The 72,089-nt window shown below is 47.7% G+C and overlaps 1 protein-coding gene and 1 long non-coding RNA gene across 3 annotated transcripts; one reads left to right on the top strand and one right to left on the bottom strand.

Moving 5' to 3' along the window:
• The first annotated feature begins 36,657 nt into the window (after window positions 1–36,657).
• LOC149353289 (uncharacterized) lies at window positions 36,658–47,420 on the top strand. Of its 2 annotated transcripts, XR_016290952.1 has the most exons (5): window positions 36,658–36,889; window positions 37,246–37,368; window positions 40,467–40,618; window positions 44,277–44,397; window positions 47,176–47,420. It is a non-coding gene; the product is annotated as an uncharacterized LOC149353289 (long non-coding RNA). The 2 variants fall into 2 exon arrangements; XR_016290951.1 differs by having other exon boundaries at window positions 37,246–40,618.
• A 3,019-nt stretch (window positions 47,421–50,439) lies between these two features.
• Window positions 50,440–65,486, bottom strand: LOC149353288 (uncharacterized). Its single transcript, XM_089575789.1, has 8 exons — window positions 65,214–65,486; window positions 57,933–58,117; window positions 57,642–57,827; window positions 56,761–57,028; window positions 56,465–56,661; window positions 55,840–56,402; window positions 54,021–54,160; window positions 50,440–50,676 (listed from the first exon to the last, which is right to left on the bottom strand). Exons 4-8 carry the CDS (start codon window positions 56,887–56,889, stop codon window positions 50,440–50,442), a joined length of 1,266 nt encoding a protein of 421 aa, XP_089431915.1. The 5' UTR covers window positions 56,890–57,028; window positions 57,642–57,827; window positions 57,933–58,117; window positions 65,214–65,486.
• Between the last annotated feature and the right edge of the window lie 6,603 nt (window positions 65,487–72,089).

Raw genomic sequence — 72,089 nt, 5'->3', positions numbered from 1 at the left:
GCAGCGGTGGTTCGGCAATGCGCGTGCCCTCCATCTGTTTCAGCTTCGTCGTCGTCGCTTCCGCTTTACGACCGACTCCGCCGAGCGTCTCGAAAGCCTCGAAGGGTGGCTTTTATGCGACGCATACTACTTTAGCTACCACTTCAGCCCTTCACCGTGGTTATGCGCCTCCAAATCACGTGATACATGACGTCACACCACGTGACACGAGACGTCACGGCAGTAGAGAAACGGGGGCCCATCTCGCGCCGTCGCTGTGGTTGTGCGCCTCCAAATCGCGTGATACATGACGTCACACCACGTGACACGATGACGTCACGACAGTGGAGAAACGGGGGCCCACCTCGCGCCGTCGCTGTGGTTGTGCGCCTCCAAATTACGCGACACGATGATGCTTCTCATTCTCCAGGCTTAACCAAGTTAAGCCTCAGCCATTTTTATTTTTTTTTTGCTCATAGTGTGAACAAGTAGCTCAACAGTCTTCAACAGTGGTCTCGTTACGTGCAATAATTGCTTACTTCATTTTTTAAGCACAGCATACATCGCCGCTCACCGCAGAATGGAGGCATCAGAGTCAACCTCTTTTTTTGTTTACGAGTATAGCATTGTGGTGTGGTATTGACTGCCCCGTTCGTGTGTGTTTCACTCTTGCGACAGATCTCCCGGCGTTCTCGCGCTGGCGTCAAGGCCGATTCCGAGAGACTCTGAAGAAAAGGCGAGATAAAAAGAGGGTAACTGGTTGCTAGCTCATCAACGGGGAATGTCATTCAAGCAAGATTTCGAAACAAAATTGACAAGAGGCGCTGCTCGCCAAGGCAGGCTTACAGCTACGCAGGGCTGTAGCACGTCAACCCTATCTAAACTACCCGTTTTGTATCACGCTTGGCTGCCGTTGTTCCACGCCCTGATGGTATCACCTTTGCTACTCTTAAAAATTCTTCATAATTAGAGGCTCGTGATGATTTGCTACAATCTGGCGAACAACTCCATTAAAACCCATTAAACTCCATCAAAACATATGATTAGGGAATAATATGCTTTTTTTTTTGTTTTTCTTTAAGAAAGAAAATGGCGCAGTAACTGTCTTACATCTCAGTGGACACCCGAACCGTGCCGTAAGGAAAGGGATAAAGGGGGGAGTGAGAGAAGAAAGGAATGAATAGGTGCCGCATTGGAGGGCTCCGGAATAATTTCGACCCCTGGGGAGCTTTAACGTGCAGTGACATCGCACAGCACACAGGCGCCTTTGTTCGTTTCGCTTCCATTGGTACGCGGCTGCCGTAGCCGATTCGACCCCGGAAACTCCGGCTGAGAAGCTGAGCGAAAAGAATCGTTTCGCAAGGTGCCACCATTTAATCCCATACTCAGCTCAGTTTGTTGTCATAAGTACGTTCGCCGTTACGTCTATACTGCGATTATAATTTTTTTTTTCTGTCATCTCAAGTTTGCTATAATTGCACCCAATTGCAAGCATATTTATGTGCTCTTAAAGAATAGCTTAAGTCTTCACTTGTCCCTTAGTGGATAGAAAATGCACTGCTGTTGTCTTCCCGCTTGAAATGACCGCAGATATCCTTTTATCCTACCATCATCAGTGCGAAGGAAAGTCACCCAAGTAGGGAGTACGGAATGCCTGGACGTCATTCTTGAGAATACAAATTGTCGTCCCCGTGTTGAACACGGCTCTGCGAAAGGCGGTCATGCAATGGATATGTTGCGTAGGTCAAGCAGCAGTCGATCACGCATGAGGATAGATACTTGTCCCTCAGAATTTAACGCTTGCATGTCAAGCCCCTGTGTTAATTTGGGTGCGCGTTTTTTCTGGCTCCCCCGCTTACAAGCTTCGCCACCGTTTACACTTCGAGCGGGAAGAGCTCAAACCGTTCGCAGGGTAGCCAGTTGACGCAATGTATACCGCTAGGTGACGCGCATTTGTCCCTCTTACTACGGGTTTAATTTCTGACTGCGCCGACGTTCTTCAAGCTAAGTGAATCTGTTCTGTACCGATTTCAAGAAATTGTGCCTGCTTGCCTTCTTCCTTTTTCGGGGCTCATTGACCTCGTTCTCACTCCCCAGAGGTTGTTTATGAACAAGTACTGCTTAGTTCATATGCATAAAAGAGGTTGGCAAGGGATAACCTGCCAATGCTCAGCAGTAGAGCCTTTGTTCAGGTTAAGTTCGATGGCATCTGCCTCCATAACGATAACCCTACCCTTGCTCGTCCAGTACTCTTAATGGCTTGTTACAAGGTTATTGATTGAGTCTCCAAGCAAACAGTACGATCCCAATCGACGCCTCACTGACTAACGAAAAGGCAGGTGTTGGAACAATCGGCCTGCCTCCGCCGCTGAACGTTCATTCCCACCGGAAAGGTTTTTAGTGTGCAAGCACTAATTCGATCGGCACCAACCCCGTTCAAAATCGTCCGCTGTCTGATCCCTTGTTTTTCCACAGCTGGCCTAGCGCGAACGCTCCATCCCACCCCACTGCCCGCTCATCGTCGTCTCCTACGTAGAAAAAATTCGTGCTTTCGCACCGATTCGATTGTACAGAACATTATATGTAGGTTTTTCTTCTCTGAGCCAGCACTGCAGTGAAGCGGGATGAGCCTACCGTCTTTACTCTTTTGCAGCTGCTCCTCCTCTCAGAAGGTGCGCTGTGACAGCCTGGCCGTGGTTCGAGCCACCAGGCTAGGGCACAGCGACATCTCGGCTGTACGGAATCGCACGCACTGTCATCACAGCTCTTTCCTGTTTTTTTTTTATTGCAGTGAAGTTCGTTCTTCCTCCTGCTCTATTTTATCCCCATCTGAATAAACCTAACCTCAATATGTTCTTCTACGTTCTTGTTCTTTCAAACGCACGCTGATAAACCACTCTACGCCTCCTTATATTCGGCCAATCCTGTCTGCTTGGTATGCGCCATTGATGTCTGGTGAACAACATGTTGCTCAAACGTCGCGCTAACGTCAGCAAAGCTGCTTACTTTTCGTTCCTCGACAGTAACGTTCAAGAGAACACCAGCTGGCGTCGGCGAGGATCAAAGGGGGCTTTTCCACAAGCCTTAGAACTTCAGTGGTCACAGAACCGCATGCAGAATTATTGACTATAGTGCCTTAGCGCGACAAGATATTTCTCCGAGCCGCCTTACAAAAAGCCCCCCCTTAGAAAATCGGAAAAAATGAAGGAAAGAGATGACTGCCGCGATATTTCAGCACCAATCAGAATGGTGCTGAAATATTGATCTCTAGGGTGCTCCCCATGCGGCAAGCCATTTGCACCCTTAAGTGTGTAAAAATTACGAGGAACTTTAGCGGCTAAAGTGGTGAATGGCGGAAGCCTGAGTACTGCATTCTGCTACACGATTGTTCACTTCACATTCTGTTGCTGCATTAATTACCTGCCAATTAATGTCGCTTAATCTTTGCCTTTAGGAGTGGAACGCGACAGCGTGTTGTAGCGCTGCCAAGGAGTCCACGGAACGCCACCACCCGTTCGGCGCGATGCGTTGCCCTTTGAACGCAACGCTTTTTGAGGAAAGGAAATGGCGCTGCAACTCTCTGTCATCTCGGTGGACACCTGAACCGCACCGTACAAGAAGAGAGGAAGTGGAGAGTAAATTTTCACAGGTTCTTTATCTTCCTCGCACCAGGGGTGCCCCGCCAGAGACGGTTGGTTTAACTCTCAAGACTGAAGCTTGATCTTCGCACCAGGGGTGCCCCGTCAGAGACGGTCTCTCGATGAGTAGATATGCAGGGATAAAGGGAATACTTATGTACAGTTTATATACAGCAATTTACAATAGATACAAGTTCAGGCACAACGGCAAAAAGACAAACAACCAAAAGGCGGAACTGGCTAATACTAGGGGAGGCCCCTACTCGGCGTTGCCGAAGATGCGTAGCATCTCACCTTAGCGCAGAACCCCGCTTCCGGCTCCGGGGTCCGGTTTTAAAGACCTAAAGGCCCGGCCCACATTTCGCAGCAACCAATCATGTTACACTCCTCACATGATTGGTTTACCGAGAGCATGGCCAGCCCTCCAGCTTCCGTAGGGCAAAACGCCTTTTCCATTGCACAATAAAAGTGAAAGACAAAGACAAATACACTTTCGCGCCAGCACGTGCGCGAAACGGTACCGCGGGGCGGGGAACACCCGTAGTTCCCGGCGCGTTCGCCAGCGGCCGCGTTCCAAGGAAGGAGACGCTTCGCTTTGAGCGCTCCCAGCCGCGTTCCGATGGCCCCGCGTACACTAACGATCCCTTACACGCCCTTCCCAAGATTATACAAAGGGCTCAAATGGCACTTTTAGAATTACAAACAAAAGGGATCGGTGTCTGACACGAAACTACCCTTCGGGTGACATAACATAAACAAAACGTACACATTCAAATACGCGTTTCACACCTGTAAAACCAGCGCATTCACCGAAGTCCAAGCTATCGCGCTGCGACCAGTTGCACCAACAAAACCAAAAACAAAAAAATGCACACGGGCACCAACACAACATTAAGAAAATGCACACTTAAATACACACAGTGGCATGCCTGCCGTGCGCCGTAACACAGCGTCCAAGTTGGTGCGTTGCACCCAGTTCACCACCTCCAAGTGGACACCCTCGTCCTGCTCGCGAACGAGCACACACACACACACAGACACTCGCAACTTGAGCGTTCAATAGCACTCGCACGACGTCCGTAAGTGGCCACGTGAGCCTCCTTAGTCGCACCGAGCGTCCTTGTGTGCGTTCGAGCCACTACGCGTCTCAACACAATTAACGCCTAACTGCCACTCGGCTCATTAGGCTGGTGCCACAGCGGGGCAGGAACTCAACAGCTGGTGCCCTCCAGGATCAAACACATCCCGGCCCTCGATGGGTCCAAACCCCTGACTACACGACACACCTGAGGGCCCTCTCTCTCTGGCGCGCCGGTACGAACCGCGTGCTGCGTAAGGAGCATATATCCCTTGCCCCGTCTAACCATACCAATGCGGCCGGTCTCGCTACGCTTGATTTGGCGACCTGCAGCACGGACCGTAATGTTCCACGTACCGACTTTCAACATGAAAGCCGCGCACCTGCCTCCTGGCACTTCGCCTCGCTTAGAGCCAGTTGCCCCGTTCCTGCTCGGGCAAACACTGATGTTGCCGTTCCCTGCTTGATAGGTATTTGCCGGCTTCATAACATCGTCTAACTCCGAGGCTCCATGAGCTCCCTCGCAGTCACTTGACCCGAGCTTGCCTTGCGGCAAGTCGCCACTCATTTCCGGGTCCTCAAACGACCTGGCCGGACACACACCGGGTGCGTTCGACAACTGCGCGGCGTTCTGCCCGGTCGGCCCAGCAGGCCCACCTCCGCTTTCTGCCTCGGATGAAGGGCTCTTGCCACCAGTAACGCTACGGGGCACTTCATGCCCTATGGCCGACACAGTGTGTGTTTGCAGCAACTCCAGATTTTCACCTGTTGCTAGCTCCGTGTCGGAGGTCACAATCTTAGTCATAGAGCCTGCACGAATTGCACCGCTGTCCTGTTTGTTATCGGACACCTTGGTCTCGATTCGCCCCAGATCATGAGAATTGGGCTGCTCCTGTTCTTTGCTAGCCGCCCGCGGTGGCGGAAAAGCTGTGATATTTCCGCGTCCTTCAGGAATCCTGTTTTCAATTCCTGAACCTTTGGCGGCGTTTCCCAAGAAAGATGCGTTCCCGCATACCGGCTGATTGCTTTCAGCGTCCTCACTGCTACTTTCCTGACCTTTGCATGACAAGCATGATCCTTTGTCTTCCAGCACAGGCGGCCTCACCTCTCGGGACTCAGAGAAGTTCTCCCTGGCTAGTTCACTAGCTTTCCTAGACTCCTTGAGCTCAGCGAGCTCCAACGCTAGCTGCTGGCGCTTTGCTTCGAATTCCTCCAAGACGCACTTAACATCCTGAGGTTTCTCTTCGCACAGCGGCGCCTTTCCTAGATTCACTTTCGCAAGTTCAGCCTGAAAGTACGCTAAGCGCGCCTTCGCTAATTCCACTTGGTACCTCACATCGAGTGAGGGCCGGCATGGATAACTCTCCATACCGCCGACTGTATCCCTCAACTGTCCTACCGGCTCGAACACATGCACAGGGACGCTAACAATGCGACGAAGGAAACTCACAGTTTCGATGCGTCCATCCGGATTGCCAGCTCCTTGGCGTCGCAGTTCACCGCCACTTTCCTCGGACGCTGCGATGAGCTGTCGCACGCCGCTGGTCCTGTGCCGTTGTCGTCACTTGCTGCGACCTGCCGGTGACCGTCGAGTTCTCGACGCACTGCTTTCCTTCACCGGACACAGTCCCGCGTCGCTGGACTACTGCCGTCGTCCTTGCGTCCTTCCCGCCGTCTCTCCGCAGGTCCTTTCTCGAACGCTGCAAACGCTCGACCGTCGCCTTTCTACCTGCCTTCAGTCTTCTTCCTGCGCCGTCTTCCGATGGCCGCAGGATCCTCGTCGACTGCGCCAGTAAAGTTCCAGGTTCTTCATCTTTCCTCGCACCAGAGGTGCCCCGCCAGAGACGGGTGGTTTAACACGAAGACCGAAGCTTGATCTTGAAGCTTGACGCAGAGATAAGGCGAATGCTTGAAGATTTATATACAGATATTTACAGCATATAGAAGTTTAGACACTCGAGACGGCAAAGAGGCACACAACAACAAAGAGGTGGATCTGGCTAATACTAGGGGAGGTCCCTACTCGGCATAGCCGAAGATGCGTAGCATCTCACCTTAGCACAGACGGCGGTATGGAGGGCTATCCATGCCGACCGTCACTCTTCTTTCTTTCTTGAAAGAAGAAAGAGAAAGAGGGGCCGTAATGAAGAAAATGAAAATTGTATTTGAGGAAAAGAAATTGCGCAGTAACTGTCTCACATATTTCGGTGGACAGCCGTCAAAATTCGCGCGCAGTGACGTCATGACCAATACGACCAATCAGAAACGCGGACAAATTTGCTAACACGTCTGGGTCACGACAGTATGAGCCATTAAAGGCTTTCGCCTTAAAATTTTTTACTGTGATGATCATGATACCCCGAGGTCATCGCTTCACAGAGCGCCGAGCACTTCAGACCATAGTGTACAACGAAGGCACAAAAAGAACTTCGTGTTTGCCACACGCGGAACGAGAAAATGACTCAAGAAAACTCTGAAACAGCGGACTTACCAAACGACGATGACAAGGAAGCAATCAGAGTTCAGGACAGAAACTTCGCAAACGGCCCATTTTGAGACCTGCATATAAAATTTATACCTTTCTTGAGAGTGCCAGAGCGTAAGGCTTTATGGCAGCAGTGAGCAACTTACAATTTCTTCGTGACAGTTTATGAACTCTGTTTTCCAAGCTCTACAACAAAAAATGGCTGAGGCTTAACTTGGTTAACCCTGGTCAGATGCGAAGCATATTGATGGCTAGGCTTGGTAATACATGGCTTTCCTTGGTTGAATACTTGGTCATTTTAATACAACCACTAGAAGCCTTCGTCGTGGAGGAAGACAACGGCATGGCGACAGCGGAACGCCGACTAACCCCGAGACGCGCGTTGGGTGGGCGCCTGGGTTGCCACGGAAGCCGCGTCCGCCTGCCCGGTGGAGCGAGCGTTTCACCTACACCGAGTGTGAACGCCCGTTCTAAATACGCGGGAATGCCGCTCGAGGACATTCCGGTGTCTGTGCGATGGCATCGTTCTCCCTTTCCCAGCGCGTGACGGCGATCTGTCGTGACGTCATGTGTCACGTGGTGTGTCGTCACTGTACCACGTGGTCTGCACGGCGTGCAACCACAGCGACGGCGCGAGGTATACCCTCAACTTCCTCTGTCGTGACGTCATGCGTCACGTGGTATGTCACGTGGTGTGCACGGCGTGTAACCACGGCGAAGGGCTGTAGTGTACCTCCGTCTGATTGATTGATTGATAACAACTTTTATTTCTACCGATGTAGGAGGCCCCCTACTCCCCGTCCCTGGCACGCAGGCCTAGGGGACGGGGGACGGGACCTCCGCGACTAAAGACTGGCGAAGATACATTGTCTCTTCGCGGCTTCAGCCGCCAGGCGGACAGCTCGTTTCTGGTCGGCGGGGACCTCGCTTCGCAGAAGGGCCTCCCAGGCTTCTCTACTCTTAATATTGTCCTCAGCACCCGGGGATCCAGGGCATTGCCAAATTATATGATCGAGGGTCCCTCTCGCTCCGCAGGTCTTACATTTGTCACCTTTTTTATCGTCTAACGTGGTTTGAAATAACCAGACAGGGTTAACGAAATTTCCGGCCTGTAATCGTCGCCAGGCGATGGCCTCTGTATTGGTTAAGTTTGGATCTGGTGGTGGCATTAGACGCCTGCCTAACCTGTAGTGCACGGCGATTTCCGCGTACGTTTGCAAACGTTCGTCCATCCCCTGGGGGTCGGGCGGCTCTACAGTTACCCGGAAGCAGAGATCTCGGGCTAACATGTGGGCCGCCTCGTTACCGGGGACGGATGTGTGTGCTGGGACCCAAATTAAGGTGATCTTGCGATCAATTTTGGCTGCGGACAGAATTCGAGCCGTTTCTGGCGAGACCCTGCCCTTTCCGATGTTGCAGATTGCTGTTTTGCTGTCACTAAGAATCAAACTAGCCTTGGTTCCGGCGCAAGCAAGCGCTATTGCGACCTCCTCGGCCGTATCTATGTTTCTACTCCTAATGGAGGCGGCAGCGACTGGTGCACCTCGGCCGTCGACTACTGAGGCGACCGCCGCCCCCGACCTGCCACTCGCTGCGTCCACGTAGGCAACCTCATTTGCCCTGATATTTCCGGCCCTTTTAACCAGCGCCTCCGCCCTCTTCTCCCGTCTTTCCCGGTGATGTTCTGGGTGCATGTTGCGGGGGAGGGGGGGAACGATGATATTCTCACGACATTGTGGCGGTAGGGCGACCTTGTCGCATATGCCCCTATCTACTTTTCGGCCGACCCACTCTAAGATGGTCCGGCCCGTATTTGTTGTACTCAGTCTTTCGAGCTGGGCGATTCGCACCGCCTCGGCGAGTTCAATCCAAGTATTATTCACCCCCATTTCCAACAGGCGGTCTGTAGAGGTGGAGATAGGTAGGCCCAGCGCCCTCTTGACGCAACGCCGAATAATTGCGTCGATCTTCTCTCTCTCGTTTACCCTAATATCGAGGAATGGCGTGGTATAGCATATTCGGCTAATAATATAGGCCTGCGTCAGTTTCAAGAGGCTGCTTTCTTTGAGGCCCCTGCCCTTCAGCGCGACCCTCCTGAAGATCCCTGTTACTTGCGCAGCGTAGTTGCTGAGCTTCTTGATCGTTCCTTCATTGTAACCGTCCTCTTGGATAAAAAGTCCGAGGATCCTGATGTGATTAACTTTCGGTACAGCTTTGCCCTCTACCTTAATTTCAAAATTCCAGTCGCGCTTGCACCGGAGCGCTTTCGGATTGTAAACAAAAAGTTCTGATTTCTGCGGCGAACACACAAGGCCCCTTTCGGCCGCGTAGGACACTACAGTGTCTGCCGCTGCCTGCAGCCGCTCTTCTATGCTACCGTCACTACCACTGTTCAACCATATGTTGATGTCATCTGCGTACAAGCTAAATTTTATGCCGTCTATGTTCCTGAGTGCGGCGGGAAGGCCCCTCATTGCCACGTTAAAAAGGAAGGGGGAGAGCACCGATCCCTGTGGCGTTCCCTTACTTCCCAGGTAAACCTTGGGGAATTCTAAGTCCTGAAATTTTAGTTTTATCGTCCTGTGCGACAGGAAATCCTTGATGTAATTATACGTCCTTTCGCCGACACCTATGTCCTGAAGCCCCGCAAGGACGGCCGCATGCTTAACATTGTCGAAGGCTTTGGTTAGATCTAAACCTAAAATCACCTTCGCGTCTTTGGATCTCGAATTTATAATGTCATGTTGCAAGCGAAGCATCACGTCCTGCGTACACAAGCCCGGCCGGAACCCGACCATCTCGTGCGGCCACAGGTCGTTCTGCTCCATGAAGCGTGTCAGTCTAGCCTGGATGACGCGTTCCATAAGCTTTCCTACGCACGAGGTTAGGGAAATTGGTCTGAGATTTTCTAATCCGGGCGGTTTACCCGGCTTAGGGATTAGCACCACGTTTGCAGTTTTCCATTGCTGAGGGAGACGGCCGCTACTCCATACCTCCTGCATGTATTTCGTGAGCGCCGTTATGGACATGTCGTCCAGATTCCTTAACAACTTGTTCGTAACCCCGTCTGGGCCGGGGGCCGATCGCGTCTTTAAAGTCAAAATTTCGGCCCTAACCTCCGCCTCTGTTATGGGCGCATCGAGAGTCTCGTTAGGAGGGCCCTTGTACTGCGGGAGGGGGAGGGATTCTGTGTCGCCGATGTAGGTGTTTACTAATTTTGCCACGAGCTCCGCGTCCGTCCCCTCGAACGCGTGCCTGGCCTTCGCCAATCTAGTGCCCGATTGTGTTTTTGAGCTATCAGGGTCAAGGAGATGTCGCAGCAGACCCCACGTCTTGAAAAGGCTCATATTGCCTTCCATTTCATCACATCTACTACACCAGTTTTGCTCAGAAAGTTTAATTGCGTATTCCTCAATTTCCTTATTATGCCTGGCTATTCTTCGCCTCAAATTTCTGTTCCATCTCTGTGTGCGGAGACGCTTTTCCATGCCTCGTTTAGCTTCCCACATGTGCAAGAGTTTGCTGTCGGCGGTTGTCGGTGCGTCTTCCTCCTGTAGGGTCGTGGTAGCGGCCTTAACTTGGCGCATGAGGACTTCCACCCATTCGTCGATATCCTGGATGTTCTGCTCTACGTCGGAGCTTTCTCTGAGTTGTCTGAATTTATCCCATTGAGTTACACTGGGTTTTCTGCTGTTTCTTACTTTGGCTCCCCGTTTAAGGGTTACTGCGAGGACGTAGTGATCGCTCCCAAAGTTGATGTCGGTGTTTCTCCAGGAAATCTCTGCAACGTTTCTGGTGAAGGTTAGATCTGGGGTAGTGTCGACGCTCACGCTGTTTCCCACCCTGGTCGGACAGCCCGGGTCCGTCTGCAGTGTGAGGCCCAATTCGTGAAAGTCTTCCCACAGCTGCCTTCCCTTCGGGTCGTGCCTATTGTATCCCCACTCTTGATGGGCCGCGTTAAAGTCCCCTACAATTATCAGCGGGTTTGTTCCTGCCGCCTTGATGGCTTTGCGAAAGAGGGCCCTAAACCTAACTTTACGCTGCTTGGGGGTGCTGTAAATGTTTAAGAGGAAAATACTGGGCTCCACCTTCCTACCCGTCTCAGCAAGCATCGTCGTCTTCTGTCTATTCGGAAGGATTTCGGTTTCCGCACAGCAAGATTTTCGTACGAAGTGGCCTTGGTCGACGGAGCCCATCGACCATACGTCCGCTCCCTACCGCTGCCTCGACGGAAAGCCTGTACCTCCGTCTTCCTCTGTCGTGACGTCATGTGTCACGTGGTATGTCACGTGGTGTGATGTCACTGTACCACGTGGTGTGCACGGCGCATAACCATGCGAAGGGCTGTAGTGTACCTCCCTCTTCCTCTGTCGTGACGTCATGTGTCACGTGATATGTCACGTGGTGTGACGTCACTGTACCACGTGGTGTGCACGGCGCATAACCATGCGAAGGGCTGTAGTGTACCACCGTCTTCCTCTGTCGTGACGTCATGTGTCACGTGGTATGTCACGTGGTGTGACGTCACTGTACCACGTGGTGTGCACGGCGCGTAAGCACGCGTAGGGCTGTAGTGTACCTCCCTCTTCCTCTGTCGTGACGTCATGTGAAACGTGGTATGTCACGTGGTGTGACGTCACTGTACCACGTGGTGTGCACGGCGCATAACCATGCGAAGGGCTGTAGTGTACATCCGTCTTCCTCTGTCGTGACGTCATGTGTCACGTGGTATGTCACGTGGTGTGACGTCACTGTACCACGTGGTGTGCACGGCGCGTAACCACGGCGAAGGGCTGTAGTGTACCTCTAGTAATATGCTTCGCATAAAATGACGGCTTCGAAGTCTCTCAGCAAATGCAGACACCTTCAATAACAGGGACGCGATAAACATGTTAGAATAAAATAGCTAAATTTAGCATATCCTCTGAATCATACGATGAAATACTTCAATATTCAGTCTTGTTTAGTTGGTGGGCTCCAAAAGAACAAGAAGATTAATAGTTTTGCTATGAGGGTTTGCCACCCCCCCCCCCCCTGCATTCTGCATGTTTGACCCTCTTAGTTGCTGTCGACCACATTTGAGCCACGCCTTCGGGATCAGTTTTAATCCGCTTTGAGTCCGGCACAGAGATCTACCAGCCGTCCACGTGACCACCGTGTCATGACGTCTCCGTGAGGATGCCTCGTGAAGGAGACGAGGAGCAATTGCTGGTCGCCAAATCGCAAAATTGCACAGTGCAAAAGCATACAGCAACTACGCTGGACAGGCGCATTGATGGGAAGCATTATCGTCGAGGCATTCTTTTATATAGAGAAATTTCAGAGAGCACACCCAAAGCAGATCTAGATCCATAAATTTCTCAGCCCCTCAGCAAGGACCTGTAGAGCATGGCGAATGGAATGCTGCAGATTCATGCTTAATCTCAGTTAAGTGGGAGGGGGAGAGGGAGGGAGGGGAGAGAGCTGACTGTACTTCGCAACCGAGGCGCAAGTGCCGAGCACGATAGGATTCCTGAAGGACGTGCTGACAAGCGAGATGGCTGGAATGGATTCCTCAGCCCAGTCTTTCTTTTCGTGCGTCGCAGGGTGTTAATTAAAGGAGCTCTTTTATTTATTTAGTACTCTCCTAACATTTTTGTTTCTCTGAATGGTGCTCTCTGTAGTGTTTACTTTTAAACACTGCAGGAAGCACCATATGGAGACAACTCAAGACAAACTCTTCCATCTCGTTCCACCCTCCATGCACGAGCCCCACTCCGTCACTTGCTGTCGCAAGTGGCTGATCTCTTCCTTTGCTTCTTCTCACAGCCATGCGCGCTAACTACCACACTATCTCCCACTCGCTTCTCCGAGGAAATGCTCTTCTGGCCGCTAACGCGGAAGGCAAGGCAGCCCTGGTGCACTGATCCAAGCGGGATGCAGACGCCAGGGGGCTCCTGAACTGAGGAGCCCTCTCAGAACCGAAAGACTCCACCTACTTCCTTCAGTGGAGTTTCTATTACGACTACTTGTATTCTCGCCGTGAAGAACCATCTCATACGCTCATGTAGTCTAGCTCACTAGGATAGGAAGAATGGGAAGACCCCCTCCGTCTTTTTCTTCTGTGTTTACAGAAAAAAGTGCTCGAAAAAATTCCTTTTTCCCGTTCAAATTTGCAACCGCAGTGGAAGCCAGTAATTTTGAAAATCATGCTCATTAGGAAGTTACTGAACTAAGATGTATAACTTTTTTAATCAGCACATATAGGAAGTGCATGCACCGATACAATATTGCAAACTGTTCGAAATGGGCGCCGTAATCTTTGCAACACGTCACCAGTGGACGTTGCGTACGTGTGCCCTGAACTCGAGCTCTGTGCATCTCATGCGCTGCGTTACGGTTTTGTGCGGAGAAAAGCATTGCAATCTCTCGTGCAGGGCTATAGAGAGCGACGTTTTCTTCACCTCGTAAACTAGTCTGAAATCGTCTCCACAACGGCTAAGAACTCGCCCTTGGCTATAACCGCCAGTCTAAATAAAGAACAGACAATTTTAGCTGTATTTCTACTTAATTGACGTGATTTTAAAATTACTGACTTCCGCCACTGCTGACATTTTGTTCCTGAAAAAATATTTTGGACCGCATTGGATATCACATCCTTTTTTTTTCAGAAAAGGAAATGTGCACTGATTGTCTCTCATATCTGTGGACACCCGAACTGCGCCGTAAGGGAAGGGGGGAAGGTGGGAGTTTAAAAAGAAAAAATTCAGGGGACACTTTGTTGACCTAAAGTGCGGGGAGGCGAAAGCCTGTAGCGCGGTGTTACTGCTTGTGTCACTGATGTGTGCTTACGATGTTAATTAAGTGCGCAATTGTTTGTGAATCTTAAATGCTACAGACACTGGAGGGCGTTTGCGAGGCATCAGTCTGATTCGACTCCTTTCTGCAAACACTCTCCATCGTCCTAAACAAGTAGAACTGCATATGCGTTGGCAGGAAGTAGCGTAGCCATTAGCACGCTCGGCTGCAGAACGGAAGGATGGTGGTCCGAATCCCATCGTGCACAAAAATGTTTTTCTGGTCTGACTAGAACAGCGTGACACCTCTGCTGACAACTTTCTGCTGACAACCTTCTGTCGACAACGATGAGCCATTAAAGGCTTTCGCCTTACAAGACAGGCCTCTGATATAATTTCAACCACCTGGGGACCTTTAAAATGGTCTGACATACCACAGCACACGGGCGGCTTTGCTTTTCGCCTCCATCGAAATGCGGCTGTCGCGGATAGGTTCGAACTCGGGAACTCGGCTCGGTAGCTAAGCGCCCTCACTACTCAGCCACCGTGGTGGGTGGACTACCTTAACGCATATAATTTTTGAAAGTATTCGGCGAGACACAAGGATACATTTTTTTTTTTACTTTTATTGGCACACCACACGAAAGCACACAATAAAGTACACGAAAGAGAAAATAAACCGACCAGTCACGTAGAGAATGATAAAGAAACAGAAAATGCGCCAATTACAACTTGGCCAAAATATCGGGATAAGACAAAAATGCTCAAAGAGATATAGCAAGAAACTGTTCCACTCAAAATCCGGGCTATGTACAAGTGATCATGAAAGCCTCGGTCGCCGACTCCCCCCAAAGACGGCTCCATCAAGATGTGCGCATTGCGTTGCCTGGTCCTCCTGCCCATTCCTCTCTCCTTAAGTGTCCAAGATAGTGTGAGTGTCCATTCTGTACGCTGTCCAACATTCCCACCGCCCCCTCACTCCACTGCCACACACACACACAAACACACAAAAAATCACTGCCCTGGTCTAGTGCCTCTTCGATGCGTTCGAAGCCGCGCTGGTGACAGAGTAGACCACAGCGGCACCCTTTGCAGCAGCTGCGGTGGTTATGATGACCCCACCGCCCTAGACTGCATTCGGGCGCTCTGCTTTCGCCGCCCAAATCTCCTCCCCCGACGTCATCACGCAGTCCGGATACTGCAGCGAACGTTTCTTCGGCGGTGCGCCGTACGGCTTACAACGTTTCTGCTCCCCACTGCGGCTTGTATCCGGCGGCCACGGACGCCGGCACCGGTGCTCCCTTGGTGAACGTGGGCGTCGGCTGCACCTCCCAAACCTCCGCTGTTGCCCTGCAGAACCTCCACTTTCGCCCACCAAGCACTGTAGCTGTGCTCTCCCTCTGCGCTCCGCTTCAGATCGGTGCCGTAGCTGAAGGAGAGGGAGAGGACGCATTGTCGACGATGGATACAGCGAGCACCCTGGGCAGGTCCTCGCGGCCGACGAGGGTCACCGGAAGCCTGGCCTGTGCCTCCGCCTCCAACTGCGTGTTGATCTCGACGACACCAGCTAGCTCGGACGTACGGGGACACCATGACGCCGCGTAGAAGGGCGGCTCCGGCAGGAGCTTGTGCCGCCGCCGCCGCCTCCGCCGCCACCACCACCACCACCGCCCCGGGCTTGGAATGCCGCGTCAGCGTTCCGGCGCAGCAGATGTTCGGCAATGCGCGTGCCCTCCATCTGTTTCAGCTTCGTCGTCATCGCTTCCGTTTTAGGACCGAGTCCTGAAGAGCGTCTCGAAAGCCCCCAAGGGCAGCTTTTTTCGCTCACGGTTCTGGTGTGAACAAGTAGCTCAACAGACTTCTGTAACTCCACGCTAAACTGTTTTACGAAAGGAGCCGCCCTTGAGCGTTTCGTGCAATATTTGCTTACTTCTTTTTTGAGGACACCATACATCGCCGCTCACCGCAGATAGGACGCATCAGAGTCAACCTCCTCTTATTTTTCACGAGTGTAGCATTGTGGCGTGGTATTGATTTCCTCGTTCGCGTACGTTTCACTCTTGGGACATATCTTGCGGCGTGCTCGCGCTGGCGTCAAGGCAGATACCGAGAAACGCAGAAAGAAAGGCGAGGTAAAAAGAAGGTAACGGGTTGCTAGCTCATCAGCGGGGAATGTCATTCAAGCAAGACATCGGAAGAAAATGAGAGAGAGAGAGAAATACAGAACGGGGGTGAAGGCAAGGATGTTAACCAGAAAGGTTTCTGGTTGACTACCCTCCACTGGGGAAGGGAATAAGGGGTTAAAAAGGGAAGAGAGAAGGAACCGGAGACAGAGTCACAATCTGTCAATCAAGGCAGTCTCTCGTAAAAAACTAAACAGTGTCTTGTGAGCCTCGATGGTCGACTGTTGTGGCCACGGACCGAGGATCTTGGCCTCTGTGAAAGGGCGAGCATCAAGCGGTCCAGAGCACAACGCAGCTTACGTCTTTCATTAACGAAGACAGGGCACTTACACAAGAGATGATTGATTGTCTCTTCACAGGCACAGTTTCCACAAGAACGGCTGTCGGCCATCGCGATCCGGAAAGCATACTGATTCGTGAAGGCAACGCCGAGCCACAGACGGCACTGTAATGTTGCTTCACGACGCGCTATATCACATGGTAGACGGAGGCGCATTCTAGGGTCCAATGCCTTGAGGCGACGGTTGCAGAACTCTCCGTGTTCCACGTTGAAAGTGTAAGCACCAGCCTCAAGGAACGGAGCCCACACGCTGCGTCAGCTGTCTTTACAGGGATAGTGACATGGATTCCGTCACTGTGGGCAGAGCAGGCAGCTTCGTCGGCCTGGTGATTACCATTAATACCGCGGTGGCCACGCAGCCACTGGAAAATTATGTCACGTCCTTTCACTGTGGCGTCATGGTACAGCTTGCGGATGTCTGCAACGAGTTGTTGCTGTGACCCACGGCGTACTACAGCTTCCAGGCCTTGAAGGGCTCCTTTAGAGTCGGTGAAAACTGTCCAGTCATGTGCATATTCCTGGCTGCAGCCCGCAGGGCTGCTAGTTCTGCACTAGTTCAAGGTAGTCCCCATCTTCATTAATATAGAGCTGGCAGGCATCACCACAGACCGAGCCACCTGTGTAGACATGTATGCGGTGTTTATGGGTAAAATGCAGATGATGCAGTGTCATTTGTTTGAGAACGGGCAATGGTAAACCAGATTTCCTAGGAATTCCCGGAATAGAGAATGTACCCGAGGTTTATGGAGCCATATGGGTAAGCATGGTATTGAAATATGGGTGAACTGCGAAGGAAGATAGGCACGATGAGCTTGAATTACTTTTGCAAATGCAGCATGTGGTCTGAGTACGGGAAGAGCTGCCAGATGATGACTCGGAACTCGAGTGAGATGCCGAAGGTGCGCCCCATGGTTTCAACAGCAATGTATGTAGTAACAGGATGCCCCGCAGCGACAAGAATGGTGGCTGCCGTTGAGGCACATTTAGGTAGTCCAAGGCATATTCTTAGAGCTTGGGCTTGAACACTTTGAAGTGTCTGAAGGTTCGTCTTTCTAATATTGTTCAAACTGGGAAAGCTATACCGCATGTATCCCAGGAACAGCGAACGGTACAGTTGAAGCATCGAGTGCACAGATGCGCCCCAGGACTTTCCCCCGAGGAAGGAGAGAATCTGAACAATCGCTGTTAGTCTCTTTCGCATGTCGTAGAGATGGGGACTTCACGAGATGTTCCTATCGATAATAATGCCAAGGAATCGGTGGCTTCTCTCATAGGGATTGGCGTTGCCATTATTATATTTGGGGTAACTTGTGCTGCCTTTGAGAATCCGCTCATGTAGTGAATTTCTCAAACTACCTAGCGCGCAAAAGGATCCCACATTCTCGCTAAAATTAACAGGAAGCGCTAGTCGCGAAGGCAGGCTTACAGCAACGCAGGACTGTAGCCCGTCAACCCTATCGAAACTACCCGTTTTATATCACGCTTGGCTGCCGTTGATCCACGCCCTGATGGCATCACATTTGCTACTCTTAAAGAATCTGTTCGTATTTGGAGACTCGTGGTGATTTCGTACCACTGGCGAACAACTCCATTAAAGGCCATTAAACTCCATCTAAACATATGGTTAGGGAAAAATTGTTTTTTGGTTTTTTAGGAAATTGAATGGGGCAGTAACTGTCTTACATCTCGGTGGACACCCGGACCGTGCTGTAAGGGAGGGGATAAAGGAGGGAATGAGAGAAGAAAGGAGGGAATGAGAGAAGAAAGGGGGAAATAGGTGCCGCATTGGAGGGCTCCGGAATAATTTCGGCTACCTGTGGATCTTTAACGTGCACTCATATCGCACAGCACTCACGCGCCTTTTTTGTTGCGAAAGCAACACTACGCGAGTCGCCGCGCCACTTCGCGGAGCTTAGGCAAAGCCATACTGCGCACGCGCGAGGAGCAGTGACGTCACACGGCGCACAGTGGCGCGCTGCCGCTGTGCCGGGGCCGCGGCGCTGCCGCGCGCTCTCCATCGCATCTCTCTCTCTCCTCGTTGCTTTCGTACTCCTCCAGGTTTAACCTGAGCTAAAGCACTGCCAATTTTCGTTTCGCCTCCATTGAAACGCGGCTGCCGCAGCCGGGTTCGAACCCATGGACTCCGGCTCGGTAGACGAGCGAAAAGAGTCGTTTCACAAGGTGCCGCTGTTTCACCCCATATTGAGCTAAGTTTGTTGTCATAAGTACGTTCGACGTTACGTCTACACGGTGATTATCATGCTTTTTTTTTCTGTCGTCTGAAGTTTGCTCTAACTGTAGGCCATTGCAAGCGTATTTATGTTCCCATAAAGAATGCCTTAAGTATTCACTTGTCGCTTAGTGGTTAGCAAATGTACTGGCGTTGTCTTGCCCCTTGAAAAGACCGCACATATCTTTTTATCCCACCATCATCAGTTCCAAGGAAATTCACCCAAGTAAAGAGTACGCCATGCCTGAATGTCATTCCCGAGAATAAACTCAATTCTCGTCCACGTATTGAACACGACGCTGCGAAAGGCGTTCATGCCGCGAATATGTTGCGTAGGTCAAGCAGCAGTCCATCACGCATGAGGATAAATATACTTTGTATCTTACCCGCTGCGGTGGCTCAGTGGTTATAGCGCTCGGCTGCTGACCCGAAAGACGCGGGTTCGATCCTGGCCGGGCTGGCCGAATTTCGATTAAGGCGAAACTCTAGAGGCCCGTGTACTGTGCGATGTCAGTGCACGTTAAAGAACCGCAGGTGGTCGAAATTTCTGGAGCTCTTCACTACGGCGTCCCTCATAGCCTGAGTTGCTTCGGGACGTAAAACCCCAATAAACCAAACCAAACTTTGTGCTTAAGAATTTAGCGTTTGCATCTAAAGCCCCTTTTTTAATTTGGGTGTGCGCTTTTTCCTGGTTCACCCACTTACAAGCTTCACAACCTTTTACAATTCGAGCGGGAAGAGATCAGACCGGGCACAGGGTAGCCAGTTGACGCGCATTTTGTCCCTCTTAGTAAAGGTTTAATTTCTGACTGCGCCGACGTTCTTCAAGCTATGTAAATTTGTTTTGTACCGATTTCAATAAACTGTGCCTGCCTGCCGTCTTCCTTTTTCGGGGCTCATTGACCTCGTTCTCTCTCTCCAAAGGTTGTTTATCAACAAGTACTGCTTAATTCATATACAAAAAAGGGGCTGACAAAAGATAACCTGCCGGTGCACAGGAGTGGAAGCTTAGATCAGATTACTTTCGATGGCACCTGCTTCATTAACGATAATCCTACCATTTCGCGTCTAGTACTCCTAATGGCTTGTTACAGGGTCATTGATTGATTCTCCAAACAAACATTAAGATCCCAATCGACGCCTCACTGTCTAACGAAAAGGCAACTGTTGGAACAGTCGGCCCGTTTCTGACGCTGAACGTTCACTTATACAGGAGGGGTTTTTAGTGCGTAAGCACTTATTCAATTGGTACCAACCCCGTTCAAAATCGTCCGCTGTCTGTTCCCGTGGCTTTCCGTCTTCCCAGGAATCATGGTTGATGAAGTCCACTGGTCAATGACCATGGTCTAAAAAGAATGTTTCGGGAGCACTATGACACCCTTGTTCACATTGAGGCAGCTGGCAGACGTATCCGGGATTTTGTACCACTTACAGGCGTGTTTAGTGATTTGGCATAGATAGGATGCAAGGCGCCGGCGTTCCATTTAAGTGTGTTGGGCATCGTCGGGTTGATGAGTGACTAGAGGTTTTGACGGACTGGTACATTCTTTCCGTTGTCAGTATCTTCGCTTCAGCCCAGTTCATCTCCTTGCCACTTTCAACCCGACAGTAAGATCTCGTCCAGAAAATCCATTGTCGGCGTTGGGAGCGAAAAATCACGAGCGTGACTCTGGCAGGTGGTGCCCAGAAAGCAACCTAGGAGTCAGGGCGCCTCCAAGGTCACGTTGCCTTGCGGCGTCATCGCAACCTGCCCAGCGGATAGTAAGCAAACTTCCTACCATGGCAGGTGGCAGTTAAATTAATAATTGGTCGGCCAGGAAGATCAACCGGGGCTAGGTGCACCTTGCAATGCAGGTGCTTCCAGCGGTGGGAGCATCAGCCATCACAAGTGTTCCCAGGAGGGGTATGAGGACTCAAGGATTTATGAATGTAAAATAGAGAATGACCATCTGCATATATGGGATGAACCCACTATGCTGTCGTGCCATACCCGTAAGGTGAAAACTAAGTGCCCCCTCCAATTTTTATTTCCGTGCTCGGCGATGGGATTCCTTTCTTTTAGGTTCTCATGTCGTTCCAGTGTTCTCTCAACTGTCTCGTGAAGTTGTCACTTATGAAAATGACTGCGCTGGCTGTTTTTCAGTGTGTATACGTGAAATGAAAGGCTTCACAAGACGCCTGAAAGAGCAACAGAATGATTTGGGGAGTTACAGTAACAACGAAAGCTATTGTTGAGCATTCAAAGCGGCTACTGGATTAACTGAGATGAAGCGAAGGTACTGAGGGCGGAAAAGAATGCATTAGTTCACCAGAACCTCAAGTCACTCACCTAGGCAACACTTCACACGTAACATGAACGATGTTATCTTGCATCTCATCTATTTCAAATCACTAAAAATGCTTCTATGTGCTACAGAAACCTGGATACGTCTGCTAGTTCATTCACAGTGAACAAGACAGCTGTAGTGTCCCTGGAACGTAATTCGTTTTGGCTAAGGTCAGTGGCCAGTGAGCTTCACAAACCACATTGCTGCTTGCCAAAGACTTGCTAGTTTGTTTTGTTTTTTGTTGCAGCAATCTGAAAAAAGTAAAATGTGCACTGACATAAAGTGTTCCTATTGAGTAATTTTTAGACCTCCTGGCTATTGCTGCCTTGAGGATCATCTCAATAAATGTCAAAGAACCCAAAGTATTCCAAGCCATCTTTGTGCAGGAGGGTGTATGTCCTGCCTACTTAATTTTCCTTATATGTGTCCTGCTGCCTTGAAATTTCTAACGTTTACTTGCAGCCGAGGAATTAATTTATATGTGTAACTTCACCATTTTATGAGAGAAAATGGCATCTGTTGTGCCTTCATTTACTCCGCATCTCAGAGCTAGTAGTTATCTGCGCAAACAAAAATTACGCATTTATGTGAGGCTGTAAGAAGAAATTTGCAGGCACCAAAAACGATGTCCATTATGCCTCCAGTGTGCAAGGTATCAGATAAGTGCTGCTACTGCCTGTGGCGCTTTGATGTTATCTTGTCGCGAGGTTTTTGAGAAAAAAGCTTGAAGTGGTTATGATACCACTTTGAAAAGCGAGGCCTTCGGCAACATTTTTAAAGTTTTGAGTTCTTTCTGATTTAAAGTGTTAGGCAATACTTAGAGTGATGAGGCACAACTTAAGAAAAATAGAAGCCAAGTTCTGGTTTTATTTGTGGCATCTGGGCAGGATGAGCCACTTGTACAGTGTCAATAAATTTTATTTCGAGCTGTTCTGCGAAAACCATGGTCCAATTAGACTTTATCCTTAATACGTTTTACAAAGCCTGGACCGCCTCTTTGCCCACGCTCTAGGTGAGCAAGAAGGCACAGTTTGTAGCGTATGCAGAGCAATAGCTCCAAGCGAGCTTTTGAGATCCAGAGTTCCAGGTACTTTGTGTTTTTTAATTGCCATCGGAAGACATCCTGCGTGGTTCTACTGAAAACCTTATTGGAATTCAGCCACTTATACAATACAGTGAGTACGATCTCTGTGCAAGCTGAATAGGAATGGGGATACAAATGATGTCTGAGATGACTGACCACTGCTCTCGCCTGTACAGTATAGACTGCAAGCGGGTCTTTGTGATATTCCACCGGTTGCTTCCACTTTTATGTCCTCTATTTTTTCATAACACTAGCGACAGTGGCTGTACTATGCCATTTCCTAGCTTTTTCTTTATGAAAAACATACACGAGGTTCTTCATGAAGAACAAGGCGGAATTTGCCGAAGACGCACAGCCACTGTATGAGCACAGAACAACCATACGTAAAGAACACCCAGCCTTGAAAGGTGCAGATCGAGCACACCGATTGCAAGGGTACGGCTCCAGCACACCAATCAGAAGGGTGCTGAAATATTGATCTCTAGGGTTCTCCCCATGTGACAGGCCATTTGCACCATTAAGTGTGTAATTTTTTTTTTGTGATGGTCATGGTACCTCGAGCTCATTGCTTCACAGAGCGCCGAGCACATCAGACCACACTGTACAACGAAGGCACAGAAAGAAGTTCGTGTTTGCCACACGCGGAACGAGAAAATGACAAGAAAACTCTGAAACAGCGGACTTACCAAACGACAATGAAGCAATCAGAGTTCAAAACCGAAACTTCGCAAACGGCCCATACTAAGACCTGCATATAAAATTTATACCTTCCTTCAAAGTGCTAGAGCTTACGGCTTTACGGCAGCAATGAGCAACTTCCAATTTTTTTGTGACAGCCTATGAACTCTGTTTTGTAAGCTCTGCAACAAAAATGACGGCTTCAAAGTCTCTCTACCAGTGCAGACATCCTCAATAACAGGGGCGCGATAAACATGTTAGAATAAAATAACTAAATATAGCATATGGCCTGAGTCATAAGACGAAGTACGTCAATATTCAGTCTTGTTTAGTTGGTGGGCTCCATTAGAACAAGAAGTTTAATATTTTTGCTATGAGGGTTTGCCCCCCCCCCCCCCCCTCTGCATTATGCATGTTTGACCCTCTTAGTTGCTGTCGACCACATTTGAGCCACGCCTTCGGGATCAGTTTTAATCCGCTTTGAGTACGGCACAGAGATTTACCAGCCGTCCACGTGACCCCCGTGTCATGACGTCTCCGTGAGGATGCCTCGTGAACGAGACGAGGAGCAATTGCTAGTCGCCAAATCGCAAAATTGCACAGTGCAAAAGCATACAGCAACTACGCTGTACAGGCGCATTGATGGGAAGCATTATCGTCCAGGCATTTTTTTATTGACAGTAATTTCAGAGACCACACCCAAAGCAGATCTAGATCCATAAATTTCTTACCCCTTTGGCAAAGACCTGTGGAGCACGGCGAATGGAATGCTGCAGATTCATGCATAATCTCATTTAAGTGGGAGGGGGAGATGGAGGGAGGGGAGAGAGCTGACTGTACTTCGCAACCAAGGCGCAAGTGCCCAGCACGATACGACTCGTGAAGGACGAGCTGACAAGCGAGATGGCTGGAGTGCATTCCTCAGCCAAATCTTTTTTTTCGTGCGTCGCAAGGTGTTAATTAAAGGAGCTCTTTAATATATTTTGTACTCTCCTAACATTTTTGTTACTCTGAAAGGTGCTCCCTGTAGTGCTTACTTTTTTTAACACTAAAGGAAGCACGATATGGAGACAGTTCAAGACAAACTCTCTCACCTCGTTCCGCACTCCATGCACGAACCCCACTCCGTCACCTGCAGTCGCTAGTGGCTGATCTTTTCCTTTGCTTCTTCTCACAGACACAGACAGTAACTCCCATACCTTCACCCTCCTGTTCCTCCGAGGAAATGCTCTGCCGGCCGCTAAGGCGAAAGGCAAGGCAACCCTGGTGCACTGAGCCAAGCGGGAGGCAGACGCCAGGGGGCTCCTGAACTGAGGAGCCCTCCCAGAACAGAAAGACTCTCCCTTTTTTCTTCAATGTAGTTTCTATTACAACTATACTTGTATTCTCGCCGTGAAGAACCATCTCATACGCTCATGTAGTCTAGCTCACTAGGATAGGAAGAATGGGAAGACCCCCCTCCGTTTTTTTGTGTGTTTAGATAATAAAGTGTTCGAAAATATTCCTTTTTCCCGTACTAATTTCCAACCGCAGTGGAAGCCAGTAATTTTAGAAGTCATGCTCATTAGGAAGTTACTGAACTAAGATTTATAACTTTTTAATCAGCACAAATAGGAAGTGCATGCACAGATACAATAGTGCACACTGTTCGAAATGGGCGCCGTAATCTTTGCAACGCGTCACCAGTGGACGTTGCGTACGTGTGCCCTGAACACGAGCTCTGTGCATCTCATGCGCTGCGTTACGGTTTTGTGCGGAGAAAAGCATTGCAATGCCTTGTGCAGCATAGAGATTCTTACTATTACCTAGAGGGATAGCTGGCAACCCGTCTATGGGAGTTTGCATGAAGACCCCTCGTGACCACTTCAGCTACCATGGGCGCTCAAAGCATCATGGGGCGGTGAGCTATTGACTGCAGAACTACAACTTTTGGCCAAAAAATAATAGAAAAATAAAGCTGTTCGTTAACTACAAATGTCTTAACATTCAATATCTTGACTAATTATTGCAACAAACGAGCAGAAAAGCATTTAAGTGCAAAGTTTGCCCAAAATAAGAGACGACTCGCCCTCCTATTGACCAAGTATTGAACACTAAAAAAACTAATATTTCGTAATTAACAGGCGCACTTTTAAAAGGAAATGTGTTTTCAAAAAAAATTTGTTCCTTAAATACTTTAGGAGGTTTTTAATGGCATTTCGGAAAAGTGAAAGCTTTTATTGGCGTCGTGTGTCGTTGCATTTTTACTACTATGGTTTTTGCACACTGCGTTCGCGCGAAAGTCGTCTGCGCACACATGAACAGCGTTTTCGGAATGAAACATCCTAGTAGTGCCACTCCGTCTTCCCAAAAAAAATACGACTGTTCCGCAACAAGTAGCTCACCGCCCCATGATGCTTTGAGCGTCCATGGTGGCTGAAGGGCAGCCCCGCCAGCTTTCCCTGTAGGTAATAGTAAGAAACTCTATGTCGTGCAGGGCTTTAGAGAGCGACTTTTTCTTCACCTCAAAAACTAGTATGACATCGTCTTCGCAACGGCTAAGAACTCGCCGTTGGCTATAACCGCCAGTCTAATTAAAGAATAGTCAATTTTAGCTGTATTTCTACTTAATTGACGTGATTTTCAAATTAATGACGTCCGCCACTTCTGACAGTTTGTTCCTTAAAAGATATTTTGGACCGCCTTGGATATTAAATTCATTTTTTTTTTAGAAAAGGAAATGGCGCACTGATTGTCTCTCATATCTGTGGACACCCGGACCGCGCGGCAAGGGAAGGGAGGAAGGTGAGAGTATAAAAAGAAAAAATTCAGGGGGGCACTTTGTTATCTAAAGTGCGGGGCGGCGAAAGCCTGTAGCGCGGTGTTGCTGCTTGTGTCACTTATGTGTGGTTAAGATGTTAATTAAGTACAGAATTGTTTGTGAATCTTAAATGCTGCAGACACTGGGGGGCGTTTGGGAGACATCCGTCTGATTCGACACCTTTCTGCAAACGCTCTCCAGCGTCCTAGACAAGGAGAATTGCATATGCGTTGGCAGGAAGTAGCGTAGCCATTAGCACACTCGGCTGTGGAACGGAAGGATGGTGGTCCGAATCCCATCGTGCACAAAGATCTTTTTTGTGGTCTGACTATAAAAGCGTGACATCTCTGCTCGATATAATTTCGACCGCTCGATATAATTTCGAAAGAGAGGCCTCGATATAATTTCGACCACCTGGGGACCTTTAACGTGCCCTGACATAGCACAGCACACGGACGGCTTTGCTTTTTGCCTCCATCGAAATGCGGCTGTCGCGGAGAGGTTCGAACTCGGGAACTCGGCTCGGTAGCTAAGCGCCCTCACTATTAGCCACCGTGGTGGGTGGACTACCTTAATGCATATATTTTTTTAACTATTCGGCGAGACACAAGGATACATTTTTTTTTTACTTTTATTGGCACACCAAACGAAAGAAGAGAGTAAAGTACACGAAGGAGAAAATAAACTGACCAGTTACTTAGACAATGATAAAGAAGCAGCAGAAAACGCGCCAATTACAACTTGGCCAAAATGTCGCGACAAAGACAAAAATGCGCAAGAAGATACAGCAAGAAAATGTTCCACTCAAAATCCGGTCTATGTACAAGTGATCATAACTGCCTGGGTCGCCGGCCCCCCCACCAAAGACGGCTCCATCAAGATGTGGCGCATTGTGTCGCCTGGTCCTCCTGCCATTTCTCTCTCTTTAACAGTGTCCAATATAGCGTGAGTGTTCATCCTGTACCGCTGTCCAGCACTCCCGCCGCCCCCTCACTCCACTGCCACACACACACACAAACAGCACTGCCCTGGTCGAGTGCTTCTTCGATGCGTTCGAAGCCACGCTGTGGTGCCAGAGTGGACAGTGGGCGCCCTTTGCAGCAGCTGCGGTGGCTATGATGACCCCACCGCCCTGGACTGCATTCCGGCGCTCCGCTTTCGCCGCCGAAATCTCCTGTCGCGACGTCAGCCGCCAGTCCGGATACCGCAGCGAACGTTTCTTCGGCAGTGCGCCCCACAGCTTACAACGTTTCTCCCCCCTTCTGCGGCTTGTATCCGGCGGCCAAGGACGCAGGCACCGGTGCTCCCTTGGTGAACGTGGGCGTCGGCTGCACGTACCAAACCACCGCTGTTGTCCTGCAGAACCTCCACTTTCGTCCATCAAGCGGTGTAGCTGTGCTCTTCCTCTGCGCTACGCTTGAGATCGGTGTCGTAGGACGCATTCCCGAAGATGGAGACAGCGAGCACCCGGGGCAGGTCCTCGCGGCCGACAAGGGACACCGGAAGCATGACCTGTGCATCCGCCTCGGACTGCGCGCTGTTCTCGACGACGCCAGCCAGCTCGGACGCACGGGGACGCCATGACGCCGCGTAGAAGGGCGGCTCCGGCAGGAGCTTGGGCCGCCGCCGCCACCACCACCACCACCACCACCGCCCCTGTGCTTCGAATGCCGCGTCAGCGTTCGGGCGCAGCGGTGGTTGGGCAATGCGCGTGCCCTCCATCTGTTTTAGCTTCGTCGTCGTCGCTTCCGCTTTACGACCGACCTCCGCCGAGCGTCTCGAAAGCCCCGAAGGGCGGCTTTTTTTTTTTTTTTTTGCTCATGGTGTGATCAAGTAGCTCAACAGTCTTCAACAGTGGTCTCGTTAGGTGCAATAATTGCTTACTTCATTTTTTAAGCACAGCATACATCGCCGCTCACCGCAGAATGGAGGCATCAGAGTCAACCTCTTTTTTTGTTTACGAGTATAGCATTGTGGTGTGGTATTGACTGCCCCGTTCGCGTGTGTTTCACTCTTGCGACAGATCTCCCGGCGTTCCCGCACTGGCGTCAAGGCCGATTCCGAGAGACTCTGGAGAAAAGGCGAGATAAAAAGAGGATAACTGGTTGCTAGCTCATCAGCGGGGAATGTCATTAAAGAAAGATTTCGAAACAAAATTGACAACAGGCGCTAGTCGCAAAGGCAGGCTTAAAGCTACGCAGGACTGTAGCTCGTCAACCCTATCGAAACTACCTGTGTTGTATCACTCTAGGCTGCCGTTGCTCCACGCCCTGATGGTATCACCTTTGCTACTCTTAAAAATTCTTCATATTTTGAAGCTCGTGATGATTTGCTACAAACTGGCGAACAACTCCATTAAAACCCATTAAACTTCACCAGAACATACGATTGGGGAATAATTTGTTTTTTTTTTCTTTAAGTAAGAAAATGGCGCAGTAACTGTCTTACATCTCGGTGGATACCCGAACCGTGCCGTAAGGGAAGGGATAAAGGGGGGAGTGAGAGAAGACAGGAATGAATAGGTGCCGCATTGGAGGGCTCCGAAATAATTTCGACCCCCTGGGGAGCTTTAGCGTGCAGTGACATCGCACAGCACACGGGCGCCTATTTTCGTTTCGCCCCCATTGGTACGCGGCTGCCGTTGCCGATTCGACCCCGGAAACTCCGGCTGAAAAGCCGAGCGAAAAGAATAGTTTCACAAGGTGCCGCCATTTAATCCCATACTCAGCTCAGTTTGTTCTCATAAGTACGTTCGCCGTTACGTCTATACTGCGATTATAATGCTTTTTTTTTCTGTCATCTGAAGTTTGCTATAATTGCAGCCAATTGCAAGCATATTTATGTGCCCTTAAAGAATAGCTTAGCCGCCGCGGTGGCTCAGTGGCTATGGTGCTCGGCTGCTGACCCAAAAGACGCGTGATCGATCCCGGCCGCGGCGGCTGGAATTTCTTTGGCGGAGAAATTCTAGAGGCCCGTGTACTGTGCGATGTCAGTGCACGTTAAAGAACCCCAGGTGGTCGAAATTTCCGGAGCCCTCCACTACGGCGTCTCTCATAGCCTTAGTCGCTTTGGGACGTTAAACTCCATAAACCAACCAACCAAAGAATAGCTTAAGTCTTCACTTGTCGCTTAGTGGATAGAAAATGCACTGCTGTTGTCTTCCCGCTTGAAATGACCGCACATATCATTTTATCCTATCATCATCAGTGCGAAGGAAAGTCACCCAAGTAGGGAGTACGGAATGCCTGGACGTCATTGCTGAGAATACAAATTGTCGTCCCCGTGTTGAACACGGCTCTGCGAAAGGCGTTCATGCCGTGGATATGTTGCGTAAGTCAAGCAGCAGTCAATCACGCATAAGGACAGATACTTGTCCCTCAGAATTTAACGCTTGCATGTCAAGCCCCTGTATTAATTTGGGTGCGCGTTTTTTCTGGCTCACCCGCTTACAAGCTTCGCAACCGTTTACACTTCGAGCGGGAAGAGATCCAACCGTGCACAGGGTAGCCAGTTGAGGCGCATTTGTCCCCCTTACTACGGGTTTAATTTCTGACTTCGCCGACGTTCTTCAAGCTATGTGAATCTGTTCTGTACCGATTTCAAGAAATTGTGCCTGCTTGCCGTCTTCCTTTTTCGGGGCTCATTGACCTCGTTCTCGCTCCCCAGAGGTTGTTTATGAACAAGTATTGCTTAGTTCATATACATAAAAGAGGTTGGCAAGGAATAACCTACCAATGCGCAGCAGTAGAGCCTTTGTTCAGGTTAAGTTCGATGGCATCTGCCTCCATAACGATAGCCCTACCCTTGCTCGTCCAGTACTCTTAATGGCTTGTTACAGGGTTATTGATTGAGTCTCCAAACAAACAGTACGATCCCAATCGACGCCTCACTGACTAACGAAAAGGCAGGTGTTGGAACAATCGGCCTGCCTCCGCCGCTGAACGTTCACTCACACTGGAGAGGTTCTTACTGCGCAAGCACTAATGCGATGTGTACCAACCCCGTTCAAAATCGTCCGCTGTCTGTTGTCTTATCTTTCCACAGCTGGCCTAGCGCGAACGCTCCATCCCGCGCCACTGCTCGCTCATCGTCGTTTCCTACGTAGAACAAATCCGTGATTTCGCACTGATTCCGTTGTAGAGAACATTATCTGTAGTTTTTTTCTCCTCTTAGCCTGCACTGCAGTGAAGCGGAATCAGCCTACCGTCTTTGTTCTTTTGCCGCTGCTCCTCCTCTCAGAAGGTGCGCTGCGCCAGCTTGGCCGTGGTTCGAGCAGTCGTGCATTGTGGTCTCTGGGAGCCACCAGGCTAGGGCACAGCGACATCTCGGCTGTACGGATTCGCACGCACTGTCATCACAGCTATTTCCTGATTTTTTTATTGCAGTGAAGTTTGTTCTTCCTCCTGCTCTATTTTATCCCCATCTGAATAAACCTAACATCAATATGTTCTTCTATGTTCTTGTTCTTTCAAACGCACGCTGGTTAATCATGCTACGCCTCCTTATAGTATTCGGCCAATTTTGTCTGCTTGGTATGCGCCATTGATGTCTGGAGAACAACATATAGCTCAAACGTCGCTGTAATGTCAGCAGTAGTGCTTACTTTTCGTTCCTCGACAGTAACGTGCAAGATAACACTGGCTGGCGTTGGCGACGATCAAAGGGGGCTTTTCTACAAGCCTTAGAACTTCAGTGGTCACAGAACCGCATGCAGAATTTTTAAGTATAGTGCGTTAACGCGACAAGATTTTTCTCCGAGCCGCCTTACAAAAAGCTCCCCTTAGAAAATCGGAAAAAATGAAGGAAAGAGATGACTGCCGCGATATTTCAGCACCAATCAGAAGGGTGCTGAAATATTGATCTCTAGGGTGCTCCCCATGGGACAAGCCATTTGCACCCTTAAGTGTGTAAAAATTACGAGGAACTTTAGCGGCTAAAGTGGTGAATGGCGGAAGCCTGAGTACTGCATTCTGCTACACGATTGTTCACTTCACATTCTGTTGCTGAATTAATTACCTGCCAATTAATGTCGCTTAATCTTTGACTTTAGGAGTGGAACGCGACAGCGTGTTGTAGCGCTGCCAAGGAGTCCACGGAACGCCATCACCCGTTCGGCGCGATGCGTTGCCCTTTGAACGCAACGCTTTTTGAGGAAAGGAAATGGCGCTGTAATTCTCTGTCATCTCGGTGGACACCTGAACCGCACCGTACAAGAAGAGAGGAAGTGGAGTGAAAGAAGAAAGAGAAAGAGGGCCGTAATGAAGAAAATGAAAATTGTATTTGAGGAAAGGAAATTCCGCAGTAACTGTCTCACATATTTCGGTGGACACCCGTCAAAATTCGCGCGCAGTGACGTCACGACCAAAACGACCAATCAGAAACGCGGACAAATTTGCTAACACGTCTGGGTCACGACAGTATGAGCCATTAAAGGCTTTCGCCTTAAAATTTTTTACTGTGATGATCATGATACCCCGAGGTCATCGCTTCACAGAGCGCCGAGCACTTCAGACCATAGTGTACAACAAAGGCAAAAAACGAACTTCGTGTTTGCCACACGCGGAACGAGAAAATGACTCAAGAAAACTCTGAAACAGCGGACTTACCAAACGATGATGACAAGGAAGCGATCAGAGTTCAGGACAGAAACTTCGCAAACGGCCCATTTTGAAACCTGCATATAACATTTATACCTTTCTTGATAGTGCCAGAGCGTAAGGCTTTATGGCAGCAGTGAGCAACTTACAATTTCTTCGTGACAGTTTATGAACTCTGTTTTCCAAGCTCTACAACAAAAAATGGCTGAGGCTTAACTTGGTTAACCCTGGTCAGATGTGAAGCATATTGATGGCTAGGCTTGGTATTACATGGCTTTCCTTGGTTGAATACTTGGTCATTTTAATACAACCACTAGAAGCCTTCGTCGTGGGGGAAGACAACGGCATGGCTACAGCGGAACGCCGACTAACCCCGAGACGCGCGTTGGGTGGGCGCCTGGATTGCCACGGAAGCCGCGTCCGCCTGCCCGGTGGAGCGAGCGTTTCACCTACACCGAGTGTGAACGCCCGTTCGAAATGCGCGGGAATGCCTCTCGAGGACATTCCGGTGTCTGTGCGATGGCATCGTTCTCCCTCTCCCAGCGCTTGACGGCGATCTGTCGTGACGTCATGTGTCACGTGGTGTGTCACGTGGTGTGTCGTCACTGTACCACGTGGTCTGCACGGCGTGCAACCACAGCGACGGCGCGAGGTGGACCCTCATCTTCCTCTGTCGTGACGTCATGCGTCACGTGGTATGTCACGTGGTGTGCACGGCGTGTAACCACGGCGAAGGGCTCTAGTGTACCTCCGTCTTCCTCTGTCGTGATGTCATGAGTCACGTCGTATGTCACGTGGTGTGACGTCACTGTACCACGTCGTGTGCACGGCGTGTAACCACGGCGAAGGGCTGTAGTGTACCTCCGTCTTCCTCTGTCGTGACGTCATGTGTCACGTGGTATGTCACGTGGTGTGACGTCACTGTACCACGTGGTGTGCACGGCGCATAACCACGGCGAAGGGCTGTAGTGTACCTCCCTCTTCCTCTGTCGTGACGTCATGTGTCACGTGGTATGTCACGTGGTGTGACGTCACTGTACCACGTGGTGTGCACAGCGCATAACCACGGCGAAGGGCTGTAGTGTACCTCCGTCTTCCTCTGTCGCGACGTCATGTGCCACGTAGTATGTCACGTGGTGTGACGTCACTGTACCACGTGGCGTCCACGGCGCGTAACCACGGCGAAGGGCTGTAGTGTACCTCTAGTAATATGCTTCGCATAAAATGACGGCTTCGAAATCTCTCAGCAAATGCAGACACCTTCAATAACAGGGACGCGATCAACATGTTAGAATAAAATAGCTAAATTTAGCGTATGCTCTGAATCATACGATGAAGTACTTCAATATTCAGTCTTGTTTAGTTGGTGGGCTCCAAAAGAACAAGAAGATTAATAGTTTTGCTATGAGGGTTTGCCACCCCCCCCCCCCCTGCATGCTGCATGTTTGACCCTCTTAGTTGCTGTCGACCACATTTGAGCCACGCCTTCGGGATCAGTTTTAATCCGCTTTGAGTCCGGCACAGAGATCTACCAGCTGTCCACGTGACCCCCGTGTCATGACGTCTCCGTGAGGATGCCTCGTGAAGGAGACGAGGAGCAATGGCTGGTCGCCAAATCGCAAAATTGCACAGTGCAAAAGCATACAGCAACTACGCTGGACAGGCGCATTGATGGGAAGCATTATCGTCCAGGCATTCTTTTATATAGAGAAATTTCAGAGAGCACACCTAAAGCAGATCTAGATCCATAAATTTCTCAGCAAGGACCTGTAGAGCATGGCGAATGGAATGCTGCAGATTCATGCTTAATCTCAGTTAAGTGGGAGGGGGGAGGGTAGAGAGCTGACTGTACTTCGCAACCGAGGCGCAAGTGCCGCGCACGATAGGATTCCTGAAGGACGTGCTGACAAGCGAGATGGCTGGAGTGGATTCTTCAGCCCAGTCTTTCTTTTCGTGCGTCGGAGGGTGTTAATTAAAGGAGCTCTATTATTTAGTTTTTACTATCCTAACATTTTTGTTTCTCTGAATGGTGCTCTCTGTAGTGTTTACTTTTAAACACTACAGGAAGCAGTATATGGAGACAACTCACACTGCAAAAAAATTCCGTGAATGTTACGTACAAACTCTCCATAACAGAACAAACGCTTGCTCTGTTGAATCTAAAATGGAGGGTCCATCCGTAACACATTCGTGAAGGTGGCTGGCCGTATTATGCATTTTCTGAAACGTATGACTCGCCGTAACTGTTGGCCCCCGGACTAGGCACCACATGACGTCCCATTTCCGATCTGTGTGGTTTACTCTTGTTCGACAATGTCTGCAAACTAGCATGGCGAAAATGAGATTAACCCCATGTGCAAAGGTGAAGATCCGAGGGGGGGTGATAATCAAATTAGACCCAAGAGACGCATAATGTTGCTTCAATGTTGAGGGATTGCTACAAATTGTAAGCAACATTAAATAACAAAGGACTTACTTTGCTATAACTTTAAAAGAAGAACGTTGACTTCATAAAAAATGTTTTCACTGTTGGTAACCACATGACAGGGTAACAATTAATAAATGCATTTAATAAATCATGTAGAAATGCAGCGTAATGAGGTCAAGAGTTAAAAAAACATTTAGACACAGACAATGGTTAGACAACTTCTCTAAATTGAAACTGAATACCAGCTGAAAATACATTACAAACATGATGAAAGTGCACAAGGTGAAAGCCGAATTTCCGTCTGCCGTTTGATAAGGAAACGAACCAATGAGAAAGCCAAAAGCATGGGCAAACAGATTTGTGAATGCAGTGCAATGTAGCAGTCACATCTTTGCTACACAACCATCAATCAAAAACGCTAACTCCTTCACGGATAAAAAAAGCACAGGCACAACAAAATATTGCTAATTGCAATGTTCAACTTATTAGGTACCTATAGCCGGCCATTCATGCCTGGTCTTCCTGCGGATAAATGAAACGCTGCAATAAAGCAGTGAGCAGCCATAATTGCTCTAGTGACAAGGAGGATGTGCACCGTCGGTGCTGCTCTCTCATCCTGAGTAGGAAATAATAGCTGTTTTTTTCTGGAATGTACTCTGGAAGCGTGAATTTCCTATCCACCTTTATTTAGCTTGCACTGACACGACCCATCATGAACTCTGCAGCTTTGACAAACATGCGGGCCAGTCGACAGCTACAGAAGACTGTAGAACTCTGCTAACTTGCAAAAAACCAGTGCTCAGAAAGAAAAATTTGAAAAAAATGAGGAGTTCCTTATACGCACTATGTTTTATATGGTACAAAGAATGCGGCTAAGACATGGCATGAATATTGTTTTTTTCTGCTCAGTTACAAACTTTCTCGCCTGTGCTAACATATTACTGCAATGTAAATAATGAAACATGCCAGCATTGCACAACATGCTGTAAGACTTACAAAATACACCCCCTGCAAGGCTACCACATGCCTCTTACATGTGGTAATGTTTATATTTACCAAACTATCTAGTCTAAAATGAGACACCAAGCCTCCGACATCTCAAGATGTGTACCTCCCATGCAATTAATTAGAGGGATTGGAGATGCTCCTCCTTGATGGCATTTCATTCACTAGGTGTGGAAGGACCGGATATGAAGGTGAACAACTGGACACCCACTTTTTAAGCAACGTCACAATGAGCAATGTGCCTTGGCTTTTCTTCCATCCAAAAAGTTTTATGTTCCATGTTTACGTAACTGCTTGCATGTGCTCATTTTGGATTGCTGGGAGGTTCTTTTCTTTGTTAAACTAGCTTTAACTCTGGCCTCAGTCCTCTGCACCTTCTTAATTTTTTGCTAGTGTTCACCTTAAGTCATGTGCAAGCTCACGCAGATCTCTACTTTTCTACGTTTCCAACTGTCACATCTTCTCTGCCTTTGTCATGTCCATCACTGCATCCGACGCCTTCAAGTATGCTGTGTATAATCACCTTAACTAATCTGCCTATTACACGTATTTTTGTTAGCCACCCACTCCTCTCTCCGGCGCCGATAGGCCCTGACAGTAAATAAATGAATTGTAGTCTTAGCTAAGTCTCAGCAAGCATGCATTATGTTCAGTTTATTTTACCATGTTGACCAGTAAAGAGTGGACAGGAAAAAGCTGCTAAGTGGTGCTTGACATGCCTCTCGCCCCTACACTGGAAAGCAGCAGGCAAGGCATACGTAACCACTAACGACAACGGAACATGCCAAGTGCGAAGTAAATCAGTAATGTTCCTCGCATTTATCACAAGGCATACTCTCTGCTCAGTAATTTATTACCCCCTTAGACATTCTGCAAGGAGTGTATACAATGATGTGCCACCACAATACAATGAGAATCATTAACCCTGTGCCAATACAACAGCAAAAAAATTAAAGCCCAATAAATGCATTGCTTACATGCAACCAAGAGGTAAGAATGGGCCAACCTGGCACATATAATGAAAATACGCTCAAAATAATAAAGAATGACATTTGAGCAGCCGCTCATTCCCCCACCCCCTCCCACAAAAAAACATGAAAAAGGGCCCTCTTCACACGGCACGTTTGAAAGATGCGGCTGTAATATTTGCGAAAGTTTAACTACGTGTGAAATTCAGATATAAATAACGCTAACGCATGCGGTTGGAAGCGAGGCGCCAGGGCGTGGGCAAACAGTAATCGTCTTCAGGTATCGACTGGTTCCACCTCCTGAGGGCCGCTGCTCGACGAATACCACTCATGGCCACGTTCACATCCAACAAGCTTGTAATAAACATTAGACAGGTGTTTATCATGACGCAGCAGCAGCAGCTCATCAGTGCTATTGGCCAGTCCTGAATTTTTTAGCTTGATAAACGCAATCATCCACCGAAACGCGTGTCGACTGTTCCTCGCCAGATTCTTGCAGTCCCACGAGGGTGAGCAGCTTTTCAGCCGGCTTCAAGTCTCCTCTTTCGTGCAGGGCCACTGGCATTGTAACGCACATTCTGCACGGTCGTTTTACTATGCATCGATGCCGCATGGGACAGCAAGCGGTTGTAAACTCCACTGCGGCGTACGGGCCGCACACATACACACACCGTAACGATAATACAGCGCGCAGGACGCACGCAGTGAACACGGAAGAACAAAAACCGTTCTAAAGCACCTGTTCACTCAACCAACACAACACCACACATACTCAGCGCATGGTTCCGACTGCGGGCTTGGCTAGCGCTTCGACTCGTCACGGCCAAGCTGCATGCACTGCGCTCTTGTGGTAACAACGCTCATGAAACGAAAAGAAAATTTTAATATGTAAAACCATTCAAGTTGTCAGCTAAAAAAGCTACGGTAAAATTAAATACGTCTGATATGTTTTCAAGGTGGTGCGCTTTTGCGGTGTCAGCGACGTAAGCATGGATGCGAATACGAGAATGATGCTATGAATTTCCCGTGCAGCTCTGCCAGCCACCACCGTAGCTTTGGAAATGGCATCGTGCTCGGCTTTTTGCGCGGCCAACTTGCCCGCATGAATTTTACTTCCTCCGTGCACACATGCTTGGTGAGGTGAACGGTGGTCGGTGCGAACAGTTTGAAGTTTAATCGACTGAAAATTGCTCAAGGAAAGTCAGCGGCATTCATTTTTATTGTTTCTGTGCATCGCGAGTGACTGGCGGCAGCCACACGGCATCGTCTCCGGTTTGGTGAACTTGTGAGAAGGTGAGCAATTAATTTTGTTCTCAGATTTTGAAAGCGGTTTTTTGTTTCTATTGTAACCCTGTGTCTCGTCGCATGTTATGTTCACGGTAACATCAGCACAACGTGCATGCGCTTTCTGTCTCTATTTGAAGTAACATTGGTCGATCAGCGTAAACTTTTGGATTCAATTAAGCACAGGCTGTCCATATTGGTAGTGCGTGTCGAATGTGCTTTGAGATCATTCTGCGCTCGAGATGGTCTTCTGATAATTTATTTATTACCAGGTATGGTCTAGAGATTTGGAACCGTTCATTCCACTGCAACAGTGCTGAAAAGCTGTTTTGTGTTCATGCATCTGCTGTCCTTAAACTTTTCAGTAATCATTCGCGTGGTTCCTTTGGATCTGGACAACCGGCTACTGTTGCTAGGGACGCCTCGCAGCAGAGCCCTTGGGGACGCCCAGTGGGTCAGCTGTTTGTCCAGGTGCCAAGTTACCAAAGGTACCATTCCAGACTTTTTTTTTTCTGTCCATCAACCTCATATTGCTTGCAAAAATTACAGTATGTAATTAGGCACTAAAAAAATTGGTAACTTATACACATTTCAGGACAGTTGAGAGAAATGCAATTAAAATTGGTTTTTGAGGAAAGGAAATGGGGCAGTAACTGTCTCACTTCTCTCGGTGGATTCCTGAACCTAAGGGAAGGAATAAACGAGGGAGTCTAGAGAGAAATGCACATGCAGCATCAGTATTCTCTCTGTAGACTTTTCAAAACCTGGATTCATTCCTTCTAGGACAGTGCCAAGCAGTAGGTGAACTGCACACAATTCTGTTTTCCTCTGGTGCAAAGTAAAGAGTGAAAATTTTATAAGACAAGTCTCTACCCTGTTTCATTCTCACTGCATTTTCTCAAAGCATAGTATGAAATGCTGTATTTCTTATACCCTGGTTTGCTTTACTTTGAGCGGTAGGTATTGACAATGAACATCAAGGCAACTCCACTCTCATTGCTTGTTGCTGCTTTTAGGTTTCCTCCATGATTTTCTCTTTGCTCAGTCCTGGCCTTAACATATTTTCTTCTGCTGCTTAGCTTCGAACTATTGGCTAGGTTACATGGTTCTGCTACTTCTATGTTCACTGTGAGGTTTGAGAGCTTGTTGCTGTGTTCTTTTTTTATAAGCATCTTTGTCTTCTCGAGGCTGATTGGCAGTCCGGAACAGGGACCACATGCATTGTTTATGTTAAGATGACGACATGATAGCCTAACACATCGTATCGTTGCCATTCGAGCCCCCTGTGTACTTGCTTTGTTGCACTGGGAGCAAAAAAGTTTAGTGGAAGTCGCAATGAGGCGCACTTTTGTTTAGACTAGTGGCAACGGTGTACTGTTGCGTTGCAGTAAAGTGCTCCCACCTGTTGCGCACGAGTATTTAGATGGCTGTTAAATACTACTATCAAGGATTTAGCCATTGTGATGTCGCAGGTCTGTTGTGTAGGATTTCAGATCATTGTCTTGCACTGTCCCTGAAGCCTGTTGTTTGTCAGTCACGCCACTATGCTGTTGTATTTCTGTCCAGTGTAAAAAATATTTTCTGTGATTATGCTAAACGCACAGGTTCATGGGGACGTAAATATTTTGTGTCGCTTCAACCGGGTAATGGTTCAGAATGAACACATGCAAAAACACATACTGTTAAAAGCCTTGGCTTGTGTAACCCAAGTGTGAGGAGAATACTATTATGGCAGGGATTCTTGCATTGCAACCTTTTAAATTACTTTTTTCTAAAAAGAATGACGTGAGGTTTCATGAGTTACAGCTCTCTTTCATTGCTTGCTCAGAGAAAGCATTGTAAGTAAGCAGTAGTCGCTTTTTTCTATTGTTCAAGTAGCAGCATCAGCATGCCTCATCATTTTTGTCTTGAATGATTGAAGGTGCTTTCAGAGCATTGTTTTCTTTTTTTCTTGTTGTTTATTCAGCATGCAATATTGTGTCTATAGATTGCTCTTTAGCATTATTTTGCGTTCTCCCAAGCAAATTTTAGGCGACCAAATTCAGAAGCACCCTGTATTGGCCTTACATGCTCGCTATTAATGCAGAAGTAATTATATGCCGCACTAAACACCAAATCTACATCCTTCAAAGTGGGTCTAGAAGCTTGTCTCCAGACTCTTGCCTTCAAGGAGTTCTTACACGTTTCACATATCTGCTTGGTGTTGGAAGTGACAGCCTCGACTGATAATGATATGCATTAGACACACATTATGCATTTACAGTTAGGACGGAACGAAATGCGAACATACATGTGCAGTACTTTTCTAATTTGCAGCGAGGTATACATTTAGAAAGGGTTCATATATGTGTATTAGGTAGATCTCTTAACCTGAAACAGGAATCAGGCTAGCTGCATACTCAAGCTGAAATCACACAGGTGAAATATTTTGCCGTGTTCATAGGCATTGTTTGCATTTCATTCCAGCCTGATTGTGCACTACTGCCATAGCAGGTACCCTATCTAAATGAGACACTCTCTTGTGGCAAATCATGCGCATATGTTTTAGACACGTGTGTGAAGAAATGTGCAGCTACAAACATTGCATACTTGGTTATTCATAATGCTTTTTTTGTCATGTGCATAGAACAATGTTAAGCTACATTGCTTGCTTTGTTGTTACTACTTCTATTTTTCCGCTAATATTAAACTACATATTAATCTCAAAGACCCGATGTTCAACTGAATGATCCTTCGGTGTACCACTAGGAAGGCAAAAGCATCACGCCTAGGGCTCATTCACCGCCCTTCATCCCTGTTTTGGTTTCAGTCGGTCAGTTATGCTATTAATGAATGTAATCACTTTATAGCACAAGTATATATGAAAATATATTTTGGGCTAAATGAGGTTAACAAGTTATCCACTCTGCACAATGGTATGGTTGGTCTTGTACGTCTTTACTTGGGTGTTAATGTTTCTTTTGTGGTTGCTGTCTAAATAACTTTGCCTGCCTATTGTATCATAAGTCCTTTTATGCCTGTCTTCCTTCCTACTGGCTCTCTCCCTTTTCAATCATTCCTTTTTCCTTTAAACTGGCGATTGGTCACAAGCCTGCTGTGGGAATGGCAGCTGGCACTAGGCCCCTTTTTTTTCATTGAACCTGCACTGCTAATATTAACACTAATAGTACTGTATCAGTATTTATGTGATACTGCATTTTTTGTTATGCATAATAGTTGGCTAAGCCAATGGTAGCAGTGTTGAATATCACAATATATCATGCATATATCTTGCATGCTATATCAGTATCAGTTTATTCACTTTGGATGAAGGTTATACAAACAGGGTGATAAAAGCATCTGGGCCCTTAGCAAGCTGCTAGTTCGGGCCCATGCAATAAGTGCACAAAATAGCTTACCCAGGCGTCAGCATAAGAAAAAAAAGTGTACATTTTATATGAATAGAAGATGTTACACAAAACTATATCAGTATATTCACTATTACACTACCCTCAATTTCTTTCAGCTTGGCCGTTTGGCTGTAGATATTTTGTGCTACTTTCCTAGTTAGTCCACTCAAACTAAAACTTTGCGTTCTGTGTTGCAGGTAGAATCTACAATGAATGCCGCACTGTGTCTTGTAAGCAGGAGCGGTGTTAATGGAGCCATGAACTTTTCTTGCGGATGACTGGCGTTGGCCTTATTATGCACTGAACCTCAAGTGTGAAGAGGAAAATGTTGTGTTGGATTTCTGCAGAGGTGAGACATCATGGTGAATCTACCAGTGTTAAAGACGAGACAAGAGACAAGACAGTCGCTGAGTCGCGGCCAAAGTTTATAGAAGTGAATAGGGAATACATGAAGAACCCAAGCAACACCACAAACCATACAATTACAGATAAGCATACATGACAACATGAGTCAATGCCCCTGAACATTCCCCTGATCGAGATAGTCCAACTCATTGCGTGTTAGTGCGATAGACAACACACTTGCACATTAGTCACCGAGTCGTAAGGTGTGTCTAGCCTCAATAATCTACCATTTAATTTTATCTGAATTTACTGCCAAAATGTGTGCTGCCAAAAGGAAAGGGTAGCAGCCTTCACATCCCTTGCAATATACAGAAAAGTTAGAACCCCTACCCTCTTGTGCTGTTGTAATCTTACATTGATACACCTTCCAGTTTGACCTATATAGACCCGACCACAAGATATAGTGTCTGATACCATGTTCATTTTACAAGGTATATATGCATTTCACTCCACATGTGTACTTTTCTCTAGCCACATTCACAGAACTATTCTTAACAATTTTACATATTTTAAACAGCTTATTAGGTGCAAAGAAAATTGCTTTTCCATCATACCTTCTGGCCGCATTTTTCTATTTGTGCGACAATTTATGTACGTTCGGTAACACAACCGGTCTTTTGGCATCTCGCTGTCTGGCCCCGGCCTGATTGCGCCGGTCGCCGTGAAAAGCTTTCGGCTTCTTTAACAATTTATTGTATGCTCTTGGAATAACATGGTTAGGAAATCCGGCGTTCATTAACCTAAAATGTGCTCTTGGAAACTAGTCGTCATGCTGTGAAAGCATGACTTCACCAATTCTGAGCCCAGGCTTGACAGTCCAATGCTATCTTTCACTAGCTTGTAATAGCCAACCTGTGTCCAAGTAGCAGCTTAACACTCCTGGGTGAATATTACCAGCACACATGGTGTGTGCAGATCATCAAGGTAAGGTCCAGAAACCGCAGCTCTTTTTGTGGCGACATTTGCTCCAAGGTAAACCTAAGACAAAGGCCTTGCTCCTTAAACAGCTTGAGAATATGTTCACGTCCCAAATTATCAGAACCTTTGCAAAAGACCAGAAAATCATCAACATAGCAAAAGATTTTTTCCCCAGTCCATGCAAGTCCTTGACACTCATTCTATCCACCCTACTTAAAATATCTCTTAGCACAAGGCCCATCTTCGAACCAGATTTTTGAACACATACCACACTACAATACTCTACAACCATGCTCTTAAAATAAATGCTATTCACTAGCATGCTCTTCAGATAAATTTCAGAAAAGGGTTCTTGCAAAATTTTGTCTGGTTATTTGCAAAAGCATCTGTCTACTTCGCAGCGTGGTTGAGTATCTGAAGAATGGCAATCCAGCGGATTGTCTGGCGGTTAGTGTCGATGTAGAACTATTTTATTCCATCCCGTATGAGGACCTTATGAAAAGCTTGTGAATGTGTATATCGGAGCACAATGATGAGCTTGTGTTTAGGAACAGGTGCGTAATAGTCTTTTTTTTTGGACTTACCTACTTTTATTTGAAGAGCATGTTTCTGGAGTATGGCTGTGCGGCATATGTTCAAAAGTCCAGTATATGTATCGATTGAATGCCTCTGTGCTAAGTAATATTCTCTTAAGCAGGGTGGATGGAGTGATTGCCAAGAACTTGCATGGGCTGGGGGAAAATCTTTCACTGCGTCTGATTTGCTGGTCTTTTACAAAAGGTTGCGATAGTGTGGGACCTGTGCATATTGTCAAGTTGTTTAAGGAGCAAGGCCTTTCTTTGTCTTAGGTTTTCCTTAGAGGAAATGTCCCATCAAAAAGAGCTGCGGTTTCTGGGCTTCACCTTGATGTTCTGCACATGCCATGTATGCTGCCGATATTCACCCAGGAGTGTCAAGCAGCTACTTGACTATTGGCCGAACCATTCTACACTAGTGAAAGATAGCATTGTATCATCTAGGCTAGGCTCGGTAGATGAATTGATGCTTTCACAGCATGACAAGTGGTCTCCAAGAGCAGATTTTAAGGCTTACGAAAGCATTATTCCCCAACCATGCTATTGCAGGAGTGTGTGATAAATTGTTAAAGCTGAGCGTATAAGATTGACCAAGTTGGTCAGACATGCTAAAGGTAAGAATGGCGCAGCATCATGTAACGAGGACAGCAGGAGAGCACACACGCATTAGTGCCAACCTTGTAGCGGATACAGAATCCAAGAGCGTGTGATTGACATTCAGTGTTGGCAGTCAAGGATCGGGCTCATTCAATCTTGAATGTTCAAATCAGTGTTTTCTCATTTCCTTGACTGTCAGTGCTTATTGTCAAGCACGTGCTCTTGGATTCTGTATCCGCTCCAAGGTTGGCACTTGTGTGTGTGCTTGCTGTCCTGCTGTCCTTATTACTTGATGCTGCACCATTCTTCTCTTTAGCATGTTAAAGCTAAAACCCCTTCACAGGGATTGGCAGGATACGGCCGGGGCCAGCCTCGAGATGCCAAAAGATCGACTGTGTTACTGTACATACGTAGATTGTCGCACAATTTGAAAAATGTGGTCAGAAGTTATGACGCAGAAATGGTGCTCTTGGCCCCTAATAAGTTGTCTACAATCTGTAAAATTAAGAATAAATTTATGAATTTGGTCCGGGAAAAGCATATGTGCCTTGTAAAATGTATGTGGTGTATTGGATACTGTTATCTTGGGGTTGGGTTTATGTTGGTCAAACTCGAAGGTGTGTGAATGTAAGACTACGGGAACACAAGAGATATTTGGATATTGGTAGGGGTTCTAACTTATCTTACATCGCAAGGAATGTGAAGGCTGCTAGCCATTCCTTTTGGCAACACTCACTTTGGCGATACATTTGGAGCAGATTAACCGGAAAATTATCGAGGCTAGACACATCTTATGACTCGGTGACAAATCTGTGAGTGTGCTGTCCATCGTGTTAATATGCGACGAGTTGGACTATCTAGATGAGAGGAAAGTTAAGGGCGATCTTTTACTCATGTTGTGGTATAGCTTATCTGTAACTGTGTGGTTTGTGGTGTTGTTTGGCTTTTCTCTGTACTCCCTGTTTACTTCAATAAACTTCAATTGCGAGTCAGCGCCTGCTTTGTCTCCTTTCTTGTCATTGTCTCGTGCTGGTAGGTTCACGTACTTGCAGAGTAGATTCACTGAATTGTATACTTGCAGAGGCTTGTGAAGAAAAACCAGAGGAATTTTCTTTCCTTTGTCTGGAATGGAAGTTAAAAATTTTTTTTCGCATAGCTAGATGTTTGCAGCATGAAATTCCATTCTGGAAGGGTAAACCCACTAAATTGTACATTTTGTGTGCAAGGGTACTGATGCTTGCATGAAACTGAAAACATTCGTCCAGGCTATCTGGCTAGCTTCCTTGTTCCTTGTGCCCAGATTTTTTTAAACAATACTTTGTCAGATTTATTTTGACCAGAATTTTGTAACATGTTAATTACACCACATTTTGTGATCATATACAACAAAATTAAAAACATGATGGTCACTGGTGTATGGTTTAGTCTGGGGTAGAATGATGCGAAGTACCTAGTATATAGTAAAATTTAATATTACTAGTCTAACACAAACAAAATTGCTCTTTTTTTTAGTGGAAAATTTTGCCACCAGAGTCGGAGCGGCATGGCATGATGAAGACTTGGACAGTATGCATTCCAAAGTACCTGTATTCATCTCGGCACAAGAACTTGCGCACAGTGCTTCAAACAGTTGGTGAGTACCTTGGTGCTGTGCTTCTGCTTAAATGGATAGGTAGATATTTTGTTTTAAATGTGCCTGAACAGCCAATTGGCCGAAACGAGTGCACACTAAGTCAATACAAATACCATGACGTGAACAGACATAATACAGAAATATGGTCACAAATACGATGATAATAATAGTAAAGAAAAACAAGCATTATGAAATAAACAATGAAAACAGCAAATTAGGCAAATGTTTCTGTGTCATAAAAAGTTGAATTGTATTATTTGCAAATAAGTCATTGGTGAAATGGCATGCATGTCAGGATAAAATCTATCATAGTATTTGGTGGTTTTTCCCTGAGGCACACGAAATCGCAGTGACATCAATAACTGCTCACAGTCAATAGAGCCAAGCACAACTTTATGTAGAAAATGCATGTCACGCGTGAGTCACCTGTCATAAAGAGTAGACATACCAAGGTCTACTAGAAGAAAGTCGGTAGTCTTAGAAACGACAGCGCTCAATATATCTATCACAAAGGATGCATACAGTCTTCCGCTGAACATTTTCGATTTCATTGCCAGAGGTAACAGAGGCACTATTCCAAGCTACTGATGCAAACTCGGGACCTGGCATCACGAGAGCACAGCAGCCAAATTATGTTTTTAATCTGAATAAGAGTGTGTATCTGAAAGTTTGAGCAAAAATTGAGTAGCATTTAGATATTCTTGCACGAAATAACACTGTTAAAATTGGTTATAAATGATTTTTCTCACATGTACGCTTATGTGCTGAATATAGTAAGCATGGCTTGCGACCTGAGTGCCTCCAATATATGAAAACCCAGTGTAGCACATTCAGGCTTCATGGAGTGGAGAATGAAGGCAGTAATAAATTTAAGAACAGAAAACACAGGACCAGGAAGCTGACCGAACACACTGACACTCGGTGCATGAAGGGCATTATGGAGTTGCCTGTCATGTCGTGCAAGATGGAGGTCGCACAGAAAGATGTTAAACATGAGTCGATGCAGATACCTGCTGTCATTACGTAGTACTCACTGCAGAACTCAGCAAGCAAAAAGCAAAGGTAACAGCTGAGCATGGCCAGACTCTTGTGCTTTCCTCCGCAAGCAATCTGGAAGCGCAACTCTTCGAAGTCTTTTATGCTTTCGCTCGACATATACATCATCACTGCATGCGTCGAGGAAAAGTACATACCCTTGATGTCAAGTGACAGAGCACTCACAGGGCCCAGTAACAGCTCACTTAGGTGTTCTGATGCATCTACAGGGCACCTCATGAGAGATTCTTAGGCTTCAGAGCACTCAATCTACAGGGCGCTTCATGAGAAATTCTTAGGCTTCAGAACACTCAGCCCTTGCAGAAATTCTTTCAGAGTTTGTTGCCACATGGAACTCTTCGTAATAATGACCCTAAAAGCGAGCCTTCCTTTAGTGTCACACAAAAAAAAGGCCTAGGACATGGGTCTTTTTTGCTCCTTCATTAGAACCAAAATGTTTACGAGCGAGATCTTTCACAGATTTGGAATGATTTCGCGAAATGTCAAAGAGAAGACTGAAGCTGTGCGAAGCAATACCAGCAACAGCCATGCCGCGGTGGCTCAGTGGTTACGGCGCTCGGCTGCTGACCCGAAAGACGCGGGTTCGATCCCGGCCGCGGCGGCCAAATTTCGATGGAGGAGAAATTCTAGAGGCCCGTGTGCTGTGGGATGTGAGTGCACGTTAAAAAACCCCAGGTGGTCGAAATTTCCGGAGCCCTTCAACACGGCATCCCTCATAGCCCGAGTTGCTTTGGGACGTTAAACCCTAATAACCAAACCAAACAATACCAGTTACAAACACATCACATCTGTTGAAGAAGCTGAAAGATTCATGCCTTCATCCTTTTTCTACATCAGACACATGACGACACTTTGTCTTCCTGGGCCATCATTTTAAAAAGGTTAACATAGCAGCAGCCTTCGGTTAAATTTCTGCTAAGAGCCCTTTGTGGAAACTTAAGCATCTGTTCCTTGTGAGGCACACTGCAGAGATATTTGAATACCTTAGTGAGCTGCAACCAGCACCTGTGACTGCATTTTCACTGACATCAGAGATTAGTACATTTTCTTGCAGATACTGAGGTAATGGAAACTGACTGAAAGCATAAGGTTTCGGGGAAGTATGCTTCCTGATTGCTTGTGGGCAAGGGCTGGGTAACCACCAATCCAATGGGTACAAGCTTTCTCCTCACCTGGTGCTCGTCTTCTTTAGGGTGAAATGCCTGCCAAATGGTTCATTGCCCCACCGTGAGATGAAGAAAATACCTTGTGCCATGGTGCTCTTTGTCCTCAGATTCCGTCGCGCCATCAAAAATCACAATCATCATCATGCTTGTGGGCAAGTGTCTGGCCTTTTTCAGGTGTTACCAATGTTCCTTGCTCGCTAAGTTGTGCATTGAGTACTATGTAATGAAAAGCATCTGCATTGAATTGTATTTGGCACCCATCCTTAGCTACTTTCTATTTGCACAAAATTGTTGACAACCGTAAAGACTTTCATGCACACAGTGGTGTCCGAGTAAGCGCATTTTGTCTGCTTCTTCCTGGCCCTGTGGTTTTGGCTGTTTACTGTTATGAGAAATGAATTTTAGGCAATGAATCACGTTGGTTTGGTTCTCAGTAAATGGCTTTTGCAAGCTTCTACGAAAGCCGATTGTTCAATAGCAAATGGTTCAAATGTATTTGTGAAATTTATAATAGGTGTTGTGTGGCTACTAAATGAGGATTTTTTTATCTTTTCAGATGAATCCGACAGCAATGTTTAGAGGTACAATCTGTGCAATTTGTCATGAAAATAAAACGTATGTACTTGTACTCAACCAAACACTTGCCACTCTTTCATTCTAAGTTGCATTCTTTGTACGTGTGCTATACATAATATGCATGAAAGTCTTGTACATAATACTTATTTCCTCGGCCTCTGGACTGCTATATCTGCAGTGAACATTCTGGGCAGAAGCTATACACAGATGCATGTGCATGTACTACTGAAAGTATTATCGAGAGCAAAAATAACAGACCCCTGCCAGCGCATGCTGATCTGTGCCAAACTGCATGCAAGCGCCGCTTGACGAAGCACTCCAGATGCCGAGACGAGCGCAGTGGCACGCAATGCATAGCGCTCCTCGAGATGGGCGCACGCCACTGCGCTGCTCTCGGCACTAGGAGCGCTTCGTCAGGCGGTGCTCGCATGCAGTTTGGCGCGGATTGGCACGCGCTGGCAGGGGTCTGTTATTTTTGCTCTCGATAGTACATAATTACAATGCAGATTATTTCCGTTCTAGATCAGATGACTTCCAAATGAACGGAGGAAGTATGCATACACATTACGGGACCTTTAATAAGAACACAACAGAAGCATTCGTTGCAAAGAAACGATTTCATTCTCGTGAATAGCATAGCGTAACTTTCCGTTACCAAGAATGTGACAACCGTCGGACGGAGTCGCTGTATTCATGTTGCGGAACACCCTCCGGCAACGCATTACCAGCGGGTTTCTCTGTACTGTGGAGCATTTTTTTTTACAGTGCAAGACAAACTCTTCCATCTCGTTCCACCCTCCATGCACGAACCCCACTCCGTCACCTGCAGGCCCTAGTGGCTGATCTCTTCCTTTGCTTCTTCTCACAGCCATTCGCACTAACTTCCACAGCTTCTCCCACTCGCTTCTCCGTGGAAATGCTCCGCTCGACGCTAACGCGGAAGGCCAGGCAGCCCTGGTGCACTGATCCAAGCGGGATGCAGACTCCAGAGGGCTGCTGAACTGAGCAGCCCTCTCAGAAGAGAAAGACTCCACCTACTTCCTTCAGTGGAGTTTCTATTACAACTACTTGTATTCTCGCCGTGAAGAACCATCTCATACGCTCATGTAGTCTAGCTCACTAGGATAGGAAGAATGGGAAGACCCCCTCCGTTTTTTTCATCTGTGTTTACAGAAAAAAGTGCTCGAAATAATTCCTTTTTCCCGTTCAAATTTGCAACCGCAGTGGAAGCCAGTAATTTTGGAAATCATGCTCATTAGGAAGTTACTGAACTAAGATGTATAACTTTTTTAATCAGCACATATAGGAAGTGCATGCACCGATACAATAGTGCAAACTGTTCGAAATGGGCGCCGTAATCTTTGCAACACGTCACCAGTGCACGTTGCGTACGTGTGCCCTGAACTCGAGCTCTGTGCATCTCATGCGCTGCGTTACGGTTTTGTGCGGAGAAAAGCATTGCAATGTCTCGTGCCGGGCTATAGAGAGCGACGTTTTCTTCACCTCATAAACTAGTCTGAAATCGTCTCCACAACGGCTAAGAACTCGCCCTTGGCTATAACCGCGAGTCTAAATAAAAAACAGTCAATTTTAGCTGTATTTCTACTTAATTGACGTGATTTTAAAATTACTGACTTCCGCCACTGCTGACATTTTGTTCCTGAAAAAATATTTTGGACCGCATTGGATATCAAATCCATTTTTTTTTTTTCAGAAAAGGAAATGTGCACTGATTGTCTCTCATATCTGTGGACACCCGAACTGCGCCGTAAGGGAAGGGGGGAAGGTGGGAGTTTAAAAAGAAAAACTTCAGGGGGGCACTTTGTTGACCTAAAGTGCGGGGAGGCGAAAGCCTGTAGCGCGGTGTTGCTGCTTGTGTCACTGATGTGTGGTTAAGATGTTAATTAAGTGCACAATTGTTTGTGAATCTTAAATGCTGCAGACACTGGAGGGCGTTTGGGAGGCATCAGTCTGATTCGACTCCTTTCCGCAAACACTCTCCAGCGTCCTAAACAAGGAGAACTGCATATGCGTTGGCAGGAAGTAGCGTAGCCATTAGCACGCTCGGCTGCGGAACGGAAGGATGGTGGTCCGAATCCCATCGTGCACAAAAATGTTTTTCTGGTCTGACTAGAAAAGCGTGACACCTCTGCTGACAACTTTCTGCTGACAACCTTCTGTCGACAACGATGAGCCATTAAAGGCTTTCGCCTTACAAGACAGGCCTCTGATATAATTTCAACCACCTGGGGACCTTTAAAATGGTCTGACATAGCACAGCACACGGGCGGCTTTGCTTTTCCCCTCCATCGAAATGCGGCTGTCGCGGAAAGGTTCGAACTCGGGAACTCGGCTCGGTAGCTAAGCGCCCTCACTACTCAGCCACCGCGGTGGGTGGACTACCTTAACGCATATAATTTTTGAAATTATTCGGCGAGACACAAGGATACATTCTTTTTTTACTTTTATTGGCACACCACACGAAAGCACACAATAAAGTACACGAAAGAGAAAATAAACTGACCAGTCACGTAGAGAATGATAAAGAAACAGAAAATGCGCCAATTACAACTTGGCCAAAATATCGGGATAAGACAAAAATGCTCAAGGAGATATAGCAAGAAACTGTTCCACTCAAAATCCGGCCTATGTACAAGTGATCATGAAAGCCTCGGTCGCCTACTCCCCCCAAAGACGGCTCCATCAAGATGTGCGCATTGCGTTGCCTGGTCCTCCTGCCCATTCCTCTCTCCTTAAGTGTCCAAGAGAGTGTGAGTGTCCATTCTGTACGCTGTCCAACATTCCCACCGCCCCCTCACTCCACTGCCACACACACACACAAAAAAGCACTGCCCTGGTCTAGTGCCTCTTCAATGCGTTCGAAGCCGCGCTGGTGACAGAGTAGACCACAGCGGCACCCTTTGCAGCAGCTGCGGTGGTTATGATGACCCCACCGCCCTAGACTGCATTCGGGCGCTCTGCTTTCGCCGCCCAAATCTCCTCCCCCGACGTCATCACGCAGTCCGGATACTGCAGCGAACGTTTCTTCGGCGGTGCGCCGTACGGCTTACAACGTTTCTGCTCCCCACTGCGGCTTGTATCCGGCGGCCACGGACGCCGGCACCGGTGCTCCCTTGGTGAACGTGGGCGTCGGCTGCACCTCCCAAACCTCCGCTGTTGCCCTGCAGAACCTCCACTTTCGCCCACCAAGCACTGTAGCTGTGCTCTCCCTCTGCGCTCCGCTTCAGATCGGTGCCGTAGCTGAAGGAGAGGGAGAGGACGCATTGTCGAAGATGGAGACAGCGAGCACCATGGGCAGGTCCTCGCGGCCGACGAGGGTCACCGGAAGCCTGGCCTGTGCCTCCGCCTCGAATTGCGAGTTGTTCTCGACGACACCAGCTACCTCGGACGTACGGGGCCGCCATGACGCCGTGTAGAAGGGCGGCACCGGCAGGAGCTTGGGCCGCCGCCGCCTCCGCCGCTACCACCACCACCACCGCCCCGGGCTTGGAATGCCGCGTCAGCGTTCCGGCGCAGCGGATGTTCGGCAATGCGCGTGCCCTCCATCTGTTTCAGCTTCGTCGTCATCGCTTCCGTTTTAGGACCGAGTCCTGAAGAGCGTCTCGAAAGCCCCCAAGGGCCGCTTTTTTCGCTCACGGTTCTGGTGTGAACAAGTAGCTCAACAGACTTCTGTAATTCCACGCTAAACTGTTTCGCGAAAGGAGCCGCCCTTGAGCGTTTCGTGCAATATTTGCTTACTTCTTTTTTGAGGACACCATACATCGCCGCTCACCGCAGATAGCAGGCATCAGAGTCAACCTCCTCTTGTTTTTTACGAGTGTAGCATTGGGGCGTGGTATTGATTTCCTCGTTCGCGTACGTTTCACTCTTGGGACATATCTTGCGGCGTGCTCGCGCTGGCGTCATGGCCGATACCGAGAGACGCAGAAAGAAAGGCGAGGTAAAAAGAAGGTAACTGGTTGCTAGCTCATCAGCGGGGAATGTCATTCAAGCAAGACTTCGGAAGAAAATGAGAGAGAGAGAGAAATACAAAACGGGAGGAAGGCAGGGATGTTAACCAGAAAGGTTTCTGGTTGACTACCCTGCACTAGGGAAGGGAATAAGGGGTTAAAAAGGGAAGAGAGAAGGAACCGGAGACCAAGTCACAATTTGTCAATCAAGGCAGTCTCTCGTAAAAAACAAAACAGTGTCTTGTACAAGACCTACTGAACTACAGACCTGCACATTTGGCGGGGTCCTATGGGACTGCGTGCGCCAACTTTCGTTAGTTTTTTGGCCGCTGAGGGCGCTCGGTTGACCTGTTCGTCTGCTACTATCATCATGATCGTGTTCTATGTGCGCCAACTTTCGTTAGCTTTTTGGCCGCTGAGGGCGCTCGGTTGACCTGTTCGTCTGCCATTATCATCATCATCGTTTTCTATGTGTGACGGCGCGGTTGGCTTTCACGCATGCAATTTTAGAACGTGGTTTGAAGCAACGTGTTTGGAGTCCATGCGCTACGACAAATGATTTCTCCTCTCACTGCCTCTCGGTGCATTTGTCCTGTCTTATTATTTTGAAATCTAGTTATGAACCAAGCAAGTATGTTTTTTTTTTCAATTCTAGCGGTGAATATTCTGTTCGCGCGCTTGCAGCGTGTGACTTGCTGGCATCGCGGCCGCGTTAAAAAAAAAGGCGGTGAGGCACTCAGTTGTTTAAACACTTCATTCACACAAGGCTTACATATCATTCTGAGTAAAACACGCTTAATACAAGCGTAAAGTAGTTTTTGTAAGTATTTTTAGAACGAGTTAATTATGCAAAGCGTTATGTTTATGTGTCGCTCGGGCTTGAAATATAGGCGTGTCTAGATCTCCAAGCCACAAAGAGAAAATTGCCAGCGATAGTGTGTAATTAGTTTTTATTATGCACGCTGCCTACCACATGTGAAACTTAACATGTGAAACTTAGCAGATGAAACTTAACATACTCATGACTTGTATATAATCATAATTTTCGAAAAGCCCATTTCTGAAGGTTTATTTTTCTTACACGTACCCGCTGAAATCTTCGGCGACGCTATATTCCGAGACGAGAATGAATTACGAGGGTAATCCCAAAAGTATAAGGCCTTCAAAGGGCTGCGGCCGTAGGGAAACTATTTGTGTGGCTGCTCGCCATACTGTGTTCATTGTTCCTCGTCTTCCAAAGAAGTCATGACTCAGCGCGAAAGGGACTGTTAAATTTTGCAAGGCTACCGCCAGATGCGATCGAAGTTTGCGCATTTATTCAATTGTGGAACTCAAAAGGCGTTTAACCAATCGAAAATCGTCGCCAGTTGACGGAAGTGTACGGAGAGCCTTGCATGGACATTAAATACGTCCGCAAGTGGTGTAGGGAGTTCACCGCTGGTCGCACTGAAATTCACGACGAAGAAAGACGCCGGAGACCGTCAATTTCTGATGAGACAGCCGCAAAGGTCGAAGAAATGATGCGGCAAGATGGGAGGATCACACTCGACGAACTCTGCATTTTGGTTCCTGGCGTTTCTATAGAAGCACTATTCATAAGATTTTGACAGCAAAGTTGAAATATCGGAAGGTGTGCGTAAGATGGGTTCCGCGAATGCTCAGATACGACCATCAACGGCAACGCGTTGACTCCTCGCGCGCATTTCTTCGGCGTTATGGAGATGAAATGGAGACCTTTTTGGATTCCATTTTTACGGGCGACGAAACCTGGGCATTCCACTTCCCACCTGAGAGTAAACAAGAATCACGTGAGTGGCGGCACTCCTCGCCGCTCAAGCCGCGAAAGTTCAAGCGAACACAGTCTGCCGGCAAAGTCATGGCAACTGTGTTTTTGGATCGAAAAAGGGTATTGTTGGTAGACCGTACGGTTCTAGGCACCACAGTAAACGCGGAGAGATATTTTGAGACCCCTAAGAAACTCAGACGGGCGATTCAAAATCGCAGAAGAATGTTGAGCAAGCTAGGGCGTGAGTCTTCTCCACGACAACGCTCGCCCCCACGTTACCTGCCAAACCGTCGCGCTCCTGCAACAGTTTGGATGGGACGCATGGAGTTCTTTCCTTCCTCCATGATGGGACCTGATCAGCCACACACCCTACAGTCCGGACTTGGCACCAAGTGACTACCACTTGTTTCCTAACTTAAGGGAACATCTCGCTGGAAGGCGCTTCACCAATGGTGACGAAGTGAGAGTTGCGGTCAAACGCTCCCTCAACGGTATGGCGGCGAGCTGGTATGATATGGGCACACAAAAACTGCACCTGCGTCTGCAAAAATGCTCACACCGCAACGGCGATTATGTGGAAAAGCGGAAGAATGGTCTGCCTTTTGATTTGTAAATTGCTGAAAAGAAACGTTCCTTTCGATTGATAAAAGATGTGGAGACCTTAATTTTGGGATGACCCTCGTAATTCGATATGCTTGGGTTCCCGCGTCGACGTGCGAATAATTAAACTTTCAGCACTTTTCTAGATGTTGGCTTCTGAGATATTATTTTCATTCTCCCTTCCTTGGCGGTCTTGTCGGCTAAGTAGTTAGCGAAAAAGGGCCTGCTGAACTTTTCGAGGACAAGCCGTGTGACCGCTTCTAGGTGCTGTTTGGTTGATCCGTCGTGCATGAAAAGTTTGTTCTGAGTCGCTGCCGGAAGGACGCTTTGCACAAAAAGTGACATAGGTTTCTTTAGGGAAATGGACAAGGGCGCGAAGGCTTCTGCTGCTTGCTCTAACGCGCAGACGAAAGAAATGAATTGGAGGTTAGGATATGACAGTCCTCCGCGATCCATATTGAAGATCACGGCTGTGGCAGGGCCGGATGACCGCGGGGCCTTGATGTTTTCCACGCACTGGTGGCAGTCGATCGCATCTTCCACTGCCTTGAACAAATATCCTGCTATGAGGCCCAATGTGCTGGCCCTAATGCCCGGAATTGGGGCACCTGAGAAAGAAACCAGAAGCCGAGATGAGGTGACAAAATGAGGTTTGCACGCACAAAATGGTTAAGCTTTCTGTGTTAAGGCAAGTAAAATAGACAGCAAGTTACAAACGCAATTATTTTACGCAGCGCAGGTCTGTGCATTCTTTGTAAAGCTCTTCAACGCATTTTTTTCATGCATAGAGTTGTTACGCAAGCACAGCAGCAATCAGATAAACATGTAGACAGAGTGCGATCAGAACTAAGACATCATGGGAAGTAGCGGGGCCAGTTGGTTCATTTTTCAACTTAAAACAGTGCGCAGGTACAGGACACAGTCAAGAAACACACAGACACAGCCGTTGAACAGAACTAAGAGGCGTTTGAAATGCATGCACTCAATTATTCTGGAAGACCTCCGAAACGGCACCCCTTTCTTCCTTTCTTCTTTCACTCCCTCCTTTATCCCTTCCCTTACGGCGCGGTTCGGGTGTTCCCCGAGAGAATTAAGTGAGACAGATACTGCGTCATTTCCTTTACTCGAAACCAAAACCAAACCAAGCGATAATGAGGTGCACTTGTTGTAAAAGCAGTCAATTTAATAATTAATTTTAAGGCGGAAGCCTTTAATGGCTCATTGTTGGAAGCAGGAATTGTCGACAGAAATGTCACGCTTTTCAATTGGTCGAAATGGTCGTGACGGCACAGTGCGCGAATTTCAAACGGGGGCAATTGTATTTGGCTAGTAACCATGCAACCGATTAAAGGGATTGTATAGTGATGCTTCATGTAAGTTGGACTGAGTTTAGTTAATTGCTTAATTAACCAATTAGCCTAAATAACCTTTCTACTCAGACCAGAATAAAACCGAGTAGGAAACTGGTCGAGTTCGGGAATCGAACCCCGGTCTCCGGAGTGCGAGACGAGCATGCTAACCACTCCGCCATGCCAGCTTTTTTTTTTGTCGATGGTTTGGAATGAACAAAGGCGCGTCTAGTGAATACGGTGTCTTCGTTCACTCCCATCATCTTCCCTTCCCTAACGGCGAGGTTCACTTTAGGTGAACAAAGCGCCCCCCTGAATTTTAATCTTATCATTCTGTTTCTGTTACTACTGCAGATCGCTTTTTCTGTAATGTAATTTTATTTGCGCGAAATTTTTGCCGTGCATGTGTCACGATGAGTTAATAATAAATATACACTTCCACACAAATAGCAGTCTAGGAACGCAGACATTTACGAACGGTGAATCTATCTATGAATGTTTTTTTTTTTTTTTATTGTTGCGGTTTAGTACGAAAGCATATGCATTTAGCCTTCCCTGGAGATTTCGACCATATGTGCCTCACGCGGAAAAATGAAGCCTCAGCCAGACTCGGTAAGGAAATGGGTGTAATGCGGGCTTTAGTGTAATTCGCCTTTCCTTTTTCTCTAAACCAGGGCAGGTTTTAGACTCTGGTGACATTGAGTAAAGGAAAAGCGCATAACTGGCCCGCTGGGTTAGTGGAAACCTAAATCGTGCTTTGAGGTATACGTGACGGTGGTGTGCACCTGCTGAAACTGCGCTTTCGCAAAATATTTCGTGCTGAGCGATGCTAAACTGCCAGCCATGTTCTTTCTCTATCATGCATCGGTAATTATATCCACTCGAAAGGTGGTGTCAAAAACAAGATGCTTAGCATTGCTGCAAACGGAAACGTTCACCATTCGAGATCCTCAAAGCAGCAAGGTGTGGCTGCAAAACCCGTTCCATTTCGGCACGCGTCGCGATTCCTCCTTCTGAGGCAGATCCGGCGTCACTGTGTCCGCCACCGCTGGCCATGGCGATAGATGGCTCCTGTGGCGGCTCTTGTCGCCTGCCAGTCCCTGCTGGTAGCATATGTGGCGCCTGGTAGCCCGAAAGCCTCTGAATGGATCCCAGAGGAGCCACAACTTTCCCTGTATTGCCGCTTGCTGATGACTGAACGACACCCATAACCAGCATTTTCTGCAAGGACGAAAGTGCGGCACGAGCATCTGTCTGGTCATTGCAGCCGTTCATGCGCCGGATAGCAGAAAACAGGGCTTCCACAGGATCGCTAGAGAATTTTGACGTCAAATCATAGACGAAGCCAGATTGGATGAGGTATCTGGTGCACAAAAATGTTGACACCGTTGTCACCTGCAGCGCTTCATAGGTCTCAAGAGACAAGAATGCACTCTTGTGGGGTGCTGCTTCCTTCCAAGCCGCAAAGAAGGGAAGGAAGTCGTTCTCCAGCCAGGACAACCTGGAATAGACATCAGTAATAATGCCAAACCACGCGGCCAAAAGATATGATAGACTATATACCTATCATCGTCAGGAGAGCTGAATGGCATCCTGTTTGGATCTCTGCTCACGATGTAAAATGTCGTCCTTCGTACATTGTGGATGGTGAACCATTTGAAAATGAGTTCCATCAGTTGTATGGTTGGAAGACTGTCCTCGAAGCCAATCACCCCAAATCTTTGTCCGTGTTGTTGTAGATACCGAAGGACGGCTGTAACCTAAAAAAAAAAAGGAAAAAATTGCGAGGCACGTTGAACAGCATGCCCCATTGATTTTCTGTTCTTTTTTCTCTTGGTTTAAATACCATTGGTAATTGCCTGCGGAGAAAATATGTCAAGAGCCCTCTTGACATTCATTTTCTCGAAAGTCGTGGGAAAGACATGTTTCTGTGTGAGGCATCTCACTAATTTGAAAGAAGGCTGCCTTTCAGTAATTTCGAGCAGCATTCTAAGATATTTAGGGCTGTAGTGTTGATCCCCGTTGCATAGGGTTCGGTTCGAGGCGAGTAGCTGGTTTCGCAGGTTTTTCAGAATGTGGCAGTGATCAAATGCTAGAAACTACTTTCGCCCACTGTTCATGGGGTGTCTGCAAAAAAAAAAAAAGAAAGAAGAGGGAAAGCGTCAATAAGCACAAGATAATTAAAAAAAGCCATATCTCATTCTTCCAGCTAATGCAAGCAAAAGAACTGTACGCCGGCGCTGGAATGAAGACAACGAAAGTGCCGACGCCAACGACGCCGAGGCTCCTGGGGGCGGCCTGTATACTGACGCTCGTGCTGAGAACTGCTTTTCATGTAACCCTCCCTTTCGCCCCACTGTTTTCCCGATTACATATGTGGCCGAGTATTCGTTGCCGGCGCCGCTCAAATCCCCATAAACCCCTCTTCAGGACTTGTGCCTCGCTGCTTCTGCTTCTACAAACGTATAGCACCGATCTTCGGGAGGTTAACATCGAAGAGTACACGGAGCGTTAACAGCGCTTACGAAATGTGCGTATTTAAAAGTATGAACCGTTCTTTTCCTAACGGGCGGCTCGTCTAACGAACGGGTGATCATGCATGCTATACAGTAACCGAGTTTCCCAAATTCTAGCACTGCTCCGACGCCCACAGTGTTCCCTCGATAAGGCCAGTGCACACAGCTGTGTATACTATATAGGTGAAGTGTATATGAAAGGAATTGCGCTCAAGTACACTTACGGCACCTCCGGGCTTATTTTGCCATTGCTTAGTATGGAAAACATCTTGCAGTTGGAGGCATGGTTGTCGGCTACTAGGCGCACTACTTGGAATCCAGCCTCCTCTATGGACTTCATTACTTTCATTGTCAGGTGGTGCAGTTCCTCTCCTTTTATCGATTGGGTAAACTAGTACCCTACTGGTAGGCTGAAAAAATGTCACACACGTATGCCAGGTTAGAATAGCCCAGAACGCAAACACGATTTACATACTCGTTAATTATACATATACGTAAACGTTGGCATAGCTCACGTGTAGTGCGTAGAGAGGCCGACGAAGACGAAGGCAAGAAGGTGCGTGGCCAGCTCATTCTCCAGACTTACTTCGCTCTCGAGGCCTCCCATTTCGACAAGTCCATGAACGGCGTCTCCTTGCTTTTCATAGCTTGCACACTGTTTTAGAGACATTTCGTCAAGTACAAAGGAGCCCATTTTTTCCTGAAAAAGTACATATATATCATACAAGTGAAAGGAAAGAGAGGTGCTCGAATTGTGACATAATAAATGACTGTTTGCTTCCGTCTCACGCGCACGCACGGACGCACAAACACACACGCGCGCACACACACACGCATATATATATATATATATATATAAGGAAAGAGTTGAAGTACACTTCTTAGAGAAACATTTATTTACCGACGGTTTCGGACGGTGGACCGTCCTTCATCAGGGTAAGGTTGTTTGTGAACAAAGAAGATCCACTTGCTCACGGCACCGCACACAGATGGAGAGGGAAAGACGCTCTCCTTTGAGGAAACAAAACAAAACACGAAAAGCAAGACAGTGGCGGACAAGGGTGTTCCTGCCGATTAAGGGGAAAATGAGGGCTGCAAAGCGAGCAGACAAAAAAGAAAAAAAGAAAAGAACGAATTAAAGAAAGGGGAAAAGAGGGGGTGGGGGGAAGGCAAGGAGGCAAAAGGTTGTAGCGGAAGTGGAGAGGGGTGAGCTGTCTGCGAGGAAAACCGTTGAGAAGAAATATTGTGGGCGGAGGCTTCCTTCGGCGGGAGCGGGACGTTCGAACACGCGGGAAGAAAACATTATCGCGCCCGTTGCATCACAGTGCCAACCGCCCGACAGAAGTGTGGTTACTGGCTGTTTGAATGTGAGTTACGGCGGCGGCGCGATCACATCGACGGAGAGTTAACCGGCCAGACGCCGGACGGAAACCTGATCCCGTGGCTGGGCCCCGCGGAGACCCAGCGCCAGCCCCCGGCCGCTACTCGTCAGCCGCGCGCCCCCTCGCAAAGACACAGCGCCGCCGACGAGGTGCCCTTTCCAAGCAGCGAAGTGGGGGGCAGAGCAACGAAAAAACGAGAGAAAGAGAGGGCGTACGCAGAGCAGGAAAAAAAAAAGAAAACAAGAAAACAAAAAGAAAACAAAAAAAGGAAAAAAAGGAAAGAAAAAGAGGCATGAGAACTTGCAAAAACGTGAAAAAAGGGAGGGGGGATCAGGGTGGCTTGCTAAGTACCTCCCTCATCTACCTCACCTTTTTGAAAAACACGAAGTAGCCCAAATTCACTTACGGCCCCTTGTTAGCGCCCTGCGCCTTCGTAAGGCAGGCAAGTAGAAAATTGGGCTATCTAGCTGGACGACCGACGAACGGGATTCACAGTGATCCACAACCATATTAGTGTATAGCAACACTCCTAATCCTCGTTCGCAAACCAATGTAATGTATTGAGCATCATTCTTTTCGATTTATTTGAAATGGCATTTAAAAAAGGGGGGGGGGGGGATGGAAGGCCCCCTTATGGTTTACTGCAGAAGTCGTTTCAGCAGCAATGTTTGGGCATAAGGAAGAAAAGAAAGGTTGGGGTAGGAGACAGGCAGCATGTAGACGCAAACACTCAAAATGGCATGACCTCAGGCGATTCAGTCGAAGAGGCTGTGAATCTCACTGGGCCTCTGATTTCTGAAGTGCGGAGAGAGCTCCGGGGATCTCATTTATACCTGCCTGCACCGTATTAAATTTGAAAATAAAGTATGACTCCCGTTGTTCCCGCTCACGGGTATTTTTGAAACCGCTCTGTAGCAGAGTGACTTTAATTTTGTCGAAATCATGATTTTCTTGACGGACGTGTTTCGACAGGGGGAGGAGAGGAAGTGATTTGGCATGCGCGGTGATTATTGAATCGAATTCGGAAGGGATTCTCGGTCTGGCCAATGTATTGCATTTGACAGTTGCCGCACTCGAGCATGTACAGTACGTTACTACTGTCACAATTCAAGTTCTCTCGAATGGAGTGTTTGAAATTAGAATGTGTGCTCTGAGCCAACGTCGTTTTCTGCATGTGCTTGCAAACTTGACACCGATTCTTCCCGCAAGGCACGCAACCTACAGGCTCTTGTTTACTGATAGTAGAGTGAACCACATAATTTTGCAAATTTTTTGGTCGTCGGTAGGTGACCCGTGGAGCCGTTGGGAAAATCTTTGAGAGTCGGTCGCTTTGTTCGATGATGTTAAAATGTTTTCTTAGAATTTTGTTTACATTCGGAAGGTTGTTCGCAAAGGTTAAGACTAGATTAGAGCGGTGTTCATTTGGAGCTGCTGACGCGGGATCCCCAAACAGTTCGTTACGATTTCTCTCTTCCGCTTTTCTAATTGCATCGTCGACAATAGAGAGCGGATAGCGCTGATGATTCAAAACCTCCCGCATACGATTAGAATTATCCTTAAAATCTTCTGAGCGTGAGCACAGTCGTTTGAATCTGATGGCCTGAGAGTATGGAATAGAGGTTTTGCAGTGGCGTGGGTGGCAGCTCTTGTAATGGAGGTACTGTTGTCTATCAGTGGGCTTCCTGTAGACACTGGTGATTAAGATGCCCTGTTCTATTCGAATCAAGACGTCCAAAAAGTTAATTTGATTGGTCGAATAGGTGTGCATAAAAGAGAGGTTTGGATGTATGTTGTTAAATGATGAGATAAACTGGATGAGCTGGTCCTCAGTGCCGGTCCATACCATGAATATATCGTCTAGGAAGCGTCTGTAGAAAGCCGGTTTTGTTGGATATGACCGGAGAAAGTCCGATTCAATGCTGTTCATGAATATGTTGGCATAGTTTGGCGCCATCTTTGTGCCCATAGCGGTGCCACTCGTTTGTAGGTAGAACGAGTTGTTGAATTCGAAGGAGTTGAGTTTGAGAACCAGATTAGTCAGTTCTGCAAGGGTACTTTTGCTGGGAGAATCCAGGCTTTTGTATTTCTCATACGATGTGATCAGAGCCCGGATGCCGTCATCATGCGGTATATTAGTGTACAGGGATACCACGTCCAGGGATTGACGGTGTGATCGCGCTCAGCCGCCCACTCCCCCCTCAGCTATTGCTACACACTCTCGGAATTTTTAAAATTAAGAAAAATAATAGACAAAAGGATCAGGCACGAGCTCCACATAAAGTCGCTTAAAATATACCTAAAATCAAATACGGTGCCCAAGGGCCTTTCCGTGTCTTTAACGCCGTCGATGAACAATCTCTTGAAAACCAATAGCCTAGCTTGGAGCCAAGTTCTGCTTAACGCATCCCTAATCCTTCTGAAAATAACTATAGACCATTGCAAAGAGATGTTGGCATCACTGAGCCGTGAGGAGAGGCGAGCTCGTCAAAACGTGGTACTTTCGGATATGGAGAATCAAGAGCTTGAGTTCTTTCAGTCGAGCAAGACTAAGCAAATCTGGAATAACAAATGCAAGAAATTCTCGCGAGATAACATCCAGCTTGAGTAAGGAAGAGAGAGCGCCGTGGCATCGAAACAAAGAGAGGACAAAATACAACCTATATACACCCGCATGCCTACAAGCGATCATGCAACCCCATTTAATCAAACATTGGAGGGTTCGGATGTACAGGAGAACATTATTAATCTCTCAAACGCACCCCTTAGCAAAGAGGAAAAATCGGTATTGTCACGTGGACTGAAATTCTGTCCAAATACTGGCCGATATGACGAATACAAATTACTAAAGGATCTCGACAATTTTTCTCGAAATCTGAGACTCCAGGAGTACTTTTCTGATAAGCCGAACCAAAATTGCAACTCATTCCCTCCCTCTCAGGAACAGTGGACACCGAGATCCGGTAGGGATAAACATCTGGACATGTATCTAAAAGCGATTCAACGAGACATCATTCAGGCCTTCGAGGCACACAAACCGGGACCACCGAATCTTTCCAGGGAAGAGCGTGACGCCTTGGAATCACTCAGCAAGCGAACGGACGTTGTTATTAAACCCGCTGACAAAGGAGGCGGCATAGTAATTTTAGATAAAGAAAAATATATCCAGGAGGGATACCGCCAACTCAATAACTCCAATTTCTATCGCTTGCTTTCATCAGACCCCACCTCTGAGCACAGCAAAATTATAGAAAAAACCTTGAAACAACTCACCGATGAAGGTGAATTACCGCCACGAGTAAGAAAGGCGCTGACGCCATTAAATGCGTCTCCAGGGCGCTTTTACGTGCTCCCAAAAATACATAAAGAAAATCATCCGGGTCGACCGATCGTTTCCGGCATTGGCACACTCACGGAACCAATCTCCAGCTACATTGATTCTCTGATCAGGCATATCCCTCCTAAACACACATCTTACATTCGTGACACTACTCATTTTCTAAAAGAATTAAGTCAATTTACTGCTCCAGAAGGAGCTTTTCTGGTAACCCTGGACGTGGTATCCATGTACACTAATATACCGCATGATGACGGCATCCGGGCTCTGATCACATCGTATGAGAAATACAAAAGCCTGGATTCTCCCAGCAAAAGTACCCTCGCAGAACTGACTACTCTGGTTCTCAAACTCAACTCCTTCGAATTCAACAACTCGTTCTACCTACAAACGAGTGGCACCGCTATGGGCACAAAGATGGCGCCAAACTATGCCAACATATTCATGAACAGCATTGAATCGGACTTTCTCCGGTCATATCCAACAAAACCGGCTTTCTACAGACGCTTCCTAGACGATATATTCATGGTATGGACCGGCACTGAGGACCAGCTCATCCAGTTTATCTCATCATTTAACAACATACATCCAAACCTCTCTTTTACGCACACCTATTCGACCAATCAAATTAACTTTTTGGACGTCTTGATTCGAATAGAACAGGGCATCTTAATCACCAGTGTCTACAGGAAGCCCACTGATAGACAACAGTACCTCCATTACAAGAGCTGCCACCCACGCCACTGCAAAACCTCTATTCCATACTCTCAGGCCATCAGATTCAAACGACTGTGCTCACGCTCACAAGATTTTAAGGATAATTCTAATCGTATGCGGGAGGTTTTGAATCATCAGCGCTATCCGCTCTCTATTGTCGACGATGCAATTAGAAAAGCGGAAGAGAGAAATCGTAACGAACTGTTTGGGGATCCCGCGTCAGCAGCTCCCAATGAACACCGCTCTAATCTAGTCTTAACCTTTGCGAACAACCTTCCAAATGTAAACAAAATTCTAAGAAAACATTTTAACATCATCGAACAAAGCGACCGACTCTCAAAGATTTTCCCAACGGCTCCACGGGTCACCTACCGACGACCAAAAAATTTGCAAACTTATGTGGTTCACTCTACTATCAGTAAACAAGAGCCTGTAGGTTGCGTGCCTTGCGGGAAGAATCGGTGTCAAGTTTGCAAGCACATGCAGAAAACGACGTTGGCTCAGAGCACACATTCTAATTTCAAACACTCCATTCGAGAGAACTTGAATTGTGACAGTAGTAACGTACTGTACATGCTCGAGTGCGGCAACTGTCAAATGCAATACATTGGCCAGACCGAGAATCCCTTCCGAATTCCATTCAATAATCACCGCGCATGCCAAATCACTTCCTCTCCTCCCCCTGTCGAAACACGTCCGTCAAGAAAATCATGATTTCGACAAAATTAAAGTCACTCTGCTACAGAGCGGTTTCAAAAATACCCGTGAGCGGGAACAACGGGAGTCATACTTTATTTTCAAATTTAATACGGTGCAGGCAGGTATAAATGAGAACCCCGGAGCTCTCTGCGCACTTCAGAAATCAGAGGCCCAGTGAGATTCACAGCCTCTTCGACTGAATCGCCTGAGGTCATGCCATTTTGAGTGTTTGCGTCTACATGCCGCCTGTCTCCTACCCCAACCTTTCTTTTCTTCCTTATGCCCAAACATTGCTGCTGAAACGACTTCTGCAGTAAACCATAAGGGGGCCTTCCATCTCCCCCCCCCCCTTTTTTAAATGCCATTTCAAATAGAACGAAAAGAAAGATGCTCAATACATTACATTGGTTTGCGAACGAGGATTAGGAGTGTTGCTATACACTAATATGGTTGTGGATCACTGTGAATCCCGTTCGTCGGTCGTCCAGCTAGATAGACCAATTTTCTACTTGCCTGCCTTACGAAGGCGCAGGGCGCTAACAAGGGGCCGTAAGTGAATTTGGGCTACTTCGTGTTTTTCAAAAAGGTGAGGTAGATGAGGGAGGTACTTAGCAAGCCACCCTGATCCCCCTCCCTTTTTTCACGTTTTTGCAAGTTCTCATGCCTCTTTTTCTTTCCTTTTTTTCCTTTTTTTTGTTTTCTTTTTTGTTTTCTTGTTTTCTTTTTTTTCCTGCTCTGCGTACGCCCTCTCTTTCTCTCGTTTTTTCGTTGCTCTGCCCCCCACTTCGCTGCTTGGAAAGGGCACCTCGTCGGCGGCGCTGTGTCTTTGCGAGGGGGCGCGCGGCTGACGAGTAGCGGCCGGGGGCTGGCGCTGGGTCTCCGCGGGGCCCAGCCACGGGATCAGGTTTCCGTCCGGCGTCTGGCCGGTTAACTCTCCGTCGATGTGATCGCGCCGCCGCCGTAACTCACATTCAAACAGCCAGTAACCACACTTCTGTCGGGCGGTTGGCACTGTGATGCAACGGGCGCGATAATGTTTTCTTCCCGCGTGTTCGAACGTCCCGCTCCCGCCGAAGGAAGCCTCCGCCCACAATATTTCTTCTCAACGGTTTTCCTCGCAGACAGCTCACCCCTCTCCACTTCCGCTACAACCTTTTGCCTCCTTGCCTTCCCCCCACCCCCTCTTTTCCCCTTTCTTTAATTCGTTCTTTTCTTTTTTTCTTTTTTGTCTGCTCGCTTTGCAGCCCTCATTTTCCCCTTAATCGGCAGGAACACCCTTGTCCGCCACTGTCTTGCTTTTCGTGTTTTGTTTTGTTTCCTCAAAGGAGAGCGTCTTTCCCTCTCCATCTGTGTGCGGTGCCGTGAGCAAGTGGATCTTCTTTGTTCACAAACAACCTTACCCTGATGAAGGACGGTCCACCGTCCGAAACCGTCTGTAAATAAATGTTTCTCTAAGAAGTGTACTTCAACTCTTTCCTTATGTTATCAGCAGTCGAGCAAGTTTTTTCATCTTAGTATATATATATATATATATATATATATATATATATATATATATATATATATATATATATATATATATATATCCACGCAACAATTTTTTTAGATGTCGGGGATAACCGCAAATAAGTGCGTTACGAAAAGCGTACTCTTTCTGAACTTACCCGCTCAGTTAGATGCGCAGCTTCCTGGTGCAACCGCTGCTTCATTAATGAAGACACCACCTCTCCGTTGCACGGCCCGATGTACCTTTTTAAAGTGGTGCGACTCGGAAGAGTCAGGCACCCTGACTCCCGCATCATTTCATAACCGCACGGTGATTTGGAATGCCATAGTACAGCTTGTCTGATTGTTTCCTCTGACCAGTGGTGATGTTTCTTGGTCAGACAGTAGAGCTGTTCTTTGAGAAAAAGTGCTTTCGAGTTATTTTCATGCAGCTTCTCCTGAAAAACAATGGAAATTTTTGCAAATATTTAATGCGCCAACCCACACCCTCAAGAAGAAGAAAGCGATTTCATTATAGTTAATAGTACCTGAAGTATTTCAGCCCCAGCAAGCTGTGAGCACGCGCCGACTTTGGATGCTTTTTTCTTCAGATCAAAAACCTGCGACTTCAAGGCACGATTCGTTTTTACAAGTCTCTGCGTCTTGCGCTTTAGTGTCTTTGTGGCCACAGTTGCGAGCGGCATCTTTTTCGAGGTCAGGTTTGTTTGCGACGAGACTGAGCGTTTGAAGCTTCTCGGTCTTGCTGTGTCGCTTTTTGATGAACAAGAGGGCCCTGTTAGAGCAGGCTCATAACTCGCCGTTGGTGAGGTCGAATCGTGGATCCCAGTTGTTCGTGCTTCCTGTTGTGCCGATGGACGGGGTGAATACGGTGCAACAGGCTGTGTTTCCTTCCTATGAAACGAAAAAGAGAACCGAATTTCAATATCTATGCGTTGTATGTGAGGACAGGGGTCAAATGAATAATTATAGCTTCTGGCATATTGGCTCACATTTCCTTGTTTGGAGCTGGGCTTCCTAACACCGCACTTCTGCAATGCAGTGACGCTTTCCTCCCGGTTGGCATAATATGGCCAGAGTCGCGCAGAAACACTGAAGGTACTGCATCCGGTTTCAGCCGTCGTCGCTTTAAGCCTGGCCTATAATCGTCAGGCGTGAAGTGAAGGCTACATACTTTTGATCGGTCACTTGGCTGCCAGAGTCGATTTTCCGGGCCTTACAGAAGAACGAAATGGAAAAGTGAAACCAAAATATAAATTGCCGCGCACACTGCAGCTGTTGTCTGCGGTGCCCATTACCACTAGTATTTTCCTGCCTGCTAATATTTGCGCGTATAAGTGGAACAAGTTACAGCGTAAAGAACGAAACGATACTTTATTGGGCTTAGAAAACAGGTATACATGCAGGCTCTCTCATGTTTTGCGTTTGATGGTTTATTTTCCTTTTCTTCAAAATATGCTCCACAAGTTTCTCAATAAACCATGCATCACCTCTTGCACATATTATTATATTCAATTCAATTCTATTCATTTATTTCACCACATATTATGTTTTGTTTTATTCCGATATAGCTGCAAAATTTCAAATTGTAAATTGCCTACCTCATTACGTTGTCGTCTAGCTGAAAGTGAGCGAGATCTGAAAAGGTCTCACCTTTCCTCGCAACAGCTTGGACCCATTCCTTCCGCACGCTCGTGACAGGAAACTCATGAAAGCTTACGCCAGGTGTTTTTTCTTGCTCTGATTTGCAGAATGGTACGCAGCAGTAAACCATTCTACAGGCTTTACGATCGCTTTACGCCATGCAGCAGTCTTTTCCAAGACGAAAACAAGAAAAATACACCCGTTCGCAACGTATCCTAATGTCGCACAAAGATCTACAACCAGTGCATCGACAACTGTCGCACCAAGCACCAAACAGCAGATATTTTGCGGCACGCTACCGTCTGCCAAACCTCCTACTCAGTTGTCGTCTGCCACATATATGTTTGCGACTCGTGGATGCTCGTATTTTATTGTACCGTTAATATGTGTAAGCTTCTTTTTTTTTAAGAAGTTCCTTTACGAGCACCAGCGCTAACAGAAAGTGCATGCTAGCATGCCGACACTCTCAAGGCCAAGTGCAGCGCCCAGGATTTGAAAAAGGCGCGATTACGCCGCTCCCGCCGCCCTCTGGTCGACAAAAAGAAAGCAACACGCAAAAAAAAAAAGAAACGCCGAGCATACGAAAATTCATAGAGTTTCTTACTATTACCTAGAGGGAAAGCTGGCGGCCCGTCTATGGGAGTTTGCATGGCGACCCCTCGAGACCACTTCAGCCACCATGGGCGCTCAAAGCATCATGGGGCGGTGAGCTACTTGTTGCGGAACTGCAACTTTTGGCCAAAAAATAATGCAAAAATAAGCGCTATTTGATAATCAAGAATGTCCTAACATTCAATATCTTGTCTAATGATTGCAACAAACGAGCAGAAAAGCATTTAAGTGCAAAGTTTGCTCAAAATAAGAGACGACTCGCTCTCCTATTGGCCAAGTAGTGAACACTATAAAAACTAATATTTTGTAATTAACAGGCGCATTTTTAAAAGTAAATATGTTTTTAAAAAAAATGTTGTTGCTTAGGTACTTCAAGAAGTTTTTTAATGGCATTTCGGAAAAGTGAAACCTTTTATTGGCGTCGTGTGTCTATGCGTTTTTACTACTATGGTTTTTGCACACTGCGTTCGCGCGAAAGTCGTCTGCGCACACACGAACAGCGTTTTAGGAATGAAACATCTCAGTAGTGCCACTCCGTGTTCCCGAAAAACTACGACTGTTCCGCAACAAGTAGCTCACCGCCCCATGATGCTTTGGGCGTCCATGGTGGCTGAAGTGCAGCGCCGCCAGCTTTCCCTCTAGGTAATAGTAAGAAACTATATGCGCAAATTGGGCGCTTCTGCAAAATAACATGGATGGATGAATACTTAAAACATAGATAGTTGATAAAAATATGACATTCATGAAGTAAAATAATGATAAGCGCCATCTTGTTCAACGGGTATAATGTAGCGCCACGCTTCCCGTAGGTGCCTTTTCCTAGCGGCAAAAGGCATGAACTAGAACATGCGCGCTGGAGCAGTGCCAAATGTGCAGGTCTGTAGTTCAGTAGGTCTTGGTCTTGTAAGCCTTGATGGTAAGCCTTGGTACCCCGAGCTCATCGCTTCACAGAGCGCCGGGCACATCAGACCACACTGTACAACGAAGGCACAAGAAAAAGTTCGTGTTTGCCACACGCGGAACGAGAAAATGACAAGAAAATTCTGAAACAGCGGACTTACCAAACGACAATGAAGCAATCAGAGTTCAAAACCAAAACTTCGCAAACGGCCCATACTAAGACCTGCATATAAAATTTATACCTTCCTTCAGAGTGCTAGAGCTTACGGCTTTATGGCAGCAATGAGCAACTTCCAATTTTTTTCTGACAGTGTATGAAGTCTGTTTTGTAAGCTCTGCAACAAAAATGACGGCTTAAAGTCTCTCTACCAGTGCAGACATCCTCAATAACAGGGGCGCGATAAACATGTTAGAATAAAATAAAATTTAGCATATGCTCTGACTCATAAGACGAAGTACGTCAATATTCAGTCTTGTTTAGTTGGTGGGCTCCATTAGAACAAGAAGTTTAATAGTTATGCTATGAGGGTTTGCCCCCCCCCCCCCCCCCTGCATTCTGCATGTTCGGCCCTCTTAGTTGCTGTTGTGTCCCCTTATTGCTTTTGTGTGTGTGCGCCCCCTCCTAACGACCACTCGCATTCCCCTCCTAACGACAGTTCGCATCCTCCTCCTAACGACCACTCAATCCTCCTCCTAACGACACTTGCCCCTCGTCGCACGCTGTCGCCGGATGCCCCCCCACGGTGCGCCCCCGCACCCTCCTCCTGTTCTGGGAAGCCACTCCCTCCCGTGGACGCTTCTCAGCTCCCTCCTTTCTTCGGGCGGCCAGTTCGGCTCCTGCCTCGGTCGACGCTGGTCGCACCCTCATCGGCTTTAAATAAACGAAGTCTAAAAGTACCGTGTGCGTCTTCGCTGCATTCAACACAGCGACCGGACACGACAGTGGCGACGAGAAAGTGGATTCGACCCGCGCTACGCAACGCTATTGACAAGCCATGGCTACGCGAGGGTTTCCCAATCAGATACCAGAATTCAACGGCTCATCGTGGTCATCGTGGGTTGGACGCCTTCAGTTCTACTTTGAAGCTAACAACATCACAGACCCAGCCTTGAAGAGGGCCAACCTGCTGACGCTGTGCGGGGAGCAGACCTACGATACTGTCTGCGCCCTTATTCAGCCAAGCACACCAGCGGCAGTGTCTTACGACGACATCGTAAAAGCGCTGCAAAAGCACTACGACCCAAGGCCATCCGAGGTCTACAGCCGGGCTCGCTTCCAACGACGAGATCAACTGGGAGGAGAAACTGTGAGCGCCTACGTAGCCGCGCTCAAGAAGCTCGCTGCCGACTGCAATTTTGGAACGCTGTCGACAACAGCTACCGGGCAGGAGGGAGACGCAGCTTCTTCTGCTAACACCACCATGCTTCCCTTGGACGTGATGTTACGCGACAGATTTGTGTGCGGACTGAGTGACGAGTCACTGCAGCAGCGCCTGTTCGCTGAGAAGGACCTCACATTCAGCAAAGCTTACGACATCGCCGTTCGAGCGGAGAGCGCCGGTCACCAGCAGAGAGGGATTCGCCGGAACACCGAGCCGGTACACCAGACAAGCAACCAGGTGCGCAAGCCTTCTGTTGTTGTAAAATCGGTCAAAAAGGCACAACGCTGCTGGCGGTGTGACGACCAACACAACCCCCAGGGATGTCGATTCCAGTCAGCCACGTGTAATTTTTGCCACAAGCGAGGGCATATCGAAAGAGCATGCATTACGAAACGGAGACTTGCCAAGATAAAGTCACCTTCCCAGCCTAATCACAGCGTCAACGCCTCAGAGAATACGCCGCTATCTGATCTCCATGGAACAACATCAGCAACACCATCTGTGTTGTACGACCTGAACACCATGAATCTCGGCACGCGACCGAAGATTTTTACAGAAGTAAGCGTACATCACCAGCTGATTAAGTTCGAGGTGGACTCCGGCGCAGCCTGTACTCTGATCAGTGAGGACACGTTCCGAACTTCATGGCCATCTGACGCACCCGCCCTGCAACAAGACGACACGCACCTGCGAACGTGGTCAGGACAGAATCTGCCACTATTGGGCTCTGCCAACGTGCAGGTTAACTACAACGGCCAGACCCATACGCTACCTCTGCTTGTTGTGAAGGGCACAGGATCAAGCCTTCTAGGGAGAAACTGGTTTTCTCCACTAGGCGTGATGATATGCGGCATACACCAGACGCCGAGCCAGAACATGGTTGAGCAACTGCAAGAGAAATACGAAAGAGTATTCTCGGAAGAGATTCCAGGAAACGAAGGGCCCCCGGTCACACTGGAGTTGTTGGACAACGCGCAACCCAAATTTCTGAAGGCCAGGCCGGTGCCGTTTGCTCTCCGAGCTTCAGTTGAAAAAGAGTTGGACAAACTGGAGCAGCAAGGTGTCATCGAGCCGACGCAGCATTCAGAATGGGCCACACCACTTGTCGTAGTTCGCAAGAAGAACGGAACCATACGCCTCTGCGGAGACTACCGGAGCACCGTCAACCTTGCGACTAAAGCGTCCTCTTACCCGCTACCGACACCTGAAGAAGTATTCAGTGTACTGCGTGGCGCAAGAGTCTTCAGCACATTGGACCTCACCCAGGCGTATCAGCAGCTGAAGGTGAGCGAGTCAACTGCTGAATTATTGGCAATTAACACACTGAAAGGCTTGTACAAAGTCAAGCGACTGCCTTTTGGCGTAGCTGCAGCCCCGGCCATATTTCAAAAATTCATGGAGACAGTGCTTCAGGGCATCCCAGGAGTTTGTGTCTACCTTGACGATGTCATCATCAGTGGCACTTCCACTGAAGAGCATGCAGTGCGCCTAGAGCTCGTTCTCGAAAGGCTAGCAAACGCTAATTTGTGCATAAGCAAATCGAAGTGCTGTTTTGCGGTGCCAGAGGTGCAATTTCTGGGACACCGAATTGATGCGGAAGGCATTCACCCTACCGAGGACAAAGTGCGAGCGATCACAGAAGCACGAGCTCCAACAAACAAGCAGGAGCTACAGGCTTTTCTCGGCCTCTTGACGTTCTACGACCGGTTCTTGGAACAAAGAGCTACCGTGGCCAACGACTTATAGACCAGATTTTTTTACCCTCGCACGCAGGCTGCGGACGCGCGCCTACTCTCGACGCCAGTCGCCATCTGTCGGCGCGCGCGGCCCGAGGGACTGCGGGTCGCGCCGGCGCCGCGCATAGAACGCATGTTTACGTGTTCGCTTCTGCCGTTTTGTGCTCCATCAGCTAACGTATGAGGGTGTGTGCTGTGCGTCACTACTCACATTTGCCCTCTTCCAGACAGTGCTGTGGTTATCTTGTGCGCAGTTACTCGTTAACGTGACATCCGAGGGTAGTCGACCAGGTAGTGTACGGACTGGAAACCGGCACTTCGAAGCAGATTTCTGCGCTGTCGTGTCGTTTGTTGTCGCCTTTTACGTGCGATATCATCTATGATAATATTATGCATCAGAATGTAGATCTATTGACTTGACTCAGTGGAGTAGTAACTGGATAGGCGAGCTGCAGACTGAAGGTTGTCCCGACGGAGCGCGTGTTTTCGATCACCAGTACGTGTTCAGCATCCTTGCGCTGAGCTTGCTCTTGTTCCCATTAAGAACATTTCATGCACAGGATTGTAAGCACGACCGCTACCGATTTCAGCTGCTTTTTCCGCACGCATGTCAGAGGTATCTGGGGGGTAAAGGTTTATCTATAGTGTCTTTCTGCTGTTGGTATCTACCTTAGCTTGGTTTGGTTTATTAAGGTTTTACGTCCCAAAACGACTCAGGCTATGAGGGACGCCGTAGTGAAGGGCTCCGGAAATTTCGACCACC

Source organism: Amblyomma mixtum, chromosome 3, assembly GCF_055824585.1.
Source record: "Amblyomma mixtum isolate Tamu chromosome 3, ASM5582458v1, whole genome shotgun sequence".
NCBI lineage: Eukaryota > Metazoa > Arthropoda > Arachnida > Ixodida > Ixodidae > Amblyomma > Amblyomma mixtum.
Note: the sequence above shows the minus strand (reverse complement) of the source record. Positions and strands in the feature narration are given on the sequence as shown.

Bases quoted from the DNA above. Each gene is read 5' to 3' on its own strand.
- LOC149353288 (XM_089575789.1), bottom strand. From the start codon at position 56,889: ATGCTGCTCGAAATTACTGAAAGGCAGCCTTCTTTCAAATTAGTGAGA. The intron at 54,161-55,839 runs GTGAACGTTTCC...TTTCTTTCTCAG, and splicing joins TGCTTTGAGGATCTCGAATG to GTGCCCCAATTCCGGGCATT. The intron at 50,677-54,020 runs GTGATCTTCAAT...TGGTGGTGGTAG, and splicing joins CATCCGGCCCTGCCACAGCC to CGGCGGAGGCGGCGGCGGCC.